This window comes from Loxodonta africana, chromosome 6 (genome assembly GCF_030014295.1).
Source record: "Loxodonta africana isolate mLoxAfr1 chromosome 6, mLoxAfr1.hap2, whole genome shotgun sequence".
NCBI classification, from domain to species: Eukaryota; Metazoa; Chordata; class Mammalia; order Proboscidea; family Elephantidae; genus Loxodonta; species Loxodonta africana.
The window spans coordinates 64,598,465-64,670,553 of NC_087347.1; the positions used below are offsets into that span (position 1 = coordinate 64,598,465).

Consider the following 72,089-nt stretch of genomic DNA (forward strand, 5'->3'; position numbering starts at 1 on the left):
TTTCAGTAATACTAGAAATAAGTTAAAGGACTATGAACACTGACACATAAAAACTAAGGCACATAGAAGACAAGCAAGGCAATAAATAAGCTCACGTAGCATAAAAGTTGCTATTAGGTGCCGTCAAGTTGATTCCGACTCATATCAACCCTATGTACAACAGAACAAAACACTGTCCAGTCCTGTGCCATCTTCACAATCATAGCTATGTTTGAGCCCCTTGTTGCAGCCACTGTGTCAATCCATCTCGTTGAAGGCCTTCCTCTTTTTCATTACCCTCTAATTTACCAAGCATGATGTCCTTCTCCAGGGACTGCTCCCACCTGATATAACATGTCCAAAGTACATGAGACAAACTCTCACCATTCCTGCTTTTAAGAAGCATTCTATCTGTACTTCTTTCAAGACAGATTTGTTTGTTCTTTTGGCAGTCTGTCGTATATTCAATATTCTTCACCAACTCCATAATTCAAAGGTGTCAATTCTTCTTTCGTCTTCCTTATTGCTTATTATAAAGGTAGTGTGAGTTATAAAGGTACTGTTTCCTGCTACTCAAAGTTTGAGGACCAAAAGACCTCTTCATTTTATGTTGTCTCTTTTGCTTTCAATTTAAGCTGATAAAATTCTTTAAAAATGGTGGTGAGTTTCTTATGTATCAATTTATAATCAGCTCAATTAGACAAAAAAGCCTGATCCACAAAGTTTTTCAAGATAAGCTCTTGTCTTCTTGTGTTTCCTTTGAGACTACTGCGGGTGAACACTGTTAAGAGTTTCAGAAGCCCTGTTATTTAACAGAAAGGCTGTGGTGAGGCAGTCATTCCAAAACCCAAACCAAATCCATTGTCTTCAAGTCAATTCTGACTCATAGTGACCTATAGGACAGAGTAGAACTTCCCAATAGAGTTTCCAAGTAGCAGCTGGTGGATTCTAACTGCCAACCTTTTGGTTAGCAGCCAAGCTCTTAACCACTGTGCCACCAGGGCTCTAGGATCTTTAAATGGCTTTTCCTTTGTCTGAAAGGTTTTATGACTCATTGTCTAAAATCTTTCTGAAGGGCTAACAAATGATCTTACAGGCTGTCCCTGAATTTGTTTTTAGACAGGCTAGGAATGAGAAAAAGTTTTATTTCAAACCTGGCAAGTCTTAGATCTTTTCCATTTAACAGTTTATTCTTTAGCTCATCTCTTTTCTCTCATATTTTATCAATGTTGTTGTTGTTGGGTACTGTTGAGTCAATTTTCAACTCATAGTGACATCATGTGACACAGTAGATTTGCACCATAGGGTTTTCTAGGCTGTAATCTTTAAGGGAGCATATTTCCAGGTCTTTCTCCTGCAGAGCTGCTGAGTGGGTTCAAACTATCAACCTTTCAGTTAGCAGCTGGGTGTTTAACAGTTGTACAATCAGAGCTCCTTATCCCACTTGTAGGTATCAACATTTGTAATAGCTATCTATTGATACATAAACAGCCACCAAAACGTAGTGGATTAAAACAACAACAATACACTATTCTTCTCATAAATCTGCAATTTGGGTAGGGTTTATCAGGAACAATTTGTCTCGACTCTACATCATGGTATCAGCTGAAGTGGTTCAACCAGCATCTGGAGAATCTACCTTCAAGATAACTCAGCCACATCGTTGACAATTTGGTGCCGTCTATTGGCAGTTTTGGTATTGGCAGTTTTGTTACATCAGCACTAGATAACTGCGACATAGGTGTTTTCTTTTGTTATGTTAATGATGTCATGCTGGAGTAGGGTGGGTGCTTAACCTAACCCCTTATAAGTGGTGTCTTATAAAAAGGAAAATAGACATGGAGAGACACACATAAAGGGGAAGAAAGCATGTGAGGATCATCAACAAGCCAAGGACTGCAAAGAAACGCTAGGAGGGTAGATGCTGAAGGAGACAAACATCTTCCTTTAGAGCCCATCTAGAGAAGGAGAGCCTATCCCTGACAATGCCCTGAATTCAGACTCCTAGACTCCCAAACTGTGAGACAATAAATTCCTGTTCTTTAAACTACCCACTTGTTTTGCTGTTGTGGTCGTTGTCTTTTACAGCAGTACTAACTAAGACAAGTGGCCAATAAGCACATGAAAAGATGCTCATAATAATTAACCATCAGGGAAATGCAAGTCAAAACCACAATGAGATGCCATTTCACACCCTCTTGAATGGCTGTAATGATAAAGACAGACAATGACAAGTTTGGCAAGGTTATGGAGAAAGTGAAACCCTCATACTTTGCTGGTAAGGATGTAAAACGGTTCAGATGCTTTGACAAACAGTCTGGCAATTCCTCAAAATGTTAAACATAGAGTTGCCACATGGCTCAACAATTGTACTCCTAGGTACATAACCTAAGAAAAATGAAAACATATTCATATGAAAACTTGTACACGAAATTTCATACCAGCATTATTCATAGAAGCCAAAATGTGGGATCAAACCAAATGTCCCTCAACTGATGAATGGATAAACAAAATGTGGTTTATCCATGGAATGTAATATCATTTGGCAATAAAAAGAAATAAAGTACTGATATATACCATCATGGATGAACCCCGAAAACACTATTCTGAGTAAAAGAAGCCAGTCACAAAGGACCACATACTGTATGATTCCATTTATATGAAATATTCATAATAGAGAAATCTATAAAGAGAAAGTAGATTAGCATCATTTAGGGCTAAGGAATTGGGCTGGGGAGGAATGGGGAGTGACTGCTAATGGGTACTGTGTTTTTAGGGGTTGATATAAAGGTTCTAAAATTAATTGATTGCACAACTATGTGAATATACTAAAAACCACTGAAATGTACACATTAAATGGATGAATTGTATGGTAAGTGAAATTAATTTCACTATAATAATAACCACCAAACCAGAGGCTCATTATGTGTATCATGAAGTTATTCTTATGGTTATGGTTATTTTTGTAGTTAGAAGCACTTTAGTTTTTAGAGAAATAACTATGACGCTTTGTACCAGCGATTGCAAAAATAAATGGGCTAGGAAGAAGCGCTTATTGTATATGGGATTTTTTAAATCACATTATACAGAATATTTTTGAGATACCTTAATGTCCCTTATTTGAAATAGAAATGAGGAAGCTGACTGTAAAAATGGCATGGCAGAGGGGCATTACCTTCTCAAATTTCACGAGGGAGAAGGAGAATCAAGATCAATATCTCAAGGTTGATTCCTGTGAGGAGGCAGTCAGACATATCTCTTCTCATCAGCCCTTTTTACCAATTCTGGCACCATCTATCCCTCCCACACCACACTGTACCTCTCTGCTGAGCTCAATAATTCTTTGCAATGGCCACACAGAACTCACAGATAATATTCGTGATTATGGGGTTTATTAGGAAAGTAACAGGTTACAATTCAGGTTCAGGAATGCTCAGGAAGCCGTTCTTTGATCAGGACAGCCTCCTCTCAGCTCTGCCCACAGGCAGGTCTCTCCCTGGTCTTTGGCCCCTCAGCCCTTCCGCCTGGCCTCTGCCATCCTTGGGCAAGTGCTACAAAGCTCTTTTAGCACTGCTGATAAGTGCCTACAAGCACCCCACTCTGCCAGTAAGCCTTGGCCTGAGGACACTCAGCTGTAGCTCCATAGGTAGGCAAACCTAGCTCCACCAAGTGCCCTGAGGCACCCTACTCTGCCACCAAGCCTCCTGCCCAAAGGCACTCAGCTTTCTTTCTCCAAGGGCCTGGAAGCCACGGTGCTGTCTCCTGCCAGTCTCCTGGTTCTGCTGCTGCCTTTTCTCTGCCGCTGCTTCTTGCAGTCCTCAGTGGAACAGCTCTCCCTCTCTGTCTTCCATGTTACAGCTCTTCTGTCTCTCCCAGGGTCACCCTTTAAGCCTAGCCAGATGGCAAAACTGACCAATCCTCTCTTTAGTGTTCCATACAGCTTATTTGCATAGTCCCCCCCAGTCATTTGGTGGGAGTTATAAAGACTATAGCTAAAAAAAAATAAAAAATAAAAACATTGCCATCAAGTCATTTCCGACTCATAGCAACCCTACTGGACAGAGGGGAACTGCCCTCCGAAGAGTTTCCAAGGAGTGCCTGGTGGATTCAAACTGCTTACCTTTTGGTTAAAAGCCGTAGCCCTTAACCACTACGCCACCAGGTTTCCAGACTAAGGGCGATATTAAGTAATTCACTGCACCACACAGGCAGTGCCCATCACTTCTCAAAATTGTCTCTTCTTTTTTTTTTTTTTTCATGTAATGAGATGTCGAGCTCATGAAATACGGATGTCCACACTTCCTGATTTTTAATCTCTAAGATACACACAAGTCATGGTTAAGTGTTACTCTCTTAGCAATCCTCAGGACCCAAGCTGTGCATTCTCCCTCTACAGAGAAGATGCTGCCTATTGCATGGTAGAGCTTTAAAAATTTGTTGTCTAAATTATTTGCCACTTGAACATTATTTCAACTTTAGATTGTATTTCTTTCAGAGCTATATGAACTTGAAAATCACTTGGCTATCACGTAAATTAGAACTTTAATATTCTAAATAGCAGAAGCTCTCAAAAATAAATAGTTGTAATACACTCTGAATATAATACATTTTATTTGTAATGTTTCTATGTTGCTAATAGGCTAAATTATTTAATTCTGATGCACAGTAATAATAAGTATAAATTGGGATTGGCCTAATTTCTTAGACCGTTTTCCCCAACTTTTTTGACGCATACCCCACCAGCTTAGAAGATTTTAAAGCTGTGTTTTCTGTGGTTTGTATCACTAAAGAATAATTTTTCTAAATAAAAAATTATAAAACTGAATAAAAATTACATACCCATGAATATGTGCATAAATACACACACACAGAACACATATATTCTGATAATTGCCCTTGCCCCAGCCCCATTGAGAATCACTATGCTAGAGAGATTTTTAAAGCTCAACTCAGTTATTTATTAATTAATTTTTTTTTAATGAGAAACAGAGAAGAGAAATAGGAAGATAATGCTAAGAAAACTTCAGTATCAAAAGAATTCTTATTAAAAAAAAAAAACTATAAATATATAACACTAAGGATGCAAATTTTCTGAAGTCCAAAATCTTTTAAATAAATGATCCAGGGTAATGCATCTCATCATTGGCAATTATTCTAATTATTATTTACTGTGGTGACAATTAATTTTGTGACTCATGGAACATACAGTATCCCCACCAATTTTTTGCCTCTGGAGTTCTTTGGCAAAGAGGTAGCCAGATTTTAACTCTTTTAGCCTGAAAGTGGGAGCCTCTTGATGTGTGTGAAACTCAAGATCTCTGAGTTGGAGCTTCATCTGCTGTGTTGATTGGGCTTTGTCTTAGGTGATGCCTCCTGGATGTGTGAATTTTCTTAACTTTTTGACAAGTTTGCCTTTATTTCTGTGAGATAAGCCTACTCATCATGGTTCACAGTCACTATATTCTCGTGAGAATATACTTATCGTGAGAATAAGCTATTTCCAGTCTTCCTTCAGTCATAGTGGCCGTTTTCTCCCTGACACCATTGTTTCTAGGTGTTATTGGCTCCTTGCTTTTCCAGCTTCTGAACAGTAAATAATGCCTTTGCAATAAGTAGTGTGTTCCAGAGATGCTTTTCGAGAGGCTCAAATGTCTGTAAGTTATTCTTATGTAGCATTCAGTCTTAAACCTCATTCATCGCTTCCATGTGTAGCAGGTGGAGTGCACTGCTGTGAGCAGTCCTGCGGTATTCCAGGGCACCTGCTTCTGTCTCACAGCTGTTAGTGCTGGTTTTGTTATAATGAAGAACACACAGCGGTGGTAATGTCTCTGAGAGACAAATTCCCTTAGTTTAATCTATTTGGCCTGTCAGCACTGTGTTTGCAGTAATGAAGAATGCATTGTAGTGCTAATTTTTCTGAGATAAAAAAAAAAAAAAACCTTGGATTTATTTATTTGGGCTGTAAGTACTGCTTTTTTCATAAGGACGAATGCCTTGTGCTATGTTTTGAATAGTTCCATGAAAAATAATAAAAAGCCTAAGAAGAAGGAAACTAGAATAAAATGCATGTGAAGTCATTGCCAGGTGCCTTCATGTTTTACCTCATGCTTTGCAAATTTTAAAGAGATAAAATTAAAAAAAAATCATTGACTCATATTGGTAGGATTTGTGATATTCAGGGACCCGTGGGACATATGTCATCCCAGATTATCCATATCAAAATCCATAAAAACCAAAATTCTCAATTTGCCCTTTAATCAGCATGTCTTCTGTTAGTGAAAACACATGATAGCAACAAAAAATTCAAAGGGGAAAATAATTAAGCCTTGAAAGGGTTAAGTATATTCTTAAAAAATAATGCAAAAGATAAACAGCTGACAGATGTATCTGGCATTGAACTTTTCCTTAAACAAAGCTTAGGCATGACAAATCACACAATTTTGGTACTTTGGCAGTTTATTTAACATAAAGTTGTAATAGCATCAACTGTATTTTCACTCATATTTGACTCAGGTAATATATCATTTTAATATTTCATACACTGCTATATATTTTTGCTTTCTTTTATATTTTTATCTAATTATTTCTTTTTGCTAGTTGCAAATATTTATTGAGAACTTACCATATGTCAGGCAATATGCTAAATATTCTTATGCTGTTACACCTTATTAATCTCCCTAATGAACCAATGAGGTAGGTAATTTTGTTATTTCCCATTTTACAGGCAAGAGAGACTTGGAGGAGTAAAAAAGTGACAAAGCTAGGTCTGGAAACAAAGTCCCTTGCCTCCAGGTTGGACGTCTTAATGCTTATACTCTTCTGCTCCCTTTTGTTACGTATAATTTTAGCAAAATTCTCTTGTGAAAATAGATGTCTTTGGTTTTTAGCAAACTATACACAAGACTCAAACATTCGGGACACATCACATAAAAAACTCACTTGTTTTATGTACTTGGAATCTTAAACTCAAACAGTGCTCAGTGGAACGACATTGAAACCAGCGTTTGTTGGCAAAGTGTGATATTTTAAAACAGATCAATCAGATGCCATATTATGCATAGAGCTGAGGAAGAAAACAATGTTACCAGAGAAGAAAAATGAAGTTCCAGAAATCCCTCAAATAAGAAAATAATTTCTAGGACATGAAGGAAAGGAGATAAGAAAAGAGGAAATGAGGAAAACTAGAATGCTGAAATCGAAGACACACCATAAAAGAAACAAGTATTGCTTTATGAGTACCTGTGGTTAGGATTTTTCCATCACACCAATATTTCCTCACCAAAAGGTTTAAATTTAGGCTAATACCGATTCCCCTAACTGCAACTCTCTGCATTCCATTCAATCTGTATGTTGAGCAAGTAATCCGAGAAGCTGTACTATATGATAAAGAATGTGGCATCAGGATTGGAGGAAGGCTGTTTAACAACCTGTGATATGCAGATGACACAACCTTGCTTGCTGAAAGCGAAGAGGACTTGAAGCACTAAATGAGGAAGATCAAAAAACGACAACCTTCAGTATGGATTACATCTTAATATAAAGAGAACAAAAATTCTCACAACTGGACCAATAAGCAACATCATGGTAAATAGCGAAAATACTGAAGTTGTCAAGGATTTCATTTTACTTGGATTCACAATCAATACCCATGGAAGCAGCAGCCAAGAAATCAAAGGAGTACGGCATTGGGCAAATCTGCTGCAAAAGACCTTTGTAAAGTGTTGAAAACCAAAGACGTCGCTTTGAGGACTAAAAGTGCACCTGATCCCAGTTGCGGTATTTTCAATCGCCCCAAACCATAGAGTTGCTGTGAGTCAGAATTCACTCGAAGGCAATTGGTTTGGTTTCATACGCATGTGAAAGCTGGGTAATGAATACGGCAGACGGAAGAAGAATTGATACGTTTTAATTATGGCATTGGTGGAGAATACTGAATATACCATGAACAGCCAGAAAAAGTGAACAAATCTGTCTTGGAAGAAGTACAGCCAGAATGCTCCTTAGAAGCAAGGATGGCAAGATTTCATCTCATGTACTTTGGATATGTTATCAAGGAGGATCAGTCCCTGGAGAAGGACATCATGCTTGGTAAAGTAGAGAGGGTCAGGGAAAATGAGGAAAACTTTGGACATGATGGATGGGCACAGTGGCTGCAACAATGGGCTCAAACATAGCAAAGACTGTGAGGATGGCACAGGACCAGGCAGCGTTTCATTCTGTTGTACACAGGATCACTACGAGTTTGAACCAACTTGACGTCACCTAAAAACCACCACAACAACAACATTTTAAAGTAACTTGCTTTGTAGGCAGTTTTGCTACAATTCAACCAATTCAAAAACAAAGAGTACTTGTACTCTTCCTCAGTTTCACAGATGTTCCATGTTGAGTTCCAGGTTGTTTTTTTCATAAAAAGCCAAGCATTCTGTCACTGGGATTTCTAGGGCGGGAAAAAAAAAAAGTTAATTTACCTGGCAAAGGAGTGGGCATAAATTCATACCCTGTGAGTAAATAACAGCAACAACAGCAACCAATTGTACCAAAATAAAACTTCACTTTTGTAAGTCTGGGAACACTTGACAGAAAAAAAAAAAAAATTATCAAAAGAGCAAAATGTCATGAAAAAATTAGCTTTGTCATTAGCGCCTTGTACTTAACAGGTATTCATTAAATATTCACTGAATGAATCTAATTCACTACTGAAATTTAACTGATGGCCTGCCTGACTCAATCAAGAGCAGTCTCTACCCAAGATTCTGATAGATGTTTATGAATCAACTCATCAGATAATATTTGCTTTACCATACCGGAAGGAATGTTTTAACTCAGGACTGCAGAAATAATAAAAGGAATTATTTGAGTTGTACCTAAACAACCCATGAATCATCTGTACCAGGATTTACTAAACAATTAACCCCGGAACACAAATAACAAATTGTGTGTTCCACACAGGTGTTATTGTTTTTAACCACTAATCCTTTCTCGGAAGGAACGGCGAACTCCTCCAAACACCAATGACTGTAAAGGAGTTGCAAATCCTAGAGCTGATGTCTTCTTTCTGCAGCATCTCTAGAGCTAATTCTTCCTTTTTGGGGGGCTCACTCTGATTTTCCATGGTAGACTCTAGGAGTACTCACATTGTCTTTGCATTTTCTCAATGTCCAATCAACACAGTTTAAGGACTTGCTACCAAGGACTTTGAATTGGTTTGTTCCAGTTTGAATCCCTGATGAGAATTGGCATGTCTAACAAGTTCCCAGGCCATGCTGATACCGAGGGTTAGGGGTCTATTCTGAGAACCACTAGTAGAGCAGTGGTTCTCTAAATTCATTATAGTTAACAATCACTTGGGTATCTTGTTAAAAGGCAGATTCTGATTCAGTGTATCCCGGGTGGCAATGCAAATTCTCAGCAGGAATTTGAACCAGAATGAACCCATTCAAAGCCCTGCTTGCTACCTGCTATCATTAACCTCAAGAGTTCCTGAGTAGCACAAACGGTTAAGCATCGACTCCTGGTTGTAAAGGTTGGCTGTTCAAACCTACCCAGAAGTGCCTAGAAGACAAGCCTGGTGATTTGCTTCCGAAAGATCATAGCCTTGAAAACCCTAAGGAGCAGTTCTATTCTGCACACATGAGGTCGCCGTGAGTCGGAATTGCCTCAAAGGCAACTAACGACAACCATTAACAGCAATATAGCTCTGCTGTTGCTGTTATCGTTGCTGCCACGTAGCCCCCCACCCCCACCCCTTGATAGTTGTACATCTCCATAATGCCCATGTGATTCCCCTACTGCTTGCTATGCTTAGATTTGCTTTCAATTTTGAACTTTAGGCTGTAATGAAGAAGGCCTCTAGTCTGAGATCCCCTTGGGGTAAGAGCCCTTTTTCTGCTTAATAACTTTCTCCCTTTGAGACATTTTGTAGACAGCTCATGTTGTTGCTGTTGGTGTGTGCCATCAAGTCGATGCCAATTCATAGTGACCCTATAGGACAGAGTAGAAATACTTCATAGGGTTTTCAAGGCTGTAGTCTTTACAGGAGCAGATCGACAGGTCTTTTCTCCCTCAGAGTCTGGTGGGTTCAAACAGCTGACCGTTCAGTTAGCAGCTGTTCGCTTAACCATTGTACCACTAGAGCTCCTAAACAGGTCATAACCAAACCCAAACCACTTACTGTTGAGTCAATTTTGACTCATAGCAAGCCTATAGGAAGAGTCAAAATGCCCCATAGGGCTCCCAAGGAGCGGCTGGTGGATTCAAACTGCTTATCTTCTGGTTAGCAGCCAAGATCTTAACCACTGTGCCACCAGGGTTCCAGACAGGTCATAAGACCTACTAATTTAAATCCCTGCTGCTCAAAGTACAGTTCATAGACCAGCAGAATCAGCATCGCCTGGGAGCTTCTAGAAATGCAGAAAATACAGACCCCAAGCCAGACCTGCTGAATCAGAATCTTCATTTCAACAAATTATCAGGTGATTTGTACCCATATTAATGTTTGCGAAGCACTGTTCTAAGTGGTCTCCCATGCACAATCCATAATCACTGAGTTCTTTATTGAAAACTTGAAACTCACCGATGTTCATCCTTCATGTAGGAGAGTCAGGAAACCATTGCCAGGCCCTGGTATTATTGCTTGAAAGAACACAATGAAGATCAAAAATTCGGGACTGTATCTATAAATTCATATTCTGCCTCTTGCATATAACGTTTAATTTGCCAAACCTCATTTACTTGTCATCCTATTTCTACCCATCACTATCCCCACCACCACCACCACCATCATACAAACAGCTAACACTTACTGAGCTGTGCCAAGCACTGTGTTAAATGCATTTATACTCATGCCTAATCCTCACAGCAATGCTATAAAGTGAGTACTATTATCATCATCGCAATTCTACATTGCTGAGATTTGAAACCAGTTTCAGCCTTAATCACTAACCCGTATTATCACTCACGTGGTCTCTGCTATTTTCCACTTTCTGATGGAAAAATGTGTACATCCTTGCTGAGGTAGCAATTGCTTGAATCTGAAATATACAAGCCCTCTTATTTAAAACTTTTTATTACCTTTTCTAGTGACCTGCTGCCTTCTTTTCCGAGAAACTGCCCATAGAAATACAGTGGTTTAACCACTCTATTTACAAAAGTACTCCTTATGATTAGTGTTATGCCTAATTACATTGTAAAAATAGGTATTCAATTAAAATGGACATTTGTGAACAAAGAGTGCTGTTGTTGTTAGGTGGCATTGAGCTGATTCCAACTCATAGCAACCCCATGTGACAGAGTGGAACTGTCCCATATGATTTTCTTAGCTGTAATCTTTACAGAAGTAGATCACCAGGTCTTCCTCCCACGGATCCACTGGGTGGATTCCAACAACCAATGTTTCAGTTAGCTGCCAAGCACCTAACCATTTGCACCATTTGAACAAATTGTAGCATTTACATTTCTATATTTTTATATTTCATGAAGCCAGATATATGACACTCAAAACATTTTTTTAAAAGCATAAAAATATAAAGAAGCCTACTTCATAAAATGAGTTACGCTGACACATTTCCCACCTGCACTGTTAGGAAAGTTTATGCACATTTATGAATTAAGAACACAAAATAATTTAAAAATAAAACATTAATTTCTAATGTTAAATTTTTATTTTTGCTACTGATACTAAAAGTCTAAAATGAGTACACCTGTCATTCAATAATACTTTTATTGATTTTATATATATTTATGACATTAAGGTGGATTCAAGGGACATTTTTGTAAACCCAAATCAGTATGGGCATCACAACAATAGAATGAAGGTTGTTTTCTAAAATCACAATAAGAACATACAAACATTTACAAAATGCATGCTTTCTCTATAGTTGTACTATGCTCAAAGTAACTCAAGGTGTCTTCAACTTTTCTTTTTCTCCTTAGCTTGTAAATGTACCAGTTACTTTAAAATATTTTACCATCACCTCATTTTTATGTCTAAAATATAAAGCAACTAAGTCATTTTTCTACTCATTAAAGAATGCTTTATATTTTTTAAAAAATGGACAAAAAGAGTCATAATCTAATGCCTAGATATAGTCTTCCAGCCAAAGATCTAAACAGTGTACTTTATAAACATGCTTATTCATTATTTATATATCCATCTTCCTAAGCTCAGAGCCTTATAAAAGGTAGATATTCGGCAAACTTTAACTAAATGAGCAAGTGGAGTGGGAACCCTGGTGGTGTAGTGGTTAAGAGTCCAGCTGCTAACCAAAAGGTTGGCAGTTTGAATCCACTAGCCACTCCTTGGAACTACGAGGCAGTTCTACTCTGTCCTATAGAGTCACTATGAGTCACAATTGACTTGATGGCAAAGGGATTTTTTTGTTTGTTTTGGTTTGGGGTATCCAAAATGAACATCATGGGAATATGAGCCCTAATATGTTTGATGTGAAATGTTTAAGTACATTTCTGATTTACTACTGAGACACTGGCATTCTGTAGGCAAGCTATTGTTCATTCAATATGAGTAACAGAGCATCAGTTGTGAAAATGAGAACAAGGAAAACAAGGTAAAGGTTCAGAACTTTATAAGATAAAAGAAAAAAAACTGTATAGGAGAGGAACTATTAATTAGATATGGTATCTTAACTTTATACATTTTGAATGCAATTAGAATCAAGTGCATTACAAAATATTACTAACAATGCAGAAGAAAAACTAGATAACTGGGAGCTCCTAAAAATCAAACACCTATGCTCATCCCAAGACTTCACCAAAAGAGTAAAAAGATTACCTAGAAACTGGGAAAAATTTTTAGCTATGACATTTCCGATCAGAGCCTGATCTCTAAAATCTACATGATGCTGCAAAAACGCAACTATAAAAAGACAAATAACTCAATTAAAAAATGGAAAAAGATATGAACAGACACTTCACTAAAGAAGACATTCAGGTAGCTAACAGATACATGAAGAAATGCTCACAATCATTAGCCATTAGAGAAATGCAAATCAAAACTACAATGAGGTTCCATCTCACTCCAACAAGGCTGGCATTAATCCAAAAATACAAAACAATAAATGCTGAAGAGGCTGTGGAGAGATTGGAACTCTTATACACTGCTGGTGAGAATGTCAAATGGTACAACCACTTTGGAAATCAATTGGGCACTTCCTTAAAAAGCTAGAAATAGAACTACCATACAATCCAGCAATCCCATTCCTCAAAATATATCCTAGAGAAATAAGAGCCTTTACATGAACAGATATATGCACACCCATATTCACTGAAGCACTGTTTACAATAGGAAAAAGATGGAAGCAACCAAGGTGCCCATCGGCGGATGAATGGATAAATAAATTATGGTATATTCACACAATGGGATACTACGAATTGATAAAGGACAGTGATGAATCTGTGAAACATTTCATAACATGGAGGAATCTGGAAGGCATTATGCTGAGTGAAATTAGTCAGTTGCAAAAGGACAAATATCGTATAAGACCATTATTATAAGAATTCGAGAAATAGTTTAGACAGAGAAGAAAATACTCTTTGATGGTTATGAGAGGGGGAAGGGAGGGAGGGTGGGAGAAGGGTATTCACTAAATAGATAGTAGGTAAGAACTACTTTAGGTGATGGGAAAGACAACACACAATACAGGGGAGGTCAGCACAACTGGACTAAACAAAAGCAGAGAAGTTTCCTGAATAAACTGAATGCTTCCAAGGCCAGTATAGCAGGAGCGGGGGCTTGAGGACCATGGTTTCAGGGGACATTTAAGTCAATTGGCATAATAAAATGTAATAAGAAAATATTCTGCATCCAACTTTGGAGAGTGGCGTCTGGGGTCTTAAACGCTAGCAAGCAGCCATCTAAGATGCATTGACTGGTCTCAACCCACCTGGATCAAAGGAGAATGAAGAACACCAAGGCCACAAGGTAATTACGAGCCCAGGAGACAGAAAGGGGGCCGCATGAACCAGAGACTACATCAGCCTGAGACCAGAAGAGCTAGACAGTGCCCAGTTACAACCGATGACTGCCTTGATAGGGAACACAACAGAGAACCCCTAAGGGAGCAGAAAAGCAGTGGGATGCAGACCCCAAATTCTCGTAAAAAGACCAGACTTAATGGTCTGAGTCTAGAAGGAGCCTGGTGGTCATGGCCCCCAGACCTTGTGTTGGCCCCTGACAGGAACCATTCGCAAACGAAACTCTTCAGACATGGATTGGACAGGACAATGGGTTGGAGAGGGATGCTGGTGAGGAGTGAGCTTCTTGGATCAGGTGGACACTTGAGACTGTTGGCACCTCCTCCCTGGAGGGAAGATGAGAGGATAGAAGGGGTTAGAAGCTGGCAAAATGGATACGAAAGGAGAGAGTGGAGGGAGGGAGCGGGCTGTCTCATTAGGGGGCAAGCAATTGGGAGTATGTAGCAAGGAGTATATAAGTTTTTGTGTGAGAGACTGACTTGATTTGTAAACTTTCACTTAAAGCACAATAAAAATTAAAAAAGAATTAAGTGCTAATTACATGTTTCCAATATTCATAATGATTATAATAATCAGGCATACCTGACATACTACAAAAACTTAGATCTTCAGCTGTAACTCTAAGATGGTGGACTGTTTCCTCTCCCCACTTCTTAAAAGTGCTGTCAATTCCTCCTTTCCAGGAGGGGGGGAAAAAAAGGAGAATCTATGCCTCAGTTCTGCTTTATTCTTCCACTAGCTCCACACTCCCCTCTGTACAAGTAAGAAACACAGGCTGTGCATAACTTTCTCTACATTCTTTTACATGCAGTTTTTACTGCATTCTTGTTTTCCTCTTATAAGGCTGAAGATGGTCAGCTGAGCAAATATTCCTAAATGATGTAATGCATATTTTCAATGTTACTGAAATTCAACTGAATACTTAGAGAAACAGTATGTACTTCAAGCTTGAGAAACTGCCTGTTTTTGTCAGTAGAATTTCACTCATAGAGGCTTCAAACTTCAAAATTTCAAGATTGTATTTCTTCTATGATTTCTTAGTTCAAGCTCTTAGCACAATATGCATAAACTATGGATACCCTGGTTAAGTGCTACGGCTGCTAACCAAAAGGTCAGCAGTTCGAATCCATCAGACACTCCTTGGAAACTCTTTGGGGCAGTTCTACTCTGTATAGGGTCATTATGAGTCAGAATCAACTCAACAGCAACGGGTTTGGTTTTGGTTTTGAGAGGGACATCATGCTTGGTAAAGTACAGGGTCAATAAAAGAGAGGAAGACCCTAAACAAGATGGACTCACACAGTGGCTGCAACAATCGGCTCAAGCATAACAATTGTGTGGGTGGTGCAGGACCGGGCAGAGTTTCGTTCTGTTGTACATAGGGTCACTATGAGTCAGAGCCCACTCAATGGCACCTACCAGCAACAATGGATAACTTGCATTCATAAAAACATTGCATTCATCATGCCAGTTCTCTGCACAAAAATTACCTTCTCTATTACCTATATGGAAACCCTGGTGGCATAATGGCTAAGTACTATGGCTGCTAACCAAAAGGTGGGCAGTTTGAATCCACCAGGCACCCCTTGGAAACTTTATGGGGCAGTTCAACTCTGTCCTATAAGGTAGGTATGAGTCAGAAATGACTCAATGGCAATGGTTTTTTTTTGTGTTTGTTTATAACCTATATGTAACACGGTCAATACATTCCTTAATGAGCATAAAAAAAAAAAAAACTGCTGCCATCGAGTTGATTCGTGGTGACCCCTTGTGTTACAGATTAGAACTGAGCTCCATAGGGTTTTCTTGGCTGCAATCTTAACAGAAGCAGACTGCCAGGCCTTTCCTCTGCAGGGCCACTGGGTGGATTCAAACTGCCAACATTTCTGTTAGTAGACGAGCAAGTCATTTGCACCACCCAGGGACAAACCTCTAATCTAGCATTCTAGACTACCACAAATCAGCCACCAGCTACCTTTCCAACTTTCTCACTATTCCCCTTGAAAACTTCTTCTCTCTAATCAAATTATGAAAACACACGGTAGCTCAATTTATGCATTCTGGACAACCTTTGCTAATATTCTTGACTATTTGAACCCTGCCCCTTCGGCTTCCCATTTTTTGAGTTTTTACTCAAACCACATCTCTTTGGTAAGACTTCTCCGACTACCCCAGATTATACTCTCGATTTCTTTTTAATTATTCTATTTTGCATTTCTAAACTTAGCCATTAACAAAAAGATGCCTGCTTCCCCATCTACTTTTTAGGCCCTCTCTCATTCTTCATTTCTATATAGCAGCTAGCATGGTGGCTTGAACATAATAGCTTTCAGATATTTATTACATAACAAAGGTTTAAAATAAGGGAAGATGAAGCTCTAGTAGCATTGAGGTTCCTTTTATTTCATCTGTATGCTGTGTAACTGATCTGTCCATTGTTCACCTTATAAGTTGTTGCAACTGTTATATCCCTAACTTTGAAGATCAAATTTTGGGTATCACGTATTGTCAGAAATGAACTAAAATTGGGTACAAAACTGAACAGTTAAAATCAATGATTCCTGTTATTAACATTAAGATGGGGTTGTTTGGTCTATACTTATCATTACTGCTATTAGAGTCAACTAGTTAAATTGCTGAATAATTTAACCAAAGAATAAAAGAATATTTTAATGTCTGTTTTTTTGTAGTCTTAACAGTGCAGTTTAAGCCAGTTTTCTGTGGTAGCAGATGGTAATCATCAGGACCTCAGAACTGGATGAGGCCAACAGACAGCAGTATGTGCTCTCTCTCCAGGGTGGTCTAGTCTCAACAGCACTTTTTAAGCATCACTGAAGCCTCTTTCAAGAAAAGAGAATAAAAACCTATTTTGTTATGTGCTGCAATTCTTTTAGATTTTGTTACTGATCAAATCTAATCCAAATTCTTCATGTCGCAACTCCAGAAAAGAAACCACTGATAGCATGTTAGGCAAAATAAATACTTTATTGTTTTAATAATTTTTTTTTTAGAAATCAGCCTTTGTGTGATAATTTGACATTTATAGACCTTTTAGATATTCTTTCAAAGAATACTGTTAACATCTCAACCACTTTTGATTAAAATTTTACACACAAAGAAACATAATGAGTTAAAAACTATAAATGCTAAAATAATAATTCCAATAACATTTGGTTGTTACTTTACACGTCTATTTAACACATATAAAACCAAATGGGAAATCATTTTCCTTTTTTTTGTAAAAATGAACATTTTTCACTGGTCAAAACTGAATTACAACCATTTATGGATGAGGGGAACAAATCTAAATTACTTCCACTTTGAAAAGACAAAAACCAGCTTAATCATTTCTATCCATTCAAGTCATAGGCCTTGTTATTTTGGCAATACTTTACTATTTTGTCTAGAAGACAGAGGAAGAAACCCCTCCTTAAAATAAAGAAGCCTGGACAAGGCAAAAGGTACATAGTGTTTAACATAAGGCACATTTCCAAAAGAAAAATACTACGTAAGCGATAATAAAATGACATTTGTCCTGGGTAAGGTAACAAGGCTTACAGTGTAAGAACATTAAGTAGCTGTAGGTAGCCTCATCTAATTCTATCATACTGCTATTAGTAGCCTCCTCAAGAATTTAATAGCAATTTTTACAACAGAACAGTTCTTCTTCTTGGAAGTGACACTAATTAACAGCAGTGGAGGGAAAATCATTGGTTGCTTCAAGCTCTCAAAAAATGAATCAGTTATTGCACAGTAAATACCTCATAGAGGTCAGTGTTTTAAGAAGCTATTCTGAAGAAATATGTTATTTAAAAGTTGGTTAAGTCTTGGAGTCTTCAAGTTTTAAAATTAATTCTACATAGGGAATCAATTAGAAAATATTGACATACAAATAAATATTAGGTTTTCAAACTGCTACAGTTTTGATAGTGTAGAGAAGAATGGTCAGCAAAGTGGCTAGGTTTCTACGTACTTCTAAAAGATATGCATAGAAGAAATAAACATTGTATATTTATACAGTAGCCCAGCTCAGCAGCAAGTCTCTTCTGAAGCACAAATAACACCTCCACCAGTGTATACCATTGATAACCCCAATATTATACAGCTAATACGATCCATGTCATCCTTTAAAAAGAAAGAGAAGACATTAAACATCTTTTAGATATTATTATTAAAAGGTTCTTCAAAAAAGGTATGAGAATTTTAGCTATCTATCTAAACATGATCCCTCTATGATCTCTATACAGCTTACTGACAGCCAATTTTTTATGCCCAGCTTAAAAAAAAAAAAAATCCCATTAGTTTATTTATAACCTAACTTATCAAATATTTTCCTAGTATCTACAGATGAAATTATATATATTTCAACTTACATTTTTGTTTCCACATGTCATCAAACATGTTTACTCCTATTAAACTTACAATTCTACTGAACAGTTTATTATTCTTTTTTTGCATTCACCAAGTATTACTCTGAGCATATATTTTATGAAATGTAATTAGAATTATGAGATAAAATTGTTTTAATTAATTTTAATAAACAAAACATAAAACATATCTTTATACATTATGACAATTATATATGGATGGACATATGGGTAGATGTTTCTTTTAGAAGACAGAAATAATAAGATGCTAAGAATTTGTGAGTAATTCTCAAAATCATGTTCTATAAACTGTACATCTGAAATGGCACTACAATCAATGCTACTAAAATCAGATTCAGGCTTGAGGGCCAATTCCAGTAATTATTTACTGCAATAAAATTTCAGCAAAACAACACAACAGAAAATCCCCTGGAGGTTAACAGTATAGGATTTGACTTGCTTACACTTCAAATGGGACTGTATGAGGTTTTCACAGATAGGATATCGTATCACATATATTCTAAAAATCAAAATTTAGCTAAAGAAACAGGCCTGTCTACTAAGAAAACAAAGCATTAAAAACCAGGTACTAATTTACACTTAGCTAAATAAAGAAATTCAGAAAAACTTACCTATAAATTCTATTGAATGACTATTTGTCTTGCTTAGAACTAGATGCTTTACTTGAAGATACTGCTGCCAAAAGTCCACTTACAATTTCCCGTCTGATTTCCCCAACAATAGACTCTTTAATCTAGAAAAGAATTTAACAATTATTATTGTAATTCATTTTTTTATGTTCTCAGAAAAACAAACAGCATTTGCTTCACTCAGCTCAACTGCAGAGATAACTACACAATTCATGTGAAGTTTCATGCAATTTTTATACAGGCAGTGGGAAATTGTGTCCATCTGTCCTCAAACCCAGATCAGCATCTAAGGTCTGGCCTTGTGAAACTCAGCCAACTACATTAAGAAAATATCATAATTCTTAAATTGAGAACATTAGAAAATATGTTACAGATTAAAAAGCTTTCAGTAAATTCGGCAATTTATTTCATGACACAAAGTAACCTGAAAGGTCTGATTAAAGAGTGAGGTTCACTTTTATGTTTTTTATTAATGTGCACCTTTGGAAGGCAATTAGCAGGATAGTCAAGTGTTCTCACTGCTAAGAAAACCCATTAGTGCAAACTAATATACAGGTGTATTCTGTGTTTACCAACAATGTATCTACAGAAGTTATATGTCATTCTCACCTAGTATGTATATTTTAAATGGAAAGGAGAAATTATCGTTTAGTACAATGTATTTGAAAACATCCCGTAAACAACCCTACTTCTAAAGAAATACACTTTTCTTCAGTTGTATGGTGAGTTTGTCACCTGCTTGAAGCTACTGCTTCAGGTAAAGATAAACATCTCATTTTATGGCTGGAAAAGTCAAATGGGCCTAAAGGCAACTCCGGCAAGATTTTCCTCTCCAGGTGCCCAAATACTGTACATGCCTCTCCACTCCTTTGTCTCTAAGGATACAGCATCATTTCCAAACCCAGCCCTGCCCTCTGTGAAGGCTTTAGATGTGTATTTCCTGAAATAACCTGATAATGCCTTCCCAAATTAGCACTTGAGACACTCTCAACCAGCTTTTAAAATTTCTCCATTTCCACAGTTTCCTGTCAGCCTGATCTATTTCCTAAAATGTTCCTTAAGTACATCCTGAACACCTCTCAATTGAAGTCTTTCCAAAAGTGGCTCTGTATTAATCTGTCATGTGAACCTGGTACACAATACATAGGCTTACACATAGTCACCTGCAGAAACAAAACACTCCTTAGCTACCGACCATCTGTACTGGGATATATTTAAATAAATATAACCCTTTCATTTTACTTTCTACCAATAATTCTAAACAGCATCGAAAGCTTTTGAAGTTCACAGCACTTCAGACCCATGTTTTATATTGAATGTGTGTGGGATACAGTATTATGAAAACAAAGTTCTCTTTGCCACATTACAATTGTGTTGAATGAGAACCCCTGCAAATCTATGTTTACAAAAGACAATAATATGGTCTTTCTAGTCCTACTGTCAATGTAACATGGCAGTTTTATTACATCTCATCATCCAAATAACGAACCAACCAAAAAGTAGTCTTTACAAAGCAAAACTGTGCCAACATATTTTGGGAGTGGAGTATTGTTGGAGTAAACCATCAAAAACTTTATAATTTTAGTGGAGATAAGATGAATAATGTTTGATTAAAAAGTTAGTTGAAAAATTCATTCATCAATGAATAAGAAAAGAATAAAATTTGGAGAAGGAGAGATTAATACTAGCTAGAAGAAGAAAAGAGAAAATTCTTAGAGAATGACAGACTTCAGATAGTAGGTCACAAAAAGTAAGGACAATTTCAGATGATATTGGGGATAGAAAACTGTGGATCGGGGTGGCTTGTGGGTTCATACTGCTGACCTTTCGGTTAGTAACTGAGCACTTAACCACTGTGCCACCAGGGCTCCTTAATAAAAGGATTAGAAGTGAGAAAACTACTGGGATAGCTTTATGAACATAATTTCCAAAAAGTGGCACAGGCTGCAGACCAACTACTTGAGGTTAAGAAAAACCACAAAACCCAAACCAGTTGCCATGGGCTGGATTCTGACTCATGGCAACCCCATGTGCGTAACAGAGCTGTGCTCCGTAGAGTTTTCAACGTCTGTGACCTTTGGGAAGCAGTTCACCAGGACTCTCCCCCACTGGGTGAGTTTGAACATCAACCTTTCAGTTAGTAATCGAGCACTTAAATGTCTGCGTCACCCAGAACTCTTGAGGTTAAAACCAAAAATCCGTTGCCGTTGATTCCGACTTGTAGCGACCCTACAGGGCAGAGTAGGACTGCCCCTAGAGTTTCCAAGGAGTGTCTGGTGGTTTTGAACTGCTGACCTTTTGGTTAGCAGCCCTAGCACTTAACCACTATGCCGCCAGGGTTTCCCTAAGGTTAAGAAGGGAGTATTTATTGGCAGTACAAACAGACCGATTCCCAGTCTGAAATGTGAGGCAACACATCCATTCAATATACGTCTACTGAGTGCCCGCTGCATGTGGAACACTGATCAGGTGATCACTAAAAGAAGTCACAGTAAGAACACCAGCAAAGTGTGTATGTACCAAAATACATTTTTAAGGTATATCCAGATGTACTGCAGTAAAGATACTGAAAGGCACCAACCAAGCCTAAGAACCTCAATAAACTCTCTAAATATAAAGTGATGTATGGTTATTCTTAAGGAGCCCCGGTGGTGCAACGGTTAGGATCTTGGATGTTAACCAAAGGTTTGGTGATTTGAACTCATCCAGCAGCTCTGTGGGAGAAAGACCTGGCAATTTCATATAGTGCCAAGAAAACCCTACTCTGTCATGTGGGGTCACTGTGAGTGGGAATCAGCTTGATGGCACACAACAACATGGGTACTCTTGCGCATTCAATTCTGTTGAATTTGTTTCTGTGGGCCCATGTTCAGTCGTTCTATTAAGTAATCTCCTGTATTTATTTTTTTAAAGTAACTGTAAACAGTTACAGGCCACTGATCACCTACATCACAGACCACCCAAGCAAATTCTAAGACAGTATACTTTTTCCCACTACAGCACACACATCTAAGCAGAAAGGGGTATCTTTAGTCTGATGAAAGTTTAATCACTGAGTGAGCATGTTAAATATTTGTACAAAAAGACTTCCCGTCAATATTCTCCTTCAACGCTTTCCTGCAAAAGAATTCCACTGTATTAACACATTATAAACAACGAATGCACTCTTTTTAAAAAACCTCACATATGGTGAAATGATGGAAACAAAGGCCTGACAGACAGCATTGTTTCCATGAGTCCAGCAGCGAGGTAAGAAAACTTCCCTCAAAGTGCCTGCCAAACATGCTTAATCCTCACCTGCAGAGCTGTTCCAGCCAAGATTAAAGCTTGCCTTTTTTTTTTTTTCTTTCTGAATAGTGGCTTTGTTAACGGGGTTAAAACCAAAACCCACTGCCATTGAGTCGATTCCGACTCATAGCGACCCTATAGGACAGAGTAGAACCATAGAGTTTCCAAGGAGCGCCTGGTGGATTCGAACTAACGACCTCTTGGTTAGCAGCCATAGCACTTAACCACTACGCCACCAGGGTTTCCGTTAATGGGGTTAGGGACCCAGAATTTACTAAAAAAATACCCAAAAACCTAGTGCCGTCAACAAAATCTCATTTAATTTTCTTTGTAGCTGACACACCAAGGTTTAAAAAAAACCAGGAATTCAGTACCATGTGTACTTGAGTAAAGAGATTACTGATGTGAAATGAACAAAATGAAGACTAATCTGAATTTCAAATATTCTGTAAACAAAAGTTTAATAGAAAACCACTGTAACCGAGCTAATATGATACTAACACAAATTATTTTGTAAAATTATAATTAGCTTTGGACAAATATGTCCGTTAATACATGCTTTTAAAGTGTTTCAAAATAGTTTGTCCTTTTAAATACATCAATATTCTTCTTACGCCTGGTTTGACCTATTTATTCCGTTTGGTAAGCTCTTCTTTCAGACAGTAAAAGGGCAAATGTTAAACCCAACTTCCTCCAAACTACGCCAAATTCTGAATTAGGGAGTTTCCAATTAACGGGTTAGTAACAATTTCTGAAAAATTCTTCAAGTATTTGCCTTATATATTAGTTTAAATGTCTGAAAGTCATAACATTTTTCATATTTAATGTAAACACTTATGAGTATATAGTTTCCATGGCTCAAGGCAGCATAATGGGCTAAACCTTAACGAGCTCCAACTAACTTAAAAACAGTTACATTTGTAGAACAAATACATTTATAAAATTAAGACCTCTTAAACTTTTTTTTTAAATTGGTAAAGTCATGTCATGAAAAGAAATTATACACATGTATGGAGTCCCTAGGTGGTAAAAAAAAAAAAAATGGTTAGGTGGTTACTAAACGGAAGTTTGGCAGTTTGAGTCCACCTTCAGGTGCCTCAGAAGAAAGGCCTGGCCATCTACTTCCAAAAGGTCACAGCCACTGAAAACCCTATGCAGTCCAGTTCTACTCTGACATACATTAGGCTGCCATGAATCAGGATTGACTTAATGATAATTGGTTTGGTTTTCGGTTTAGTCTCTTCTGCTGTACTGCTTATTTTAAAAATGTGAACTTGTCTCAATATAACTGAAATACTAGGAAACAATATGAGCAAAATGCAAACTCCCCTTTGGCTTAATGTGATTCTATCCACAAGAAACACTAGGTAAAAGCAGAAAATTAGACTCAGTTGTACCTAGAATCATAGTACGTACACACACACACACACCTTCAACATCTACCAGCTATCTCAGTGCACTGCAAGTTATGAGCCACAATCCATTCACTTCTGGTGTTAAAATTTTTCATAGGATTTCAGGTAACCCTCCTTTCACTAATTCTCAATAACATAAGCTGCAACCCTTGTAAAGGCCTATTCTTCAAGCAAACTCCAGGTCTTTTTCAAGGTAAAGTGCCATATCTATTGTAGTATTTATGTATTTCTTAACCATTTAACAGGTGTAAGATGGTGCTGTTTTTATTAGGTTCTTTTTTTTTTTTTTTAATATGTCACTGATAAAGTTTTGAGTTTATGTTCCCAACCCCATTTTCCCTAAAAGCCCTATAGGGTCACGATGAGTTGTAATCAACTTGATGGCAGCAGGTTTTGGGGTTTTTTTTTTGGGGGGGGGGGCAGGGGGGAAGCACATGAGCTAATCTCTGGACCCAGAGGGTCAATGGCCTGTCTGAGGAAAGAGTCTGGTCTGTTGCCACCATTACGGACCTATAACCACTAGAGATGTGTTCTATGGCTGCTCACAAATTAATTCTAAAAATACACCAGGTTCACACTGATGAATTTTGACCCTTCCCATTTCTAAATTCTTAGTTCTGGAATGCTTTATAATAAATGCTTTTCTGTGCAATTTTTCATTTGTTTCCAGAATTAGTCTTGTTCACCTTCCTACTAGACTTTAAGCTTAAAGGTTTTCATGTCTTATATGTATTTTTCTTTAATTATTCACAAAGCAAAAAAAAAAATACTTATTAGACACTTATAAAGAGCGATTTTTTTTTTTTTTTAATGCACAGGATATTCTTATTCTAACTAATGGGAAGGAGGAAAGCTCCCTCATCATCATGAGTTTACGTATCTCAACTGGAAAGAACGATGAATAAATATGGTTCTTTCCTTAGAGTCTGTCTTAAGACATGGGAATAGAATGGGAAAAAAAAAATATATATATATATATATTTAACACGTATAATTTTTATCCTGTGCACTGCTCTCCTGGATTTTGCACCCAAAAAGACAGTGTGATTTAAGAAAAGGAAAAGAGGCTTCTCCTTTTAAATGACCTATACTATTCCTGCTTATTACCGGATTTTGATGCCCAAAACAGTTATTTTACTAATTTTATCAATTAATCTTCCACTGTTGACTACTCATCTTGCTAATTTTTTGCAGTCCCTTTGGTAACCAAGAACTATAGTGAATGCTTCAGATTCTCACACTGCTATCATCCAGGGTAAACTCTACTTTTCATTCTGTTTTTCTATCTTTGAGCATCTCATGTAACTTTCACAGTTCTCCACCTACCAACCAAACCAAATTCTTTGTACTTATTAAAATCACAACACCAAAAAAAAAAAAAAAACACACTATTTTTAATGTCAATTCAATCTATTCAATGACAGGTTTTCATCTTGGAAGAGATTTAAATTATAATCCTTCATTTTACAGATTGGAATCTGAGGTCCAAAGAGTTTGTAATACATTTATCTATTTCAAACCCTACAGATACCTTCTTCAACAGAATGAGCAGAGAACTGCAATTATTTTACAGTGGAATATGAAATCTGCAGAAATGTATTCCAAGACAAACGTACCTTAATAGATACCAACTGCATCAATAAGAAAATTAATTTAAAAGCTTTCTAAAAATTAATAAATACAAAGTGAATCAAAGAAATACCTTGTAAATGATTAATGTTGAAATAAAAACTCCTCTAATACATAGCGCCAAATAAATTAAGCATAGATATTACTCACCTCCCGTATGACCTGCTGCAGCTCATCTTGCTCCACATTTTTATGTATTTCCTCAGCAGCTGGCCTTAATGGGATATTTCCAGGCCCTTCTTCCACTTCAGGTCTAGGTCCTACTGGCTCTGCGGCTTCTTCAGCTGCTCCAACTTCCTCAGAACTTTCCAGATCTGGAGGTGTTTGCACAGAACCTGCTCTAGAAGGAGCTGTCGGCGTGAGGGCTACCGACGCACGGAAGACTTTCCTGCTTGACACTAACTGGGTTTTGGGTTTGCCCACAGAATCACTAGAAGGTACTCCAGTTCTTTTATTAGCACGAGAGGGACCAGAACACACAGAAGATGACTCTGATGTTGCCTGGGAGAAAACAGATTCTGAGCTTTCTCCAGGAGGAATTTCAAACCCCATTTCCCCAAGCGTCAGGCCCAGTTCAGACTTCAGATATGACTGTTCCCGCATGAGTTCAGTGACCTGGAGATCAGAAAAGTAATTATTCTTTTGTCTTGAAGTTATGACGGGTAGTTGAAAGGAAGATTAAAATCTTACTGAGATTACTGCCAAAAAACACATAGCTTGTAAAGACGTTAATTCTAATTCACTAACTCAGTTACTATTCATTTGCAAAAACATCAAGTAAAATTCAAATTCACAGTGAGACCAAGCATCAACATGTGCAACTAGAGTATATAAACCTGTTGCCATGGAGTCAATTTCCACTCCCGGCGACCCTATTGGACAGAGTAGAACTGCGCCCACAGGGTTTCCAAGGCTGTAATCTTTAAGAAGCAGATCACCAGAGTAGCTGGTGGGTTTGAACCACCGAGCTTTTGGTTGGCGGCCGAGTATTTAACGACTACGCCACTTGGGCTCCTTCACGTGTTACCACACACATCCAAATTACCTGCAATGAAGTTGGTTTTCTAGTAGTAACCAAAATAGCTGCTCATAATGCTTTTGTCCCCAAATGAATCCAATTTGCTTAAAAGCTACTCAATAAAAGTCAGACTTTTGTTCAACAAGTAGTAGTTTCACAGATCTCACTATACCTAAAGGACTTGGCTGGGGTCAGATCGTGAAAGTGTAATTTCCCCTGGAGTATAAATGGAAAGCTTTTTATGGTATATTATCTCCTTAAGGCCATGAAGATAAATCACTATTACAATAAAGCTGGCTTTCTAGTGGCAATGAACTTTCAGAAGTGCCAAACTCACCTCTAATCAATAATTTATCAAAATTCTCTGTTAAAAAAATACATTTCATCTACCCTAGGAAACTTAGGTGTTTATGAAATGTTATCTTATATCATTCCCTTCCCCAGTGATTTAAAAGGAAAGTGTCTTACTGGTTCCATTACATTCAATGGAGAAGGGCATGACAAGTTATCAGCGCTTCTACTGCCACACATTCCCTGAAAAAGTAAGAACAATATACACATATATTTTTTTTCAAGTCCAAGTGTTTTAAAATAAAATTAATTGCCTAAACATTGCCCTGTAGGATACCTTTATGTCATGTAAGTCACACTCAACTGTGATGGAATTCTATAAAATTTGTTATTGTGACTGAACGGCTGATACTGAAAGCGTAAATGTTCTGATTCTCTGGTGTTCACCAACACGCTTCTCAGAATGGTGGGTCAAAACCATTTTATGGAAAAATATATTCATAAGTGATAGAGAATATTCTTATTCTACTACTATTACAACACACATTTTTTATTCTATTTATTCTATCCTATTTATGTGTGTTTATTCCTCCATTTATTTTTAGCAAAATTAAATTTGATGTTCAAGTAACAAAGAGAAAAATTCATTATTTCAGTGCCTCAAAACAATGTATTCTACTACTTCGAGGGCTATTTGCAAAAATACAACTGTCGAGTTCAAATTTCATGGAAAGGATCATTAGATGTATGCAAAATCATACAAAACTAAGAGAAACAGTGTTTCTTTTTATTCTCTTGGTTGCAGATTCTTGTACATATTTTTGACTTAAGGATCTGATTCCTTAAAAATACATAATGAACAGAAAATAAACCAAAATAAAGAAAAATTTAAAAGGGAATAGTTAATTATTCAAAAGCAAGGAAAAAAAAGTGCATAAAATATATACTTTACTTCCTTGTAGTTACATGCAATGATTAAAATCTAAGTTAGTTGTACACTGATTCAATAACATTTTTCCTTTAAAAACCCTAAAGTCTGGTGCTGACCTTTCTTCTCTATTATTAGAGATTATGATAAAATTTATGCAACATACCTCCAAATATACTATTTAAAAAAACAGAAAGTTGAAAACTTGTATATTCAACTGATTTGTGGGAAAATGTAAACATTCTGCATGCTTCTCTTGCCATTAAAATAAGTTTTTAAATTAAGGCATCTGCCTAGTGAAAACGGCTGACAACCCCCAGAGTACCTACCACCAGTGCTGAGGAGCGGAAGGGAGAGGGCATCCGCACAGCGCGAAGCTGCTCCTCCAGACCCAGCAGGCGCTCCTCCAGCTGCAGCTCCAGGTCCTGAAGCTCCATCCGGACTGAATTTCTCAAACTCTGGAGCTGATCAACTTCATATCTACCAGTAAGGTGAAAGGCACAAAGCTTGAAAGGAGCAGTTTGGGAATTCCTATTCATAACTCTCTAGTCAACTAATACAGGCTAACTGAGTGTACTGCAATTCCAAGTTCTATAAATTAGCACATTAGCAACTGTAGTAGATACAACCACCAGGGCAATCAACCTTTCTTCCACTACCCTCTCTCACAAAGGTCCCCAGCACTAAAAAACAGATTACAACCACTATCTTCCTCAACACATGGAGGGCAGAGAAGTTTACTGAGTAAAAAACTATGCTGAATTTTATTTATACTGGTTCACAAAACAGATATAGGGTACACAGCAGAAGAAATAAAGCCTAGCTAAAAGATAAAGTTGACAATGCTTCTTAGAATGCAAAATACTTTGAGTTACATCAAGACGAAATAAACTTCTACCTCTCCTCTTCAGTCATATGATGGTAAACCATGGTTTGCTGACGTAGCATTGCCAGTTCTAAATCCATCATTTGTGTTCTAAACAAATTCAGGTTGCGCCTCATTACTTGGAGCTCCTGAAAAGTATTCTAAAATGCAATAAAACAAAATTATGCTTCTAAATCATGCACATTGTTTTGTAACACAAATACTTAAGTAAGAACTTACTTCATAAAGAGGTAGAACAGATGATTTCTGAGTATTGTATGGAGCAGCAGCAAGATCAGGTCCTCTCATCATGGGGTACTTCAAAAAGAGGGAAAACAGAATTAAAAATCGATGTTACACTCTCTACTTTCAAATTCTCTAACGTGTTAAAAAGGCAGTACTTTGGGCCTACCATTTTCCTCTCGGGCCCAAAAAACTTCCTGTGGTAAGCAGGAACCAGAGAAATCAGTTCCCAATGTTACCTACTACTCCTAGCTGTTCCAGCTGGAAGCAAACCTATTTGTGAGTAGGAAGGGGCAAAGAAATGGGTATAGTTCATATAGATGTCTTACAGGGCTTCCTTTTTGCTTTGAGAAAGTAGAAAAACAACAAACAAAAACTCAAAAATGTGTAAGTAACAGGAAATGTCATTCGGAGATTACAGTGACTACTGGCTGTGGCGAGCAGCAAGTGGTCATCATGCTCATTCTTGGAAGTTTTGAGTATCTACTAGGTGCTACTACTTTAGGCAGTGAAGACAAAAAAAGTCATTCCTTGCCTAAGAGGGGCTCTCACAATCTAAGAAAGGAGAAAGAGAAATAAACAATTATAATAATGGGAGGAGGTGTGCTAAAATGGAAATGAACAAAGTCTAGATCAGGTGAGTCAGAGAGGCGTTTCCAACAGTGGTGACACTTGAGCTGAGCCTTAACAGTAAATAGGATTTGGTCAGGCAAAGGAAGGCAAGACTGGGGCATTCCAGACAAAGAAAATGACATGTGCAAAAAAAAAACCACACAGATCCATAAGAACACACAACTATTTAGAAATCAGCATGCAGTCCAATGTGGCTGGAGCACAGGTAATGAATGAGACTGGGGAGACAGGTAGAGGCCAGGTCACGCAGAGCACCTGCCTATTTGCCCAAGGGGGGTTGGGTACAAAAAAAAAATATCAGCGGAGGTATTGATGGTCTATCCAACAGGAGACCGCATCTAGAGCACAACAAGCTGGCCTGGAAAGAAAGGTACACCAGAAAGATACGAGTGCACAGGGCCCTGGGAATCCCCAGCTTCACACAAGTACAGCTGAAAGGTGAAACACCTCACTCAGAAAGAACTACATTTTGCAAGGAGAAAAAAAGAGAAACCCCTGTTCTGGTTATAGCAAACCATTGGGAAACAACTGTCATAAGAATAAAAGCAATATTTTAAGAAGGTGTATTTTACTACAACTTGAAAAGTTACAACTTTAGTATTTACTTTCAAAGTGGCTTTCCAGCAACCATTTTATCAACGTAAAATAGTCATTTATACATTCTAGGCCCCCTGATGCCTAGGTGAACACTAACCATTACACACACTGTCGTTTTCTTCATTTCCTCAATTGTCTAAATATAAATTAGAATCTTTCTAGATTTCCAGAAAGAAAATTTGAAATGTTAAAGCCAAATGGAAGACAACTTATTAATTTTCAAGGCTTTTTTGAAAATTATTTCCAGTCTACTAACTAAGAGTGGTAACTTTAAAAATGACAAGATACACAGACCATTTTTATTCATATTCACACTTTACCTGATTTTCTTCTCTTCTGGGATAATTCCAGTCTATGAATCAGTGGAACTGGACTAATTTCCACACCAGGGAACCAGCATCAGGAGTCAGTAGGTGAAGGAAAGAGCTTAGTCAGAGAAGTGCGAGTAGAACCAGGAGAGTATGTTGCCACAGAAGCCAAGGGGAAGAACACTTAAAAAAGAGAGAAGTGGTAAACACTGTCAAATGGTAGAGGAAAGAGAGAAAGCACTCTGAGAGGACAGATTTTTTAATAATAGGAATACCTGATAAAATTTCTAGACTAAAAGGAAGACAACAGAGGAGAGGCTGAAGAAGGGAGGATATTTAATGAGTAAAATCTCTCTAGAAAGGTAGGGAATTAGGAGGAGAAAATTATGACTAGTTACAGCTTTTCCCTTTAAACAGGAGGGAAGCATACAGGAAGAGGGCAGGTACAGACAAGTTTAGGCATGTAAGAAAATGAAGTTGAGGCAGCTCATGCCTGATGGCTGTTAGCTTCTCAGTGAGTTAAGAAGTGGTCATATCAATAAAAGTGAAAAGTTATTATAGATACACTTCTTCTCATACCTGTGAAAGATTCTGCAGAGAGTTTCTAATATCATGCAACACTCTCCTCAGCTGCATTTCGATGGCAGAAGGAGGGTTCACGGAGCATGCGCGGTAAGGGTAGGCAGCATGTCTGTGTGTGTAAGGACACCCAAAAGGAGAAGAGAAGGCACTGCAGGTGGCGCCAGATATGTTGGGAACACTGTGAGTGCTCAGAGTTCTCATGTGCTCACACAGGGGCCTCTCCTGCCACTCAGAGTGGACAGAGTGAAGGGAGCAGGTGGACTGTGATATAGGTGCTGGAGAATAGAATGAGCAGGTGGGAGTCCTTCGATGATGGCCTTCCTCCGCCTGATTCACTTCACTCTGGGAGGCTTCTTCTTTCTTCACAGATGATGGAGAGATGAAAATAGTGGATTTAACCAGAGACTGGCCATCATGCTCAGTTGCCTCTTTTTCCAATTCCTGCTTCTCTTCAGGTGTGTACTTGTAGGTGAAGGAAGGCGGACTGCATCTGGTCTCTTTTCCTGGAGACAAGCGAACATTGACAGCAGACACAACCCTTACTGGGCTCAATAACGTGGTTGGTAAAGATTGAGACCGTCTTAAGGGATAGCCAGCTTTTGCAAATAAGTACCTCTGTTTTAACAGATCTTTCGATTTTATCAGGCTACGCCCTACTCTTTGACTACAAACCTTCATTTGAGCTCTTTGCAAAGCTGTATTAACTCTGTCCACAGAAGAGGGAGGAGGCACAACTGTATCTTCGGAGCCCTTATCATTGCACTGAGCTTCAATAGAAGCCAATGACTTAAGAATATGGTGTGTGGTATACTGTGCAAATTCACATTCACTGCTTTTATCCATATCACTTTCAGCACTTTCTTCCCTTGTTAGCTCAACTCTCTGGGCTGGAGACGAATCCTCTTGAGTTTCAGTGATTTCAGTCATGCAATCCTCTTGATGATCGGTGGACTGTTCATTTCCATCATCCTCAACAGTCTCATATCTGGAGAGATTCTGGCTATCTGACTTCCCTTTGTCAGTACCTGTTGCTGCCTTCTCTCTTCCCTCCTGAAAAGGGATAAGAGACTCCTCCTCAGATTCATTAAAGTAAGGCTGGTCTTGTGCTTTTGGTGTGACAAAGCCGTCGCCAAATGATGTGACCGTTGTTTCACTGTCACAGCTGTCAGCACTACTCCCCATGGCTTGCAAGGACTCCTGAACCTGTGAATGGAAAACAGGTGGAAGAAGGAAGAATACAAGTAAGAAATATCGCTAACAAAACTGCACACTGATGTGATGCTTCTCTATACGCTTACGGTCTCCATCCTGGCCATGGCCCTGGTGCTGCTCAAAACTGCTTCGGCAAGCTGTAGATTGGTACATAATGCCAGTTATCAAATAAGTTAAATACTGAAACACAATGATGGCAAAAATAAATAATAGAAGAAAACAAACAAAACTAGATCAAATAGGTTAATTATCAAAATATGTCTACTGGCCATAAAAAAAAAAAAAAGGAGAAGCTCCTTCTCACTAAGATTATTCCAAATCTTCACTACTTTCCTTAAATCCCTTTTCCAATACCCATCAGCTCTTCTTTGAACAAATGACAGTGACTCACAGAGAAAATGGAAACAAGCGGACAAAATTTCTTAATGTTCTTCCCCAGCATCTACAAACTTTCCCGTACCCTCTCCATCATTTCCTTCTGAAAGGAAACTGTGAACTGCATCCTTTCTTTTCAAAGCTAATTCCTCCAACCTATCCCTTTGATCAGGTCCTCTTCAAGCCTAGAGTATTTCTCTACAATTTAGCCCCAAACTTTTCAGGATCAAATTCTCCTTCTCTTGTAGTCTCTTCTCTTAGCTGAACAACTTCCCTAATGAACAAGGCAAAAAGACATATCACCCTGCTATTTCATCCCTCTTTGAAAAAAGTTTAAGTTCATAGCTTCTCTTCTTCCTTATCAATTTACTTTCTAAACCATCGCAATCACACTTTTGCACCATCTACTTCATTGGAACTACTTTTTCTAACTTCAATCTCCTGACAGCCAAGTTCTCATTTTTTCACTCTGACAGCCATGGCTTTCCTTTGAAAGTCTCTCCTCCACCTCTCTATCTTTCTGCCCACCTGCCTTTCTGAGTCTCCTTAAACACGTCTCTTATCTGTCTACCCCTGCAGTGCTATGTACTTAATGACTCTCTTTCTGGATTCTCTTACTCTCTTGCTCCAATTTTCTCTAAAAATTATGTGTTTTAAATACTTTTCATGTGTATTCTACATACTCCTCACCTAAACCATAAACTGCTTGAGGCTAAAGACGTGCCTGTTTTCAGGGTTATTTAACACACTTTTTTTTTAGCATAAAGGTCCATGTAATACTGAGCAAACTCTGGATCTACACATAACGTTAGTTATTAAGCAAGTTAAATACTAAAACTCAATGATGATTAAAGGAAAAGAAAAAAGCCCAGACTGAACAGGTTAATGATTGAAATAATCTGTTTAATGATGATACAGAAAAAAGGGGGGGAGCTTTTTCTTCCCTACTTTCAAAAAAAAATATTCTGTCAGAAAGAAATGCAGAATTAATGAAGCCTAACATTTGTAGTAAAATGCTCAGACAACATCTGCATCCCAGAAGATTTTTTTCTGACTGTCATTTGAAAAATAAAGATTAGAGCAATCAGTCTTGAAAGATATAGCTATTGAAAAATCACCTTAAAATGAAGATAATCATAGTGCCTATTACAAATAAGAAGTTTACCTGAAGATGATTAAGGGACAGACAATCTGTTGAATCTTCAGCAAAACCACTGCTATCAGAATGCTGACTTGCAGTACGAAATAGATGATCTATGAAAAAAAAAAAAAGTAATTATACAAGACTTCAGTGAGAGCAATACTGTTATAGATATATGATTCTCAATGACACATCACACACAACATAGATGCCTTCTCCTTAGGAAAGTACGTGTTGCTTAAGTAACACTGTGGCATCAAAGCAGAGGAGGTCACCCACATTCAAAACTGAATCAGATCTTCTATCAGAAATTCTCAGTGTTCAGTTGCTAATTGAGCTATGATTACAATGCATTTTGGCAAATGCAATTAATGTGTCTTATTCTTGGAGGACAATCGGCTGAAATAAAACATGGCTCCAATAAAAACAGAAGTCCCAAAGTAAACCATTTCCATTATGTAAAGATATTAAAAGTTTAAATGTATAGTGTGCAAAAGTTCTATTATTTTCTTAATTAGAAATAAGAATACAATTAAGGCCAATTCATTAAATAATTTGTATTCAAGCATGCTTAAATGTCTCTTATGTTTCAAATAATCCAAACGCATTTGTAAATTATGAAATAATTCTTTCATAACAGGTATGTTAAGCAGTTAAAAAATTCAACTGTAACACAGTATTGTTAATTGCAGAGAACATAAAAGCTCTGTTTATTTTCCATGCCTCAAAACTCTAAATTTCTGGTTATTATAACCTAAAGAAATTAAAACAATAAATAAGAAGACCACCTAAGCATAGCAAGCATGATCACACTGGCATCTATACTACCACAGTGGGAAAGACTTCACAATCATTACATTTAATGAGGGAGACACTTCAGAGCATAGCAAAGTCCCTCAGAACTTCAAAAGCAGCAGGCTACATAAAGCATGTTTACCAAATCTGTATTCATTTAAAATCTGAATTATATACAGGTAGAAACAGAGAATATGTTTGAATAAAATCCAAAATCAATTAAAGTTACCCTGACTTTGGGGAAAAAAAATCCCACTGTAGCTTCAGGTTCAACCTGAAGCAATGAGAAATGGAAAAAAATGTTTTTCTCGTTAAAAACTTAGAATAATTCTGTAATATTATTTTGAAATTAACAAAATGTATAATGAAATATAAGGAATTAATCCATGTCTTTGACATACCCTAGGTAAAATGAAGTAGTTGTGAAACTGAATTGCAATAAGCTGTTACACTTTTATAGGTACTAATTAGACATTTTATTAATTGCAAAAATGATTAACATCTCATCCCTATAATTATGTTTGCATGTCTTTTTTTCTTTTTATACTACATTGTGAAAAAAATGTTTGATGAATGAATCAATAACTATTTCTTTAAAGCAACGACAGAAGTAGGCAGTGGCTTAAAGTATTTAGAACTGAAACTGCTTATCTGGTTGGGGAAGGACAGTTGCCACAGAGCCCAGAGTGCCAGGTTGGCCTCACGTTCTAAGATTTGTTTTAACTGCAGCAGAGCACAATCTATGTCAAGTTCACCTCACAGTTATTTCCCAGCTAGCCTGAGTTCACACAGTTTAGTGTAAGTAGACTGCCTAGGCTTCAGAGCAGGTATAGGGTAGCAGAAAGAACAAGGGGGCCTGGGTGCAAAGTTCCCGGTTTGCTTGATCACCATAGCAATAACGTTTCTCCTCTACGAAATGTGCTAAATAAGTCTTCTATCTATCCCACATGGCTACTGAGAGAACTAAGTAGAATGTAAGTTAAAGCTAAACTGTAAATCACAATCTAGGTCCTTTAGTCAGATATTTCAGTTTCTTACACACACACACACACACAAATTCTCTACAGTAAAAGGTGCAATTAAAAAGGATTACACCTCTGTCCTAACTAAAGATATAAGACAGTATTTCTAATCAAAAACTAGGAAGTTAGAAGAAACATTAAAAGGAGAACAAAACAAAATCTGGAAATTTTGTCTAGGGTCATAAAGAAACAAAATAGAATATATGCATATAATTTGATAAATTAAAGAAAATAACTGCATGTCTTCTTTAATAAGAAAAACATGGGCCTACTCTCAACATAGCCACTGAATGTTAGCTTGTGACATGAGTTGAGTCACCAAACCTCTCTGGGCCTCAGTACATACATCTCAGGACTGGATCTGAAATTAAAGTCAGTTAACTTCAAAAGTCCTTAGGCATCCACTATGTGCATTTTTACCAAACTTGTGAAATGAATAGATAACTAGTGATTCTAATGCTATGATTAAGATTAATCTAAAATACTTACTGCGTTATTAAAGTTTGATAGGCTACCTTCCAAAATTACAAAATACTATATTGTATTCTCTCCCTCTCTCTCATGCTTGCACACACAAAACAATTTCACTTTTAATTTATAACAAACTATGTGCCCCCAGAAATAAGAGATCCAGTATTTAAACGAGGAAGAAGCCATGATGTAAATACAAACCACATTGCCTCTTTCCAAGCTCACTGAGCTTTGTCTTAAAAAGATCCTAGATTTTACTGTTGTTTATCTGCCTTTCGACACATGGCAAGCTGCTTTTCCCTGTCTATCCACCTAAAGCAGAGACTCCTTGCCAGCCATGAGCCTTGCCTTGTAACTTACAGCTCTGAACATTGCAGAGATTTTATTTCAGAAGTTTTGATGAAGGAAGTCCAGAAACATATACATACATGCAGTTTTATGGACTTAAAGGGGGAAGAAAATTAAATAGGAAAGTTCGTTTTGTGTCTGGCCAGAACTGTAGTGACACAGTGAGAGTGTAGCTCTTGTTTGTTAGTGTCGTACTGCAGTAAAAGCAATATTGTATGCAAATTATCTTTTATGACGTAATTTCAGCAATCAGGAGAGAACAAACATGTAATTTCCTATTCCAGGAACATACATATGAACCTTTGTTTTAAAAACAAAACAAGGTGGTTCAGCATGTGTAATTAAAAAAAAAAAATAAACAGTCCTACCTTTGGTGGTCATTTTAACTTCTTCACTTCCTCTCTCCCTTTCTCTAAAATCTCTAAAGCTTTGTGAATTTAAAGACGATCAGACAATTTTTTTCTTCATGCAAGTTTTAAAAGTGAAAGGAATGGATTCAAAGGTTCTTTGGTCAATAATTAATAATTCACAAGAAGACCGGTATCTACCTTCGATCTCCACAGTTTGCATTTAATTTAACTAGTTTTTAACTGTTGCTGAGAGATTGGTGTTTTTGCCAGAGGAAAATTCATGGCCTATACCTTTTTTTTTTTATATATACCTAGGAGCCATATTTAAATAATGAAAACCCAAAGACTGATAACACATGGGTATTTTCAATTGTAACAATGTAAAAAGTGGCCTGAATCTGTTGTTTTCCTCTCTCTTCTCAGCTAGCCCTTATGCAGAGCTGAAAAATACTCAGAGTACACAGAATTGTGTGCAGAGGTCATCTAGGATAAGCAAACTAATATTAGTTCATGAGCACAAAAGTCAAGAAAATACAGAAAAGTTCTGTAACAGAACAATGAAACATGCATGCTTGAGTTCTTACTCTTCTTACATTTAAAGGTACTTCAAATACTGATAGATAAAGTCCCTTTCCCAAATCAACTGGCAACGCTTTGGTATTTCTCCCGGGAACTAGTGGGTCATCATTCTCCTTACCTCTTTTGGATTTGGTCAGACCTAGCTGGTACGTGGCTGGCACATGAGGAGCCTCTCCCTCTGTACTTTGAACCTAGGGAAGAGATTCAGGTAAAAAAAAAAAAAACAACTTTTTTTTTTCAGTCAAACCTAAAAGAATCTATGTCAAAGGACAGTAAACTCATGATACCAATTTATTAAACAAATCAGCCTAACGAACACAGAGCACCAAAGCATTCTATATTTAAATGAACGCAAGATATACTCGAAATTGTTAGAATGTTCCACAACTCAATTTTCTGATCTATTTTCTAGTGAACAGCAGCACTGCCAGTGTAACCAGCAAAGAAAAACGACTGAATGTATAAACTACTTCACTGAAAAAAAAAAAAAAAAAAAGGTTGCTATCAGATGAGAAATAGATCCACGTGCAAAAGTTCTTTAAACTCTCAAGGTGTGGGGTCAATCCCAGAAGAAACGCAGATATACTCATGGCAAGGCAGCATGACTGACAGACACACATCTGAGAAAATCAGAAGTCTTGCGTCTCTGTAATGGACTATCATGCTCCCATTGCAAAATTTTCTAAAATTTTACGAATTTTCAGGTCTCACTAACTACTCGTGCGTAAGACTGCTTGGTCCCTACATAAACTTGGCGTTATAAGCAGAAAAGCACGTTTCCTTCCAGAACTAAAATGTCAAAAGATCTTAACCATATTCTCCATGAAGCTATGCTCAAAGAATGTATCAATCCCACACAAGTTGTTCATTTGTGCTATGTTTTTTTCTTTTTGTCCTATCTGCGTAACTACATAATTTAGGAATTTTCAGATTCTTTCTTCTCCACCTTCACCCTCCAAATACTGTTTGGTCTAATATAGCTAACTGTATAGTAAAATTAAACATTTGGGGATGAAATGTACTAATTCTCATCACTTTAGCCTGTAATGATTAGTACTTAAGATAGTAAATATCTTACTAATGTGGGCAAAAGGAGCCTTGGTGGCATGGTGGTTAAGCACTTGGCTGCTAACCATTCGTAATTCAAACCCATCAGCTGCCATGCAAGACAAATATGGCAGGCGGCTTCTGTAAAGATTATAGCCTAGAAAACCCTATAGGGCAGTTCTACTCTGTCCTATAGGATCGCTATGAGTCTGAACTGACTCAACGGCAACAGGTTTTTTTTTTTTTTTTTGGTTTTAATGTGGCCAAACCAGTCAAACATACAAATTTTTGAGCAAACAGGTTTTAGGTAGAACTCTGGTGGTACTATGAATCTATTCAAGAAACATTCCATAAGAATAATGGCAAAAGGACCAACATAAAACAAGTACAAAGGTTAAAAATATTTCCCAATTAAAAATTACTCTGGTTTGTGATCTCTTTGTTTCACACAGTTAGATGAATCCAAGTTCATGACTCTTTGAAAACCAAAAGCACATTTAAACCATCACATCTAAATTTAAAAAGAAAAAAAAAAACCTATTGCCGTCAAGTCGATTCTGACTCATAGTGACCCTATAAGACAGAATTGAACTATCCCATAGGGTTTCCCGGCAGCAGCTGATGGATTCAAACTACCAGCCTTTTGGTTAGCAGCCATAGCTCTTAACCACTGTACCACCAGGCCTCCATCGCTAAATCAGATATATAAAATAGATTTTATTTTTCTAGTTATTTAAAAAATTATATTCTTCAAAGCAGTAGACACAAGTTCAACAGGAAAACCATTGTTTTTTGTACAGGGAACAAAATGCATTTTCTTTTTATATTCAACAAAAGGTCTATTATTAGTCTCCATTCAGGCCTAGCCTACTTCAGAGAGTTTTCTGTAAAGGAAATATCAAGCAGACCAAAAACAGTATAACAGAAACCCAAATGCCTCTTCAATTATATACCAGAAATCTGTTTAGGCACAGCGTTATGACACAACCAAATTATAATCTCTCCCTTTTAAATGTAGAATTATCACATTTTCTATTTCTTTAGACTTATAAAACTAGTCATGAAAAAATAATGTGACTTTAATCAAAGTATGTCCCAATATATTACCCTCTGAGATGCTACTCTATAGGGGAAAAAAATCTACTCTCTCTTTTCACCACAAACTCCACACTTAATTGAATAAAAACAAAAAGCTGAAAGTGTTATATTTTACTGACAAAACTACTAAAGTCAGAATCATTCTTCTCTCCTATTAGGCAAAATCATACTAGTACTTGTTGAAGAGAAAAACAGACATGGTAACGATATGGCTGAATTTCTTTGCTTACTATGTTTTATTATCGGTCACAGTTGTGCAAAGCAAGCAGTCAAATTCGAGATTGGATATACCACAGAGAATTATGAATCAAATATAGAATTTAGGCTTATATGGCCAATTTTCTCCTATTCAATAGTTTCAAATCCTCAGTAGAAGTCTGGACATTTGCTACAGGTTGCCTTTCATTAAATTAGCAAACACCAAAAACCAAACCTGTTGCAGTTGTCAGTTCCAACTCACAGCGATCCTACAGGACATGAACTGCTGAACTGAGTATTGGTAATGGCGTTTATTATACTATTTTCTGTAACATCTGAGTAGGTTTAAAATTTGTCATAATAAAGATGAAAAACAAAAACACTAAAAATTACAAAATCACTTGGTCTCATTGTTTTCGGATTAAAGCGGTATAAAAACAGCTTTAAAGTAACCCACACATTTGGGTTACTTCATTTTAAACATGCTTTCATAAAACAAAGGATGTACCTTTCTGATTCAATGCCCTGTTAACCTAGCGTGTACCTTTGTTTTGTTAGCATCTGTCATCATATTTATCTTGACTAAGATGAATCTTCTAGGCACAGTATTACGGCACTGTATTCTATAAAAAGTTAATATGTGGCTTTTATTTCAGTTGGCCCTTAATCAAAAGTTCTAAAAGACACTGCATAGAAGCTTCTTTTTAAAATCAGAACTAGAGCTTTAGAAATTACACTTCTGTCTGATGGCATCTCAAAAAAGTTCAAAAGAAAACATTATTTATCTAAAGAAGTATTATGAGGCTGTGCCTATGGCCAAGATGACGTGAGTGCTTGTCCAATGTCTGACCCTAACAACCAAACTGACCTTTAGCAAGTTATATGATATAGTCAAAAGTAACAGGATTTAAGAAAGACCTGAATTAAAGTCTTGTTCATGCCATTTATTAACTAAATAGCTAATTATCTAGGATAACCATCTCAGTTTTTTCTCAACTGTAAAATAAAGATTAAAACGCCTACCTCATAGGTCCCTACAATGATCAGATGAAACTGTAAGTAACAGTACTCTGTATATAGTGAAGCAATAAGGATTCACACTAGAAGATGCCTCTCCTGCTATCCTGCTGGACTCCCTATGCACCCCCCTCCCAGTGAGGGACTGATGTGAAGAACTGCCAGTGTCAAATAATACCAAATATTAGAAAACAAAGCAGAAATGCTTCCTCATCCGTAAAGTGAGAAAACTAAATTGAATTCAATGTACCAAGTTTATCATTCTGTAATTTCTTGCAAATTTTTATTTTAAAAAAAAAAAAAAACTCATTTTATACATACCCATAGATACACACATGGCTTATTTTTACTGTCAGGCTATCACTTGAATACTTTTTTTTTTTTTCTTAATTAACTTCGGTCTTTTAGGTAAAGATCAAATAACAAAACTTAGTGGTTAACTGGGCTTTGAGGTACCTGAGGTTCGTATGTATGTCATGAGTTAGAGGTCATATTCTATTGCTCACATTGCAGACATGATTCCTCCCTTCAAAAAACATACAGCTCAATTTGGAAGGCCAAAGGGAAAATTTAACTATCAATCAAATATCTGATTGACATGGAATTATTTTAACTCAGACCAGTAAATATAACAGAAAAGAATGCTGAATCTTAACAGCTTAAAATAAGTAATGAGGTGCATGAGTTAAATCAACAATCAGTGTGAAGACACTTAGTAACTAGGCACAGTTACTAAGATTTCAATACTTTAAAAAAACTATATATAGGCAATAATAGCTGTATTCAAATATAAATTAATTTAGAGAGAGAAGGCACAGAACAAACTGTGTGCTGATAAACACAGATAAAAGTTCTCTTTCCTGGTATGCTTAAGTGTAAGAAAATTTTCCTTCATACCTAAAAGAACAACTGCTCACTGAGTAGGATCATTTTGGTTTAACTGTGAATCTTCACACTACTCATCTATGGCTCCAAAGTTACCACGATGTATTCAAAACAAGCCATTCAGGAAGAACACGAGAACTACCCAGGCAAGTTACTAAGAATCACAAAACTCAAGAAAGCTACACGTTTTAGACATACTGAGATGCATTAAATAGTCTACATATTTTTTTTTATATAAAACAATAAAGCAAACTGACATTTAATTGAGAAAGTCTCTGGCTTTTTTTTTTTTTAAATAAACGCAAGAAATAACCACTTTCATTTTCATAGGCCTGGATCAGTCTTGTCAACTATCTAGCTCTTTACATTTAAATATTTCCCCCCCTTGACTCCTGGTGGTTGGCAAATGAGCCTGGCAACTTTTTGCTACTAACAATTCTTACCTCCTGCCTCATAGGGACTACGCAGCTCCACGCACAAAGCCAGGTCTGCAACACTTTCTCCTACCTAGCTACCCCAAAGGATCTGACTGTCGTTAATCTGTTAAGAACTGGTTTACTGAGACTGAGAGACAGACAGCTCACACTTATATTTACTGTTGTTTTTACAGGAAGAAATTCCCAATAGGAATGAAACCTCAACGGAAAGGGGTTTAAAAAAAAAAAAGTTAACAACCCACTTTGAATGGGATCTAAAAGTTTGCTTCAATAAGATTGTTCTCTTCATTTGTCAGTATGATTCAAATCACGCTTGGAGAAGGACATTAAAATAACACACTATTTCCCTTCTTTATGCATTGTTCTATAAACTCTTTAAAGTTCCCAAAGGGACAGAAACAATTCTAGAAGGTTTTTATCCATATTTGAAGTATATCTAAAGAACAGGATTCATTACTCTCAAAATTCTGCATATTTACAATGTAGCTATGGTGACCATATATTCTTTTCTGAAAACAAAAAACATTTCAGTGTTCTTCAACCACCAAAGCACGTCATTTTGCACTTCAAAAAACATTCACTTCAATGTCACGTTGCTTTCTTTATTAACTACTCTTGCCAGCAGAGGGAGCAAAAAAAAAACAGTTTATCACGACCAAATGTTAATTTGCCACCCAAGTACAGCTAGCGTTTTATAAACGTTTAAAAGAACTTTTGTGTACTGTATCTTAATAATTTAAGAACAACAGCCTAGAATTTAGGAATTCTACAAATCTCTTTGACTTATTTGAAAATACGCATGAGTCAACAATATCAGATTTGCTCAAGTACATAACACGATCTGCTTAGATTTTTATATTCTGCTATTGCAGTAAAACAAGGAAACTGATTATCATAGAAGCAGATCTGTGCTGAAAGGCAGGAACCTGCCCTTTTACTATGAGTGCTAGGATAAGTTTAGACAAAAACAAAGTCAAAACAGGATCAAACAGCAAAATGGAAAAAAAAAGAGGTTTTAATGATGACTTCTCTTGTACTCAATATTATAATGAAAAATAAATTATGTTAGGAATTAAAGAAATATAAAAATATATAGAGAAAAAAGTGAAAAAAGCTTATAAGAAACGATACAAATATTCTAAAGAGCTACTCATGTTCCCTTTTTAGTTACAATGAAATTATTAAGACACATTCAGAGTATGGGAAAAAGGTAAATAACTGTATCAGCGAATGAAAATTTCCAATAAATGAAAAATCTTCACTAATGGAACAGACACATACTCACCTAAGAGGATGCTTATGGGCAAAATCAATTATCCCATTTTCCAATTCCCTAAAACTATGATGTGTGATTTTAATACTACTGTAAAGTAGTATTAAAACTCATCTTTCTATAATAAAGTTAATAAAGAAAAACCATACATTATGTAACTTATAGCCAAACTTCACCAGTACACATATACATCACTTTCCTCGTGCAAAAACTAAGACCATGCCTGCTGGCCTCATAGACCGGAGAGATAAAGTACTTCGTGGGCCTAGTGCAGTGCCTGCTACAAGGTAGATGCATGGTAAACTTCAGTTTCCTGCCTCAATCTTTATAGTTATAATTTGCTAAGTATCAGTTCCTATTGTTCAAAAACAGTTTTTGGCTGAGCCTTATCAGGATGAGTATTTTTCTCTTGTCCCATTCAAAACTGATGTAAACTAAACTAGCAGGAGTAAAAATGTAAAGAAACAAAAATTGGTCTTCTGGGCTTTCAGAAATCCTATTTAGTGGCTCTTCAAACCTTCAAGGTTTCCTATCCTCCCCTGTAGGTACGTATCTTCATATTGTCTGCAGTTCTTTACCAAAATCTATCCCCTCAAAGCCTTCTTCACATTTAACCTTACCACTGAGATATGTTAAGAAAAACTTGCCCCAAATCACATAGCAACTCAGTGGCAGAGACAGAGCTCAAACCCCTATTTGATCTCAAAACCAAAAAAACCATTGCCGTTGATTCTGACTCATAGCAGCCCTAAAGGACAGAGCAGAACTAACCCATAGGGTTTCCAAGGAGTGCCTGATGGCTTCCAACCGCTAAACTTTTGGTTAGCAGCCATAGCTCTTAACCACTACGCCACCAGGGTTTCCCGTTTGATCTCAAAGTCTGTGTTTTTAACTATTACATAATATTGATTTGAGTTTGAATATACTCTTTCAGGGTTTTCTTGGTATCAAAATCTTAAACTGAGAGAGAAAACGGGGGTTAAAGTTGAAATATCAGCTAGTGGATAACTAAAGTTCTAGGGAAACTGATGAACTATCCCAGTACCCTGACATCACACAGTCCTAATCCTTGGTTATGAAACACAAAACGAAAAACTTGCAAAGTCAAAATTAGAAGGATGAATTTTTTCGAGTATAAATTTAGTAGTCACTTCTTATTTTATAAACATTTTTTGTCACTTTATAAACATGTTGTTTGTTAATTCACTACTTGAAAGTCCCAGTAATTTTTTACCAACCTCTTCCATTTCAAAGGAGTCCTTCTGCTGTGCCATTATATTTCTTATGGATGGGTTCGTCAGGGGTGCACTTGGCTCTTTTTCAGGTATGAACATATGGATATTTTTGAGCGCACTGCTATCTTCTAGCTCACTGTGGCTCGACATGTTGAAATCACTGCTTAACTCAGATTCTGTAATACCAGATTCCTCACCCAGTCTATTCTCACGACTTTGAGATGCTTCACTTTGTTCCCCTTCAGTTTCTCGGTTCAAGCTACTACTTGCTTCATCTGAAAGTTTGTCAATGTCAACATTCTCCAAAACAGCTGCTGAACTACCTGATGCCTCCTCTTTAACTGTAGCCAGCAAGAAAGATGAGTCTTTCTTCTTTATAATTTTTTGAGATTTTTGATCATTTTTATTAACACTTTCTTCAATTGCTGCAACACTTAGAACCTTCCCTTTTTCAATGGCTGGGGAAAGACTGCTACCTTCTCCTTTCTCTGTTTTATCAACACATAAATTTAGTTTTGATAGTGTTTTCATTAAACGATTTGCAGTGTTACTTCGAGTTAGAGGCGGCGGTGAGTCTGTCTCCTTGTTTGAGGTCACCGAGGACATACTTCCAATTCTCTGCAGGGGAGTCCCAGAGACTTGGGAATATAAGGAGGAAAACGCATTGGCCACTGTGGTAAGCACCTCAATTTGGCGAAAACGGCCTAAAAAAAGAAAAAAATATATAATTTTTACTATAGTTTAAAATTCCAATATGTGAACTTAGATCACTCACACCCTCTCTACATTTACTGAGTGGGAAGACAGAGGCATTTTTCTCTAAGCTTAAAATTTACATTTTAAAAAATCAGAAATAAGCACAAAGCATGAGGGCAACACTGGAAAAAAAAAAAAAAAGGACTAGCTATCGATCTACGGCTGTGATTCTGTTTTTTTTATTTAGTTCTCACCTCCATTAAAACTCTTCTAAATGCTGTCCCAAGAAAATGCACATAAATTCCTATTTGATAACTAATTTGTGGGGGAGGGGAGTCATAGATCTCTTAAAAGTTAATCCATTGGTCCCCAGGGATCTCATTTTTGGAAACTCTGGTCCACAAGGAAAAAAATAGGCAAAGATATGAGTAAAAACAATCAATTAGCCATGCTAAGTTATATTTACAGAAAAGCACATGAGATAAGCTGACTTCATTTAATGTTCATAAGGCCCTTCTTTTTTCTTTCTTGAGGAAAAACCATCTGGAAATAAGTATATGTATACGGATTAGGTTCTGCAAGTAAGTTATGGTAACACTTAAATGAGACGAATTGACGGGGGTGGGGAAAAACAGGTACTTAACCTGTAAAGGGGATAATAAAAAGTCAGATTAAGTCAAACACTGTGAGTTGAAAAAACAATTTTTTAAGTGAAACAGTTATTCACATCCTTTTATGTGATTATTTTAGATCGCTTTAGCTAACTTTCCAGTGCTATTTCTGAAAATCATTAAGACCTTAAACTATCTTCCTGTGGAGCTATAATTGAAAAGATCATCTGTTCACACTTAAAAACCTTACTTGTTAAAGCATAATTTGGGTTTTCTACTTCCATCCGTTGCATTTGAGCACTCAAAAATACTTTAATATCTATCCCTCTGGCAAATGACGATGAATTAAAAAATCTTGATGGAATTTTAGAAGCAATATCCGGCTCATCTCGTCCAAATCCAAGGTTATAAAGAATTTCTTCAGGATCTTCCTCATAAAGTTCCAACAGTTCTGAAACACTACAAAATACATAAAAAGAAACATAAAAATAGAAAATAACTTTATAGTCCATATCACATTATAAATGAATATATATTCTTGCTTTTCTCTGGTAAAATCTTTTTCTACAGCTTCAGCTCTGTGAACAATTATTTATTTCATCATCTTTATACATTGTATACTAAATGGAATGTATAACCCTTAAAAAGAGTCCATCCTCTCAAGCTGTTTGTGATGAGAAAGAGAAGTAATCGCTAAGGACACACTAAACAAAGAGAAATGTACATGTATCTTCACCTTATTTTTTTTTTGTCATTTTAGTAGATTCCCAGTTAAGCAGCTAATACAATTAGAGGACAGAGGAAGAACAAGGAATAAACAGATCAAAGAACAGATTAAATGAGAAAATACTCTAGGATATAGGTAGAACTTTGGTGGAAAGGCACATTCTACAGTACTTGAGGCTCTTGTGCTATCTTCGGCTATTCTAGAAGAGAAACACAGGGAACAACCCGATCTCAGGAAAGTGAGGGAGGAGCTTATTTTGAATTTTCCTCTTACCACTTCCACTGAGGAAGTAGGAGGAGTAAGGTAAAGCAAGTAGTGGATACGCAAAGGTAGCTGCTTGCCCCAATTCTATGGGGAATTATATAACTGTTATTCCTTCCTCTCCTATCAATGCTAATCCAAGCTTTCTGAGAGTCACTGAGGAAAACTGGAAAGTTAGACATGGAACTGTAACAGGAAGAAATTTTAATTTAGGTTGAATGGACACGGGGAATACAGGGTGGAGAAGAGGAGTGTGCTATCTCATGAAGAGGAGAGCAGCCAGGAGTACACAGCAAGGTGTGCATAACTTTTTGTACGAGAGACTGACTTGATTTGTAAACTTTCACCTAAAGCACAGTAAATAAATAAAATAAAGAAATTTCAATTTATTTCAGGGAAAATGCTCATATTCCAATACAATAATCTTGATAACAATTAAAACTGTTTCCACAGGCATATTTATTGCCTCATTTTAACATATATTTTAAGGAGCTTTGGCTTTTTTTTTTGCTTAATATGCTGAAAATAAGTGCTTAAATATCAAGCTTTAATTTAGAAATTTTTATTCTGATTTTTAAGTTGGAGTTGACTCAAATCCTAAGACATGGAAAACTTTGGCAACCTACAAGTAAATTTACTCCACTATGTAGTCCCTCTTTCAGACTATTGTTAGGGCTCAAAATACTCATTACTGGGTTCCAGCAGCATCAGAGATTGCTTGTTGCTTTTTACTTAATCTCATTTTTTTAAAAAAGTTGCTCCTGTCAGTTATGCTGGTGCAGGAAACACTTTAGATTCCTTTTGATTTCAAAATGCTAAGAGGAGATAATCTGTAACGCAATGTTATTCTACCGTAATTCTGTAAATTACCTTGAGACTGTCCCACTACTTTTCCCAGATCCGGTGGAATTCATACTTCTCCCTTTTTGATGAAACTGTAGTCTTCTTTCTTTGGCCAAGATATTATTGCTACAAACACAATCAGATGATACAAAACTTTATTTTCACAAATGCTCTCCATTTTTACAAAGAAAGAGAACACACATAGCTACTTACCAGTTTTCAATCTGAGCATCACTTTCATGGAGGTGGTTGGCTATAATTAAAAAGAATAAAAGCATATAACAATTGGCAGTAGGACGGTAACTACTATGATACAATCATCAAGAATGCAAGCCCCAATATTATGGCAAAATGTTTAATATGCCCAGTTCTTGTCTTGGCTCATTAAATCTGTACCATTAACAGAAACACACAGCTTGATAAGGTAATTTCTGGAGAGTGTTTTTGTGTTGCATCATTCTAAAACTACTTCTGCTTGAATACTTAAAATAAAAAAGAACTATAGATACTCAAGAAATCCTGGTGGCTTAGTGGTTAAGAGTTTGCCTGTTAACCAAAAGGTTGGCAGTTCAAATCCACCAGGCGCTCCTTGGAAACCCTATGGGGCGGTTCTACTCTGTCCTATAGGGTCACTATGAGTTGGAATCGACTTGACGGCAATGGGTTTGGTTTCTGGTTCATAGATACCCAATTGGGACCCTGATAGTGTAATGGTTAAGAACTCAGCTGCTAACCAAAAGGTCAGTAGTTCAAATTCACCAGCCACTCCTTCAAAACCCTAAGAAGCAGTTCTACTCTGTCCTATAGGGTCGCTATGAGTCAGAATTGACTTGACAGCAACTGGTTTCTGGTTTTGGTTTTAGATGCCCAATTAAATTTCTGGGTTTAACAGTTTAGAAATAAGTAATAAGATATGCAGGATACAGATAGCATATGTGCTACTAATTATTAAATTTAAAAGCTTCTAATAATACCTTGAGAGCAAAACATAATTTAGCATTAAAGTAGCAATAATATACATCAATTTATAATTTTTTTTTTTAAGGCTGAAAAGTCACTCCAGTCATAACCAAGTCTTCTTATACGCAATTTAAAAAGTTCTACTTATTACGATGTTTCCTTTTAAAAATTATCTTCTAATTTTATCCTAGATTAACGACTTCTAAACTGATCAATGTTATTAATGTTAATTTTAGAATAAGTTATATTTACTGTATTTAACCTTTATAGACAAATATAAAGAATGAATTACAAATGTATCTATTTCATTGTACTTCATATGTGTTTTTTTCAATTCTGACTTGTAAAGTCATGGCAATTCCTTATGTTTCTTTGTATATCCAGCACCCAGAAAGGTGTCTAACACATAACACTCAATACATACTTAATGAATGAAAACAGCCTTGAAACAATTTTTATTAAACAGCATGGGACTCACTCCCTTTTACGTCCTAGTTTACAATGAAATCAATCAATACTATGAAACTACCAAGCCAAGTATCAACAACTCCATTTAGAGCAATACTGAAATGCATTTTAACAAGGGGCTGACAACATTTTCAACTGTTCTGATTGGGAAACAGTAAGTTTAAAGTCTTTACAGAGTTTTAGTCCTTTAAAAGTCTTAACAAAAATAATAAAAACTAATATATTCAGAAAGCCTAGAGTTTTCAATGTTAAACTAAAACAAACCAAACGCACTGCCATCAATTGGATTCTGACTCAGAGCCCTGGTGGTGCAGCAGTTAAACGCTTGGCTGCTAACTGAAAGGTCAGCATTGGAACCCACCAGCTGCACTCACCTGGAGAAAGATGTAGCAGTCTGCTTCTTTTAAGATTTAAACAAACAAACAAACCAACTGCCGTCGAGTCGATTCCAACTCATAGCGACTCTATAGGACAGATTACAGCCTTGGAAACCCTACGGGGCAGTTCTACTCAGTCCTATAGGGTCGGTATGAGTTTTCAATGTTAGGAAGGTTCTAAACAAATAATGTATCTTACAGGTTAATTTAAAATAGCAAAAAAGCAGGGATGTTAAATTCAATGACAAAGTCACTATTTAGCAAATTCAGTGATAAATTCACTATTTAACAACTTACTATTTAAAAAGGTTTAATAAAATCCTTGATTTTTTTTTAAAAGCACACAGAAATAACCCAGCTGCCAATAATCTACTCAACCTAATGAAAGAAAACATGTTCAAAGAGCTTCAAAAATAGCTTTTAAAATACCAGTAAAACAAGTAATACTAAAAAAAAAAATCTTAATTTATATTGCTGGAAAGCTTTATTATAAATCTGCAGGGAAAGATTATATAATCTGTGAAAATTTAAACACAATAATACACTTTTAAAATGCTAATGGAGTCTGGGATAGACACCAGCATTACGATACCTAATTAAATTCTACTAACTCTGCTATTTTGTCTTTGTCCTTCAATCCTCCACAATCAGGGGGAAAAGACTGGAGACACTTACATGCAAAGAAAAAGACCAGCTGCAGCTTTAAGTATGACATAAGACTACCTCACACTAAAAACAAGCTTCAATTTGGTTTTCTCATGTATAAATATTTATACTTCCTTCCTTCTGCGGCACAGTTCTTCCCTTAGTTATATCACCACTGTTTGCCCCAAACAGCTCCTTTAAGTATTTAAGTCCAAGGAAGACATATGGACATTTTACACTGGTTTTCAGAGTCATCCCTACAGGTATCCTACAGGCTAGATTGTCAACATATAAAAGGTGGGTACTACAAAATGTGCCTGAGGCATTTTCAAAACATTTAAATTTACCTCTGAAGATACTAAACCTGAAAGCACTTCACTTTCTCATTTTTTTTACATTTTAATTGAACTACATGAAAATACAATTCTTCCAAGGAAACAAACCTTCAGCTCCCAAGGACAAATCATCTTCAAAACTTCCTCCATTTCTCACAAGCGCACCTGAAAGGAACATTTGAAAACTCAGAAAATTTATCTTGGCATTCTATTCTTTCCCATCCCCACATAAAATCTTTGTTTTAGTTAAAACAAATTGACCAAGCAAAACATTTTATAAGATACAGTGCCTTAACGTTCTCAGAAATTATTCTGATTATACAATTTCAAGAAGCCATTGATTCCCAGCCAGGTAAAGTTCTCGGAAGCTGGTCAACAGGCTAGTTTACCCTTCTTATTCCTTTGAAGATGTTCAATTAGATAACATATCTTACCTAAGAGTTTCATGGAAAACCAGACCCCGGAGCGATCATTCCTTTTACCCCCTTCCTATTAAGTCAAGGGAGCGCAAGCTAGATTTTCCTGATTCTGTAAATGTTTTTTACATGCCTTGCCACTACCTGCACATTCTTGTTGTACTTTGAACTTTAGAATTCTGTCTTGCCCAGGTGGTAAAATTTCAGGTGTGGCAGTCTGAGCTAACATAAGTGATGTTTCACTAAAGCTGACCTAATGGACTCAATATGTATTTCCATTATATTTACCAATTTCTATACTTAGGTAATCTTTATGATATCTAACTAGACAAGAAGTACTTAAAGGTTCACCTTGTAGAAAGGTTTGGTAATTTTTTTGAACTCATCACTGTTTTATGGTCATGACAAAGTTTCCCTCTTTCGGCTTCTAGCTCCAAAAACTATTTTTTTTTTTAGTAAACATAAACATCGCTTTAGTAATTCATATACATACTTTTGCCCAAAGGAAAAATGGAAGTAGGGTCTTCATAAAGGACATATTTAGAAAGGCAACTTTCTCTTACCCTTGAGTGTACTACTGCTTTGCTCATCCAGTGAGGCTCCCAAAGGTGTACTGAAACCACATAAACATATATGCATTAGTCTTGAAAAACTATCTGGAGATTTGTCATTGTACAGCCTTACTTAGAGGGTTATAGCTAAGCAGGCTTCTAATCACTGTTTAACTCTCCTCCCAAAACACACAAGGAATGCAAGTGGATTACGTAAGCGATATCCTACGAACTAAGCAAATGCCTATCGCTAATTCAGTTCACCAGGAATGATTTAATCACATGTCTGATCTGCCAGCAATTAAGAGCAAGAATGGCAATTATAAATGAGAGGGATTAACATTTTATTTAAAAAAGAGAAAAAGAGAACGACAGCAGGCATTAGGAAAAATTAAGACAACAGGCTCCCCTCAATCCCTTCCCAAGAAACAGGAAACAGAACTAAAACAAGACAATCTTCAGTAGTAGGTAACCTAACCTTAATCAAATGGAAAAGTCAGCGCCTAGTTAGAAATCACTTTCCTCAAACCTCATCTGTTTATCACAGGCATTTTAGAGCAGTACCTTCTTGATATAAATGCAGAAGCTTGAGATTCACTTGATGCATTTAAACTAAAAATGCGTATACTCTTCATTTAACTCTAAAAAGTCAGCTTGAGAATCAACATTAAGAACAATTAGCCGCTGCTAAAATTCTTTCACATTCTTATAGTTCAAACACAGATCATTTAGAAATTTCTCCTTTTTTAAGGATAAAAATATTTTCATTTTTTTCAAAACTAAGAGTAAGAAACACATTGTTTTATGTTGATAGTTCTATTTTGGTATACAAACTTTTCTTCAGTAAAAATTTGTACCTATTACAAATTCATATTAGACATGAGCTTAATCATAAAAATATCAGTTTCAAAGAAATATTATTGAAATGCCAATTAAATGTTAAATATTTGTGCTAGCAGTATATACAAGCAATGGTCTTTCTTTGAAGATCAATGTCTTTAAAATGTAGAAAGAATCACAATTACCATAAAGATATTAATAAAACCTCTGACATAAGTTTTTACATGTATTTTATATAACCCTAATTCATGCCTTTAAAAAGCTGCTCTTCCTCCCTGATGGCTACTTTCTTAAGACAAAACACTGCATTCTCCTTTTCCGGATGCCTTGTGCTGGTCTGAGCGCTAACAGAAAATGGCAAATAAACAGAATATGACTGGCATTCTACTTCAACAACAAGTCTCTCACTCACATAGTTACTCCCTCCCAAATTGTATCAAAAATTCTATTAGCTCTTAGAGGCTAATTCAAGCCATTTGTTTCCACTCAGTCAAAAAAAAGTTTATGAAAATAAAGACTCCCTTTAAGGAAAGAAAACACTTGGTATCTTTATTCAGGATATGAAAAACAAGAAAACGAAGAATAGCTGAGAATTTATCAAGGTGGAACAATAGTCTCTTCAGGCCATTTGGCTCATAATGTACAAAATACAGGGATGTGCAACTCTTGGAGAAAACCTCAATTGCTACCTTAAAAAAAAAAAAAGGATGCAGCATACATACCAGTAGTCAAATCTGTGGTAATACAGCCAACTTTAAAAGACTACTTGTTCTAGCTGTCCTGAGTACAAATGAATGCCACCTTTGTGTAGAATAGGTACAACGGTAGGCAACGAGAAGGACACTTTGAGGAAGTGGCAGCAGACTCCAAAATCTGTCTATGTAAATCAAGATTAACAACAAAAACTTTCAAGAAAAACTGAGTGCTGGTGATGGCCAACATTTACGTGTTGTATTTATCTTAAAAGATACACTTTAAAAATTGACTTACTTCATGTCTATCTACCATGATCTCTTACAAAATCTTAATTCCTATACAGAATGTGATTCTTCTCTTGCTCTTCATTTTTTTTTAATTCTTCTGAATGCATACTTGAATTTCAGCAATAAAATACAACAAACTTATTTTGAATTCTAAACCTATTTTAAGATACCAAGAGTAAGCTGATACTGTGCTTAGTACTGTATTTCAATCAAGACTAAGATTGAAGGTTTTGAAAGACCTAAGTGAAAGTAACAAAACATTTTTTTCAGACACACTTCTACGAGGAAACTTAAAAGAGACTGGTTTCACAGAATCTCTCCTAAAGGGTCCTGAATATGATTATTTAAAGTGTCAACCTTTTAAATTTTCCATTCGCTTTGATATTTAACAAATAAAGCACTGGAACACTATTAGAATTTCTTGACCCATGTTCTGAGTGGAACTACTAGGCCATATTTCCCTAATTTAAAAAAGGAGAGGACTTGATTAGCACTTGATTGTTAACCTGGGGTTCGAGGACTTCGAGCAGTGTGTGTAGTCTCTGCATCCTTAGAGAGAATCAGAAAAAACCAACCCATTGCCGTCGAGTGGATTCCTACTCATGGCGACCCTACAGGACAGAATAAAACTGTCCCGTGAGGTTTCAAGGCTGTAAATCTTTACGTAAACAGATTGCCACATCTTTCTCCCAAGATGCGCCCAACCTTTTGGTTAGCAGCCCAGAGCTTTAACCACTGTGCCACCAGGGAAGGTCCCTGTACTTCATTACATCTCAGGAGCACCCATGACAAAGAGTTCTGTAGTGAAGGACATTCACTAAGGCTCTTGTAAATTCATCAAAACAGGATATCAATATAGTAGTGGCCAATATTTAACCCGTCTTTAGGGGAGAAAAATAAACTGGCTTATACGAAAATCCCCTTAAAAAAAAAAAAAGACTCCCTAATTCTGCTACTTGAACAATACATTAAGAGCCTAAATGGAGAAGGCAAAATACACTCAGAAGCAAACACCAACAAAAGTTAAAAAGCAACATTCTATACAGGATTTTACAACTAGCAAGTAAATTGGAGAAAACAATTAAAATATGAAATAAGCACACTTTACTGTAGTCATATTTACTTGCAATGATTCATCTCCTCTGTACTGTATCAAACATTTTTGTAACAGCTGCCAAAGCATGTAATTAAACAGATTTATACAGTCTGAATGCCTTCAAAGCTCTATTTCCCTTCTGTGAATTCTACTGCCACCTGATAAATTCATGGTCAAAAAGTAAACCACAAGAACAAAGTCTGCTAGTTATAACAGTTCCCCAAACAGAATTAAAGCACAGAAAAAAAATTAAAGCCCAGTTAGTGTAGTTACATAAACCAAGCTTATCTGCAACACATATGAAAGGCAAACGATTGGATACCGTTAAGTACAAATGCCAAAAGAAGAGCAAAATAAAATATCCCGTGAAATGTAACAGTTCTTTCAGATAGAAATAGGGCACACATAACAACATGGCATTATTAACTGCTAGAGGTTTCTGATCTCTGATGTTAACATCACGCACGGGCAGCTGAAGTCCTAACAACTGTAAAGCAACACAGTCCAAAGAATCAGCGGTCACAGTACTTCCATTTCTAACCGCTTAAAGGAGGAAGCTATCCGCCGGCTCACTTTCCGGTTACTAGCTTACAACGGCCATGGGACCCACAAGGAGCGCGGCCCGAGCCGCCCAGTTCGGGTGTCCCATCTGCGCGGGTCTCCCTCCGGGGAGCGGGCTGCGAGCGAGGACTCACCGGCAGTCCTTGAGCCATATCGCGATCTTCTCGTTGGGCACGTTTCCTGCTGGGCAGAGCAGGGGACAGCTCGTTACCGACCCCAGAGTAACTCTGACTGCGGGGCCAACCTGGACACTCTAAAGGGGGAAAATGCAGCCTAAGCACCATGTCCTAGTCTCCATCTGAAGGGAAATCAGGTGACACCTAGGGTGTCCGAGTTGACGCTGGAGACGCCTTATCAACAGCGCGCGTCTAAATGTCGGAAGTGTCCCCTTCTCCCCCGGCTTTCAATCACAGAGGCCCTTCCAGGACTCAGAGCAGTCGCCCCACGGCTCACCACGGCTCCCCCTGCCCGCCAGCCCGCACTTTCCCGCCTGCCCCGCAGCCGCAGGCCGGCCGGGCGCACCGACCTCTCCCCGCAGCCGCCGGCAGCTTCGCGCCGGGGAGGTCCTCCTCGTCGTCGTCCTCCTCGTCCTGCGTCGTCGCTTCTGTGGACAGATCCTCCGTCTCCGACGCCTGCCAGGAGCCGCGGCACTTGGCCCAGGCCTTCCTCCTCCGACTCGCCACTTGCCACTCCAGTTCCTCCTCCGCCTCCGTCGACGCCGCCAGGGGCCGGTCCATGGCTGCGCCTGGGGCTCCGCGGCTCCAGCCGAAGCCTGCGCGAGACAAGGCGGCGGCGGCGGCAGCGGGGACCCCCGCCCCTGCTGTCAGCGCCCAGCCGGGCTGGGGGCCCCGGGGAGCGGGAGCAGGAGGAGGAGAAGGAGGGGACAGGGAGGGAGGGAGGGAAGGAAGGGGAGGGAGGGGGAGGAGACCCGGCGCTTCACATGAAGCCGGCCGGGCGCGGCGCGGGAGCGCAGTGGCCTGAGCGAGCGCGGCTGCACTGGACTGCCAGTCCGGCCCCCGCTCCCCGCCCCCGGCCGCCGCCTGCCTTCTCCCGGCCCCGCCTGACGCGCCCCCGGCCTGGCCGGCCGCTGCGCGTCTGCGCGCCCCTCCCTCGCCGGCGTCCCACGCCCCCTTCCGGCCGGGGGCGCGCGGGGCGGGGGCGGGGGCGGGCGCGGGCGCGGGCGAGGGTGCGGGGTGGGGCGGGCGCAGGGCCGAGCAGATCGGTCCCCCGCGGTTGCTCACAGAGGGGGCGAGATTTGCTTGTTTGTTAATAATCTTTTCTTCCACTCAATTCCTCCTTCATCCAAAAATAGAAATAAAGTGGGAAAGCCAAGTCTCACAAAACGCCCCTTCTTCACTTCGTGAAAACAAGTGTCTGCCTGGGCGCCCTAAAACTTACTCTTCTAGGAGTCGCCAGCATGAAGGATATTTTGTGTCCAAGGAATTGTGGATAAGGATGGAAGAAAGAGGCGCGCATGATTGGTATTTCTGAACCTTGTCGAAACTGGACAAGTTCAGGTTATGTGAAGTGCTGATTTCATACTCAAGAAAGTTAATTAGCATGGTTGTGTTATGTGTGAAAATGATTTAAGAAAGAATATTTATTCTGGAAGTTCCACACTGAAGTTGGGCATAGACCTGTCAAGGAAAATAGAACAAGGAATGTTTGGAAAAGGTGGAAATATATGCCTGGATTTGGGGGCTACAAGAAACAAATGATGTCAAGGTTCGGAACTGTTTTAAAAATGAGTTGCGCATTCCCTGTTGTTATTTTTTAAATCTCAATAGCAGAAAGACTGTTAAATCCTATCCAAAAGCAGACGCAATGTGACATATCAAGAACGATGTTCCTCTAAATGCTACATCTAAACTATCTACACATGTCAGTAAAGCTTCCAATGTTTTCTCGTGCTTGATTATGAAGAACAAGTTAGACTACTTTTTTTAAATCTGAACTTGGTGTAAAAGAATAATTTGCACAAATGTAATTATTAAAGAATAAATTTTTTCATTATATGAATTATTTCCAATATTGAAATTTAAATCAAGAGCATAGTAAAATTCCAAGTGGAAACATTACAATTGTTGTGCATGGTAGAAGTGGATTCTGACTCATAGTACCCTATAGAACAGAGTACAACTGCTCCACAGGGTTTCCCAGGCTGTAATTTTTACTACCATGGAGCCACTGGTTGGTTCCATCTGCTGACCTTTCAGTTAGCAACCAAGCATTTTGACCATTGAGCCACCAGGGCTCCTACTATTAGAATTATAAGGTGATTAAACATTGTCATTGGTAGCTAATAGAACTCATAATTTTTGGAGAATTATGAACGTAGAATGCCCTTGAGGTAGAATCCACCCACCCCACCCTTGATTGCCATCAAGTGGATTCCAACTCATAGCTACCAGGCACTTACATACAAGGCATTAAAAAAAAAAAAAAAATCAATAACCAAAAAAAAAGCATTGCCTTCCGGTCAATTCTGACTCATAGCGACCCTATAGGACAGAGAAGAACTGCCCCATAGGGTTTCTAAGGAGCAGCTGGGGAATTCAAACTGCCAAACTTTTGGTTAGCAGCCAAGCTCTTAACTACTGCGCCACCAAGGCTCCAACACACAAGGCATTCAAACCAAAAAACCAAACCCAGTGCCGTTGAGTCGATTCTGACCCATAGAGACCCTATAGGACAGAGGAGGACTGCCCCATAGAGTTTCCAAGAAGCGCCTGGTGGATTCGAACTCCCGACCCTTTGGTTAGCAACCGTAGCACTTAACCACTACACCACCAGGGTTTCCACACAAGGCATAAACTGGTAAAATAACCCAGACCCCTTGCCATGGGGTAGATTCAATTCATGGACCCCATGTGTTACAGAGTAGAACAGTTCCCTAGGGTTTTTTTGGCTGCAGTCTTTCCAGAAGCAGATTGCTAGGGCTTGCTTTCGCAGCACTGCCGGGTAAGTTCAAACCACCAACTTTTAGGTTAGTAGTAGTTGAATACAAACCATTTGTGCTATCCAGGGACCTTATACGACTAAGGCAGCACACTCATTTTACTGCCTCCACTCTTCCTACCTTCTTTCTAGCTCTTTGGTCCTGTTTTTACAACTCCCAGAACACTTCTATTTCTCATTAAAACCAAGAACTTCTCATGATTTACCAATATATATACAAGATCAAATTCCAAATCCAGACTAACTTTCAAGAACTGCATAATATTACCTTGGGCCTGATAAATTGTGACATTTAAGGAATACTAGAGCCATGATACTGTATCTCATTGGATTGAAATTTCACTGTTAAAGAATCTTTTCTTTGACCCTTCAAAGACTTCTGAGCCTTCAAGAGTTCTATAGCAAATGCAGCTAACAGTGGCCCTCCAAAATAGGCCAGAGTCTAGCTGCCTGATGGAGAGGTGGGAAAAAGAGTGAGAGAGGTACCAAGAAAGAAGGCACTAAAAGGGCTAGTCAAATATTAGGAAGAAGAAAATATGCTGCCTTCACAGCTTCATCCAGGGCCCTGACTGACGCCCACTCTATCCGTCTGCTGTTCTCAGCTTCAATCTATGATCTCCACATGCTGTCACTGACTCTGTCCTCATGTCTGATTTCATTCCTGTCCTTTCTGTCCAATGCCTTCAAGACCTTCAAGATCCAGCTGAAACTACTTAACTATATCTTCCCACCACACCTGATCATATCTCTCACACAGTTTCCTGATATATGACAGAATGTCTCCATCATTTATTTTGGGACTCAATTGTGCAGTAAATATTATTATTTAATGGGTCCTTGAGGGTGTTTGGCTTCCCAGCTAGACTGTAAATTGTGAGAGAGTAAAGAACGTTTTTCAGTATTTTCTTGCACCCCCTACACTTTTAATATAGTACTTGTCATGGATTGAATTATGTCCCCCCAAAAATGTGTGTATCAACTTGGTTGGGGCATGATTCCCAGTATAGTGTGGTTGTCCTCCATTTTGTGATTGCAATTTTAATGTTGAGAGGATTAGGGTGGAATTGTACCACCACCCTTACTCAGGTCACCTCCCTGAGCCAACGTAAAGGGAGCTTCCCTCGGGTGTGGGCTGCACCACCTTTTATCTCTTAAGAGATGAAAGGGAAGCAAGCAGAGACTTGGGAACCTCACCCCACCAAGGAAGCAGTGCTGGGAGCAAGCAGAGCCCAAGTCCTTGGGACTTGAGGTTCTAGTGCTCAGATGCTCCCAGACCAAGGGAAGACTGATGACAAGGATCTTCCTCCAGGGAAAGAAAGCCTTTCCCTGGAGCCAGTGCCCTGATTTCAGACTTGTAGCCTACTGGACTATGAGAGAATAAAGTTCTCTTTGTTAAAGCCGTCCACTTATGGTATTTCTGTTATAGCAGCACTAGATGACTAAGACGGTGCTGATCCCATAAGGGACGATGAATTCTTGAAGTAAGTTTCCTATTATTTATGATCTTCAGAATGGACATTAAAACTGAAGAAAGTATTTGCTTCATATTGTTTCTATAAGGCTTATTATCTTTTATTTGGTTTTGTTGTTTATATTTTTAGACAACAACAAATAATTCTTGAGAAAGGCAATAACGATTTTATATTTTAAAACCAACCACCAGAGTTAAATAATAAAAAAAAAAATACTGTCAGGTAATATTAGAATAGAGTCCACAGCCATTAGTGAATCTCTAATACCACAATTGTGTGGGTTTTTTTTTTTTTGTTTTAGTGTTTTGAAGGAAATCCTTTGAACAGCATGCTATGGCCTTGAAAAATTAAAAATAAAAACTTGTTAATGTTGAATCAATTTTTTTAATTGCACAAGGTGTGTCCTTTATTCAGGAATGAATGCTACACATGTGGAGAGTTTGGCCTTTTGCTTCAAGAATTTTTTGCAAACAAGTACTGTATTGTAGACTACAAATCTACATTGTGAAAGTGCCACATGATGAATATTGCCTGACTCACTGGTGCTCACAGGATGGAGGAGGAAGCGAACTTATATATGATGTGGCTAATTCCATTCAGCATAACTGAAACAGTAGGGTCTTTGGTGTTGGACTGAAGCTTGTAACCTCTTTCCTTCTCTTTCTAGCTATATGGCCTGGACAAGAAAGCTAATATCTCTGTGTATCACTTTCCTCACCTGTGAAATCGTAATCATGGTAACTACCTTCCCCAGCTGATGTGAGGATCACATGAAATAAAGTAGGTGCTCAGCATAGCCATTAGGGTTATTATATTGCAGAAGACAAAAAAGAATCAATTTTTTATGGGGTGATTATTCTTATCCTCCTAAGTGGAATAGATCTCCATGATTATGCACTTAAATTTTGAACAAGGCATAAATTCAGGCTAGGACAGAAAACATACTCTGGCTAAATTAGGCAGTTTTAAATGGACAAGCTTATATCCTAAGTGAAATATTATGCTCACTTCAATTACTTCAGTTATTTTTGCTTTTCCAGACCTTGCACATGCCTCAAATTACAAAACAAAATGTACTATTGTATAACCTAAGGCATTTTGGTTCTAGTTGTGGTATTTACTCATAATATTTATGAATTAAAAGTTTTTATTCTGTGCTTCAAAATCTCACTAGTTAAGGATCTGATCAGATAGTAGCAGAGTTACAGTTTTTAGTAATTTTCACCCCTTAATTAAGTAAAAAGGACCCTTGATGGCACAGTGGTTAAAGCGATCGACTGCTAACTGAAAGGTCGGCAGTTCGAAACCACCAGCCGCTTCGTGGGAGAAAGATGTGGCAACCTACTTCCGGAGAGATTTATAGCCTTGGAAACCCTCTGGGGTTGCAATGAGTTGGAAACAACTTGATGGCAGTGGTTGGTTTGGTATCAAGGTAAAAGAGGCTGGGAGGTGTGAGGTACGTAAAAATTGCAGATTAAATAAATAAAGCAGCGTTTTATATTGCAACATGACTGTCTGGAGAAAAGAATTCTATATGAAGTTTGGAAAGCATTTCTCTCATCCCCACTCCAGTCACAATGACTGTTAAAGATGTAAGAAGTACTTCAGATTAAAAAAAAATTAAAAATAAAAGTTTAATTTTGTTTAACCCAGTGTGTCTAAAATTTATTTCAACAGGAAATCATTTGGTCCCCCTCAATACACCTATTAACATTTTCAGGGATACCAGTGGGATAATTTTAAATAGGATAAAAGAGAATGAAAGGGACATGTTAACCAACTAGTATATTCTCCAAAAACATTCTCAAAGATTTATTGACAAATTGAACTATTAGGAAAAATCAATCTAAATTAAATTGGTCCTTTGATATATTCCTTTAAAGTCATTAATCATTAAGGTGTTAGCATTTCTGGTTATTGCATACATTTTTAAAGTAATAAAATTGCATGTTCAACGTCTATCATTTAAACCCATTACTTGTGCTTATGGTCCTTCCATATTAACAAAAAATAAGGATTACTAGTTTAGTTGCTTGTCCTTATAAGTAAGTATTAATATGGCATGACAATCAGCTATTTTGATTCCCCTTATTTTCCTAAATTCACACCAGGAGAAGCAGATGAATTTTGCTTTGCAAATTATTTACACAATCTGGGTAAATTATCAGTTTATACTTTCTGGTTTTACGCGTGTTAGAGGCTTGTCATTTTTATCACTCATTTCCCCATTCCCAGATCACAGTTTCTTCAGGTTTCTACTTGAGCTGAATTTACCCTCTCTGTTCTGAAGCCTTGTGGACAGATTGTTTTCTTTCCAGTGGCTGAATTCTCTGGTGTTTCTCAGCAACAGGTAAGAATGGCTCATCTATTCTTCATCAACAATGGATTGAAGCAAGATTATGTAACAGAAAAAGCTTTATTTGGCCTGTTTCATAAATTCATGAAACAACTCAAAGGAGGTTTTAAAATCCTCTCTAGTGGACATAGTTATACATGGGGAAGCCAAAATATTTTTAATTCATCTGTGAAGCCTAAATGCTCCAGTTTGGATCAATTCCTTCCCCCGTCCTTTTTTTCTTTTTTTTTTCTTTTATGCCCTACTTTAAAATGCTGTTTTTAAAGATCTCAAACATCTTGAATCATAAAAGCTTTAAAAGGCGCATACCTATTGCCGCCAATACCTGCCGCCTATTGGTGTCAGATGTTCAGTCTATACCTATGTCAGGTGATATTAAGCATTTTTATGCAGTACACAACAAAACAGGATGATGGTCATTACTGCGTTTCCTAGTTTTAACAATGATCCTGGGTGACGCAAACTGGTTAAGGCATTTGGCTGCTACTGAAAGGTTGGCGGTTTGAAGAAACCCAGTGGTGCCTCAGAAGAAAGGCCTGACAATCTATTTCCAATGACTCAGCTGTTGAAAACCCTACCAACCCTACTCTGACATGCATGGGGCCACCATGGGTCAAACTCAACAGCAATTAGATTTTATTCTGTGATCAGTTTACTTGATATACTTTTTCTTTCTAATTTGAGATAATTTCTAGCTCTTGGAGCCATTTAAAACCACCCAGTGCCGTCGAGTCGAAGAGTTTTTAAAATTCATTATTTTACTATGCATATATTTGGAATTACGTATTTGTGTATACATCTCTGCCACCATATTTTATGAGGATCAGGAGAAGGAGGTTGGTGACAAGATGAACCATATGTCTAATACTGACATACCTTTCAAAGCTTTAGATGGTGCAGACTTCAAAAACAATTCCCTCTACACACACACACACACACACAAACACACATATCTTTTTTTTTTTTTTTAAAGTAACTCTTTGGATGTGCTTCTGATCTTGAGTAAATATAAACTGTACTGGCTTCTCCCACCACATTTCCCTTCTCTGTTCTCCCCTCTGCAGCTCCTCTGTGCTCATCTCAGAACAAACACAATCTGCATTCAGAAAAGGACCGTTTTCAAGTTGAATGGAGTTATTTTGGGTGAGTCATTGAAACACAGTACAAAACCTGTCCTCACTTACCAGAAATGCATTTTTAAAATAAAGCCAAAACGAGCAAGGCTTGGCAAGTTTGAAGGTGGACTAAAAGCGGAGAGATGGGGGTGTCTGCCAGACTCACACAGGATTCTGGTAAATGATTTTTGGCTATTTTTTTTGCATTCAACTCCCTTTACCATCACCAACCAAAAAGTACCTCCTTGTAAGCAGGTTCTTGTTGTCGTTACTAGTCATCGAGTCAGTTCCGACTCATGACGACCCTTTGTGTGCAAAGTAGAGCTATGCTATATTTTTCAAGGCTGTGACCCCTTTAGGAAGAAGATCGTCAGGCCTAGCTTCCAAGGCAGCTCTGGGCAGGTCCAAACGGCCAGCCTTTCGGTTAGTAGTTGAGCGTTTAACGATTTGCACCACCCAAGGGACTCCTTCACAAGCAGGTAGGACATCAAAACAAGGACAATCCATTTCATCTAGCACTGTGATGATGAACAGAGCCAGTAAGTCATAGTGGCTCAGCAGTAGTTTTTTAAACCGTCCTTTTCGTCACTCTTATTCAGAAGATAGAAAAGGTATATATCTAATATTGTGTTTCCACTGATTAAATCAATGTTTGATTAAATAAATATTAATTGCAGGCAATTTTTAGAAAGTTGTATATAAATTCAATATGCAGTCCTTTAAAATTGCTTTCAAAAAAAGTGATCTCCTATGAGAGTTAATTAAAAAATAAAATATTAAAGGAAGTAGAGCTGTAGAGATAGAAAATAATGAGCCGGTTCCTAAGAAACTTCTAAAGTTGAATTGTAATGAATAAAAAGTCTGTATAATAGCTTGATAAATTTTAGATATTTAACATGCAGGTATTCAAGATTTGTGAGTCAATGTATATTCTTTTTTATCCATCTATGGAACATATTACTCACCCTGTATCTTACAGGGAACCTTCTAGCAGAAATGCAAGTGATTATTCTTCCACAACCTGCTACAAGTCAGTTGAGGCTCAGGTCTCTTGAATGAGTTGAAACCTGAAATCAATAAAAAAGCATTCTGAAACAGAGTGGTAAGTCAAAACTCTTGCTATAAGATTTATTGTCCCTAAAATTACCTTTAACACAAACTGACCCAGGGTACTATAGGGAGCTAATTAACATACCCTGTAGGGGACCCTGAAGTTGGAAGGCTCACCCCTTCACAAAGTGTCCACCCCCAAATTGTGGGAACAAGCCAGGCATTACTAGATTTAATTTTCCCAGTATTCTCCTGAACTCGCTGCAAATTATCGTTTCCACAAGCCAGGGTGACGGTTATTGTTGGTAAACGGAATGAAAACTCCTGTGTTTGAAAGTTAATCTCACTGTGGAAGCAGTAGGGTCATAAGAAACAAACAGATATTTCCTGCAGTAGTTAGGAAAGCAAAATACTCTGGTTTCCCACATTTGAGGGAAATTTTTCCTTCTCTCTCTCTTTTTATGGTCAAGTAATTGTTTTTAAATTTCAAACTAAGTATTTATACAGCCTTCAAAGTTTATCTCACCCATCTAAGGATGATTTTCTCTCTTTAGTTATATTTGAATATAATCTATATGTGATTTAAAAAAAAAACTAGGAGTAAAATTTAATACCTATTTGATGGGACCCAAAACCATGAACTTACCCACAACCTTGTTTCAAAACAAAGAGAAAAATGAAGCAAACCTCCATTTATTTGGGCTGAGACAGTTTATTACAGCTGTTAAGTAGCAGAATTGGCCTGGGTTACATTAGTACTAATCAAACATCTCCAAGTTGTGTTTATTAATAGACTGTTATTAAATAAAAGAATGATAGGGTAAAGGTCAGCACACAGGTGGTTTTGCTTAATTTTTAAAAATCCCCTGAGTTCAGGTCTTTATTTTTTTTTAAAACAAATGAGTCCAAGTTGGCACCTTTAAACATGTTAATTGCAGTAGTGCTGAAATTCAATTTGTAGATGTGCTATTAGAAGAGCAATTATTTGAATGGAGCCAAGGAAATGTTAATAATAGATATTTTTATTGAGCACTTGCTTTGTGCCAGACATTGTACTTAGTCTCATTTAATACAAAAATCATAAGCGCTTTTATTATTCTCATTTTATGAAGAGAAGTTAATACTTGCTCCAGGCCACTTACTCGTGAGGGGCAGAGTCCTGATCAGCACCAAGGTTCTCCACCTGTAAAGGCTATGCTCTTACCTACTGAGACTGTCTCCGAGTATCCCAGGCCCACTGTTAGAGAAACATTAGTAGTCACTTGGTCTCCTCAGGCTGAGGGGATTCTTAACTTATAATTGACGGGCAGATCAGTGTGACATACAAATGGATGGAATCCTGGGGAGAGGGTTACCTAATGCAGCTCCCCTATTTTACAGGGAGAAAAACTGAGTTCCAAAGCTCTAAGTAGACTGCCCAAGGCTAGCCAACTAGTTAGCCACAGAAAATTGGGGCAAGAATCCACATCTCCTCTGGACCACACAACATTTTAATCAGAAAGCTTTGGACAATTATAAAAAACTGAACTCTTTAACTTGAACATTATTAGTGTAAATTCTGCACATTTCTCACATGTATATTAGCTAAACCTGTTATGAGTAAAGCTACCGCAGACAAAATGAATACATTTCTAAGTCATTATTCAACAAGTAAATGATGTTATAGACCAAAATAATTTGTAACAAGCGATCAGCACATATCCTCAGAATATTTGCATAAATCACTAAAAAGTCTTTTCAGTAGTCTCAGGAGTATCTGTGGTTCATGGCAACTGGTACAGGTATGAACAGGAGACAGCTGGTTAAATGTAGAGCTTGTTTCTACTTTGTCCTTGAAAAACAAAAAGAAATTAGAAAGCTAGTACACCTATTCTAGCAAGGTTGTCCAAATCTAGTTTATGAATGGAGGGGATACCAGCATGAATTTAGTTCTACTCACTAGATGTATGTCATTTACCCCTTCATTTTTTTTATTCATTCATTTGGGGGAAAAAAAAAAAGTTCATTGAATTGAGTGCTTCGACTATGCCAGATGCCGTAAAGCCGCTATGATACAGTAATGGTCAAAATGGGCTCATCTTGTAATTCCATCCTGCATTGGAACACTTTCTGAATACTCTTCTTATTCCTCTTCTCCATTTTTATCTTGCTTTTCTTTCCTCCTTCTAAAATAGTACAGCAAATCCTTTCTTCTTGTGTCACCATAAATTATGCTACAACCTTTACTGTGTGTCTTATCTAGTAGAAGAAAATGAGTGGAAATGGTCAGTATTGTCTTATTTATATAGAAAAATAGAAATCTTAAATGTCCAATAATAACAATAGAACATTCAGTTACATTATTGTATAGCTGCTCTATAACATATTTTATAATCACTAGAAAAGTAAATTTTGAAGACAATTGAGCGGAATGGTACGATACGTCAAGTTTTTGATATAGCTTGAAAGCGCCTATTCAATTGTACTCTTCCCAGACCCGTAACTAATTTAGTTCAATCTTATGTGCTGACAAACTCTGAGGTAGCTATTTCCAGGGTTAAAACGTTAGGAGAAATCACTTTCTTTTTGACCTTGACTCTCCCCCATTCAGTGGGGAAAGGAGTGGTGTAAAAAGAAAGAGAGAAGGGTACTGACTAATGTAATCTATTATGCTGGTGCCTATAGTGAAATATGGGTAAAATGTACCACGGATTTTCTACATAGTACTACGCAATATCACAAACATCTATTCATAAGTTGGTTCTTTGATAAATCCTCCACTTTGTATAGATACAGAGATATATTCATCCAATAGCCAAGCAGTTGCCTTACTCTCCCCCATCTCTGAGAAAGACTGCATTAGACTCGCCACTATTCCTGGCAGATGATTAGATCTGCCTTGAGTTATGTGCAATGTTGTTTATAATATCTTAAAAATATAACCATATGTCTAAACGAGTTATGTGCATTTCACTAAAGGAAATGTATGTATAAGATAAATCATATCTAGGTTGCCTCCAGGAAAAAAAAAAAATGTTCCTTTCATATGAATCAGGTAACTCAACAGCCCTATAAGCATTCATGAACCAAAGATAGGAATACTGCTTTTATCTTATTCAATCTTCTGAAAAGCCCAGAACTCAGAAAATGGGGAAACCAAGACATTAATATTCAGGTTCCTTATCAATGTATGTGGGAGAAAGATGTGGCAGTCTGCTTCTGTAAAGATTTACAGCCCTGGAAACCCTCTGTAGCAGTTCTGCTCTGTCCTATAGAGCTGTTATGAGTCAGAATTGACATGACAACAGTGGGTTTTATCAGCATGTAACATTTTTTTAAAGTTGATAGCTCAGATCTTAAATTTACAGTTCTTCCTAGCCATGTTTCTGGAGAGAACTCAAGATTGGGGAGAGTGAGAATCCTCAAATACAAACTTGAGTATGTTTTTCAACTTGTGTATGAGTCTTGCAAGGGTAATACCCTATTTTCCACTACAGGCGTAAATCTAAAACTGTACCATCCCTGGCCCAGCCACATCCTTGTACTCAGAGGATTTTCCCAAGTGAGACCATGGTTCCTGATCAGAAAGTGAGAATTTTTGCTTCTCAGTCTAAAATCTGACCTTAAAAGCAAACCTCAACTGCCAAGTATAACACTAAAGTTTCATGATTTCACCTAAGAACTCTTTAAATGTCTGTCTTGCAGAGAAAAACATTCAGAAAGTTTTTCCTAAAGGGCAACAACTCAGCTACAACTGATCATTTAACATATATGTGATCATGTATAAATAGTTTCATATATGAATATATACCCATGAACTAACGCAGACTAGCAAAGAAATCTTGAGGGTATCAAATGATTTCCAAAAAGATGGTTTTCACAAAATCATACTGTGATTTGTGCAATAGCACTGCCAATATTGTTTCTCATGAGCAATGACTAGCAACCAGATCCTGTCTCCATTATAAGGAATCTTCTCAGATGTTGTTTATTGCCCTCTGTTTTCTTTAGGGGGACCTCAGGACAAATTACTTTTTAGTATTTGTTCCAAAAACAGCTGTAATTATGTGGGGCATTTTTTTTTTTTTTTTAAATCTCATGGGCGCTGGAGACTGGGTAAGTGGTAAAGCCTCTGTTTTTCTAGTGACTGCTAGAAAATTGAGAGCCAAATGTGTGGCTCACCCATGGTAGATAAGTAGGTCATCATTTTGAACCTTATTCATAGCTCCATTTTGTCCCCATCCTTGTTTTGTTTTGTTTTTACTTCTTCCATCCTTTCTTTCTTTCAATGCATAGTATTTTATTATTTTTTATATTCCTTTTCTGCAACATGACAAGGAATAATTGAATATTAGGGAAAATTATGCAAAATTGTATGTTTACTATGTAAATATGTAAATTCACAGAAGTAGATTAGGATGAAAATGAACAAAGATGTTCAGTTAAAGTGACAGCGTTATGACTAATTTTTTCCCCAGTGTCGCCCAATTGTATTTGTAATTGCCTTTACAACTTAGGGGGCAAAGGTTATTTGATCTTTAAAAGCTCTCATTACACATATTTTGGAAGTAGGAGTATGGGAAGTGTATGCATGAACCTATGCAATGTACGTCAGTTTGATTATATTTAGGCAAGTGGGGAATTGTCATAAACTGAGGTTGCAATAGTTGGTGAGAACCACAATTCAAAGGCCTTGCTGTTCTATTCTAAGGAATCGTATTGCTGCCAGTGGGAAGTCAGAGGCAGGTTTGTTTTTAACTAAAGTGCTTTATAGAAACATAGGAGGAAAAGTGGCACATAAGAGGTCCTCAGGCAATGGAACCAGTTAGGAAGCTCATTAATATGGGGGGGCGGGGGGGACAGATGCAGATAAGAGTGAGAGCAGTGGAGGTAAGGAACTACAAACAGACTTGATAAATTAAAAATCGGTAGGGAAGAAGAACCAGAATGATCCCCAAGGTTTGTTTTCTACTTTAGGTAAATGATTAGGTGGTGTTGCCATTCAACATGATGGAGAATTTAGGAGGATGGATATTTGGGATTAATTTGTTTGGGAGTGGGGAGAATAAGATAGAAGAAAGGAAATAATTTATTATTGGCCATATTTGATGTAAGGTTCTTATGAGACATACTAATGGAGATGTATCCCCAAGCATTCAGAAATATAGTATAGAACTGGAACTCTGGATAAAAGTTTAGCTTATGGTTCGTGTGTGTGTATTTGGAATCATTAATACCACGCAGCCATCTTTCTATGTGATCCTGGTCAGCCCTATTCCTATTTCCCAAGTAAACTATTTCAAACCTACTAAGGCAAAAGTTAGCAATCACCTCTAAAATGACAAATCCAATGAGTACTTTTCAACCGTTACTTTATAGGCCTCGTTGTAGCTTTTGGCTATATTGACAACGCCTTTTCTCTTTTGACCCCATGTTTTCTGATTTTCCTACTTTTCAGTCTACTTCACTGACCTCTTATTCTTCTTACCAGCTTTATTGTGTTCCTGGTAGTTCCTCTCTTTCAGATTCACACACACTCCTCCTGGGTGTGGGAAGATTAGAGGGATAGGGGAGCCATATTATGTTGGAGCTTTAGGCCACTGAAGGACTTTGTCTTTTACCCTGTGACAGCAATGGTCACTGGGGTATTTTATCAGAGTGATGCTATAATCTGACTTATGTTTCAAAAGACTATCTCTGGCTGCTGTATGGATAATAGACTAAGAAGTAGGAATAGAAGTATGGAGAAAAACCAGGAGCATTATGAAATAATCCAGGCTTGGACCATTTGGAAGTGGCGAGAAATGGTAATGTTATGGGCATATCTTTGAAAATAGAGCCAATAGGATTTGCTTATGGATTAGAGGGGTAAGAGAAAGAAAGAAGTCAAGAAAGACTCTTTTTTTATTTTTAGGCTAAGCAACCAGAAGATTGGAGTAACAAGATTGAGATAAGGAAGACTACAGATGAAGCAGGTTTGGGGGAAGCAAAACTTTGTTAAACGTGTTAAGTTTCGAAAGGCTGTTAGATACTGAAGTGGAGATGTTGAGTAGGCTGTTGGATATATGAGCATAGAGTTCAGGGGAAAATCCAGACTGGACTATAAATTTAGAAATCATCAACACGTAGATGATCCTAAAGCTAAAAAAACCTAGTTGGGACCACTCAGGGAGTTGGTGAAGAGTGAAAATATCCAAGGACATGTCTTGGGTGCACTCCGCATTTTAAAGACAGATACATAAGAAATAATCTGGCAAAGAGGTTGAGAAAAATCAACTAGTGAGGCAGGAAGTGAACCAAGAGAAAGTGGCATCCCAGAAGCCAAGTGAACAAAAAAAGGTTTTAAAGAAGAGGAAATGATCAGCTTTACCAACTTCCTGAGAAGTTGCTTAAGAGGCAGACTGAGAACTGACCTTTTGGCAATGTAGCTGTCACTGCCGACCTTGATCACAACTGTGGTGGAATGGTGAGGAGTGAAGCCTTCGTGGGAGTGGGAATCTGTAGGCTGATTCCTTTCAGAAGGGGGAAACAGGAAACAGCAGGAGTAATAAAACTAAAACAATTAACTGGTTAACATAAAAGAAAAGAGCAGGAAAGCCATTATGCAGATAGCCTTTCAAAACCACTAGCATCAAGCCTGGGTGAGGGAGGAGAAAGAGTCAAATACTAAAGTTTTGATCTCTCTGAGTATGTTGATTCACAATTTACCGTACTTTTAATATTAAAAAAAATTTTTTTTAATATTAGACCTTTTTATAATGATTTTTCCTCTGTCATGCAGTAATGAGGGAAGTAGCAGTAGAAGCAGTAAACGCAGACCAATATTTTAATATTTCATATGCATATCTGATGAAAGGAAGGATGAAGATAGGAAAATAGCTAAAAGGAAACGTAGGGTTGAAGGATTTTTGGTTGTATTTTGAGGAAAATACACAGATATAAAACGTGTCTATTAGTTAAAACAGACACGTAGAGAGAGGAAGGTTAAATATACATAGAAAAGATTAGGCATTTGAAGGGGTAAAACCTTGAGCAGAGGAAGAAAATTAACTTTAGAGCTCTGCTTTCTCTTAGATGGGATGGAGATAGGAATGTACAAATGTCGTTATATTTGCAAAGGGAGAAAATTTAAAAGAGTTCACATCTAACGCCCCATACATGTTATGAGAACTAAGTTGGAACATCTGCTGAAGTGATGAAGTCTGGGCTGTTTAGAGAATTAAGGAGTGAAAGTTTTGAACAGCTGTTGTTAAAAGTAGAAACAAAACTACAAGTGAGAAGTATAGTACTTGCTTATTTAGCAGTTATACACCTTCCTAAGCCCCTTGTAAATATTAGCTGTTTGCACTTGGCTGCTGACCTAAAGGTTGGCAGTTCAAACGTACTCAGCAGTCCTGCAGAAGAGAAAAAAAAAGGCCTGACTATCTGCTGCTATGAAGATTGCAGCCAAGAGCAGTTCTACCCTGTAGCACCTGGGGCTGCCATGAGTCGGGACTGACTCCACAGCAGCTAACAACATTCACAATGACAACCTGTGATTCGCATCCACATTTTGCACATGAAGACAATGAGGCAAAAAGTGGTCGTGTTATTTTCCCCAGGGCACATTTAGAGGAGCCAGGAACTGAGCTTAGGTGGTCTGTCTCCAGAGTCCATTCTTTAACCCCTTCACAATGCTGCCTCTCTCTATGGCCGAACACTACAGCGCTTCCCCGACCCACCCACACCCACTATCCCCCAGCAATGATATAATTTAACTAGCAGGCTTAGGTATATAGGCGTTAAATCTAAAAGATAAACTTTTAGATTCATCTGGGATAGGAGTTTAGAGGTTGAGTGTGATGAAAGTTTGAGAGATTGAAGAAGTTGAGGGTGCTAGGGAGGGATTAGCTGATGTAATAAACCATAGAATCCAGGCTAGATGGAAGACAGAAGTAGGGAAGGGGGGAGGCTAGCAGTGAGGCTCAGAGGCTTGATTCTTCACTGTTGCCCAAGATTGCAGATCCCTTATGAAGTCAAAGAATTAGTTTGATATAAACGAGAAAGGATAGCTGAAAGGAGTAGCACCTTACATTAAAACAGCTGAATTTTGAATTGTAATTATGGGAGGTGAGGAGTTGCTTGGGATGACTAGTAGCACCAGGGTGTGGCTCTGGTAAGTAGATCACAGAAGTCCAAAGTAGTCAAAGGTCTGTACAGCAGAGGATGTCAAGAAATTATGAGTTAGAGTTTTGGGTGGGGCATCTATATAAATATTGAAGTCACGTATGAATCACTCAGGATGAGACTAAATAGGGTTGAGAAAATGCTGCAGAGACCAGGGGTTTGCAATGTGAATTTGATGAGAGGCTGAAAGATGGAATAAGGGACCAGGCTGGCATAATGAGCAAAGCAGTCAGCGGAGTCATATAGGCCAAACTTTCTTGAAGCCACCTGCCTCTGCGAGTGTAATGGGAAAGTCCAAAGGGCTGTGCAACTAAGGCGCCTAAACTGGCAGCATTCCTGAAGAGCTTTTTAAAGG

At 37.6% G+C, this 72,089-nt stretch overlaps 1 protein-coding gene across 8 annotated transcripts; it reads right to left on the reverse strand.

Annotated features, from left to right (window-relative positions):
• Window positions 1-16,029: 16,029 nt before the first annotated feature.
• ITPRID2 (ITPR interacting domain containing 2) lies at window positions 16,030-55,473 on the reverse strand. Of its 8 annotated transcripts, none has more exons than XM_064286927.1 (18): window positions 55,165-55,470; window positions 54,773-54,821; window positions 51,171-51,220; window positions 50,300-50,356; window positions 47,620-47,659; window positions 47,434-47,532; window positions 45,826-46,034; window positions 44,272-44,972; window positions 37,197-37,269; window positions 33,538-33,626; window positions 30,783-31,988; window positions 28,663-28,740; window positions 28,456-28,583; window positions 27,887-28,037; window positions 26,819-26,872; window positions 25,471-25,935; window positions 18,971-19,092; window positions 17,985-18,096 (listed from the first exon to the last, which is right to left on the reverse strand). In XM_064286927.1, exons 1-17 carry the CDS (start codon window positions 55,373-55,375, stop codon window positions 18,991-18,993), a joined length of 3,762 nt encoding a protein of 1,253 aa, XP_064142997.1. In that variant the 5' UTR covers window positions 55,376-55,470; the 3' UTR covers window positions 17,985-18,096; window positions 18,971-18,990. The 8 variants fall into 8 exon arrangements, with proteins under 8 accessions (XP_064143003.1, XP_064142997.1, XP_064142995.1 ...); XM_064286925.1 differs by having other exon boundaries at window positions 26,807-26,872; window positions 55,165-55,468; XM_064286926.1 differs by having other exon boundaries at window positions 26,807-26,872; window positions 54,773-54,818; window positions 55,165-55,465.
• Window positions 55,474-72,089: the final 16,616 nt, after the last annotated feature.

Bases quoted from the DNA above. Each gene is read 5' to 3' on its own strand.
- ITPRID2 (XM_064286925.1), bottom strand. From the start codon at position 55,375: ATGGACCGGCCCCTGGCGGCGTCGACGGAGGCGGAGGAGGAACTGGAG. The intron at 26,873-27,886 runs GTAGGTACTCTG...TTACTTTTTCAG, and splicing joins TCCGCTCCTCAGCACTGGTG to GGAATGTGTGGCAGTAGAAG. The intron at 25,936-26,806 runs GTAAGACACTTT...TCTGATCTCCAG, and splicing joins CATTGAATGTAATGGAACCA to GTCACTGAACTCATGCGGGA.